This window comes from Lagopus leucura, unplaced genomic scaffold (assembly GCF_019238085.1).
Source record: "Lagopus leucura isolate 7727_CA_CO unplaced genomic scaffold, USGS_WTPT01 Super-Scaffold_100043, whole genome shotgun sequence".
In the NCBI taxonomy this organism is placed as follows: Eukaryota; Metazoa; Chordata; class Aves; order Galliformes; family Phasianidae; genus Lagopus; species Lagopus leucura.
Window position 1 is genome coordinate 2,180,712 of NW_024962290.1, and position 68,890 is coordinate 2,249,601.

Consider the following 68,890-nt stretch of genomic DNA (forward strand, 5'->3'; position numbering starts at 1 on the left):
GTGACCCAGGATGGGATGCAGGCACTTTAAAGACTACTGCAGGTTGGCAAAGGGACCCATCAACAGCTGTGAGATGCAGTGTGTGACAACACCTTGATTTGTTCAAATAAGGGAACAACTGGCAATGACACCTGCAGTAAAAGCTACAGGCTGCTTCTTAGATCACACCGTCCTTCTCCCACTGCTGAAACTCCATAGCGCCCCGCTGTAATTTTAACCTCCCTTATGATGCACGGAAAGAGCAGCGTATTTCCTTACAGGGGGAAAAAAAAAGAGCACAGCACTGTCACACTGCTTCCCTGGCTCGCTGCCCGATAGCGTTGCATCAATACCATGCATTACATCAGCTGCTGCTGCTCTCCCTGCACCTCTGGCTCTGCTGGTGCACCTATGCAGCGTCCCAGCTGTGCTCTGCAGTCGGTAATTCCTGCTCTGCAGAGCTAAGGGCGCTGCTGGGGATGTGTGCAGTGTGAGCTGGTGCAGGAGGAGGTGCTGATAAAGGGGTAAAGCCCAGAGGGAGCCGTGGTGAGAGGTGGAGGAATCTCCTGGCTCGGCATTGTTGGGGTGGGAAAGACAGGAAGAGACCCCTAGCCATCTGGGAATGGCTGGAGCTTGTGTTGCTCTGTCCTTATTCTGGATGACCTGAAAAGCTGCTCTATGAGGCAGCGTTACCCAAATTATGGCCTAAAATCAGCAGTCTGCCCCATGGTTAAAGGACCCCAAAGTCCTGCTCGCATCGCCAAGCCTGTCTGCAGTCCATGTGCTGCTTTCTTCCCCTTTTTTTTCCTGGCACACCTGCTGTGCGACTCCCTGCCCACGTGAGGCCGGTGGCAGGCGGGCGCTGGGTTCCTCAGAAACGAAAGCAGTGGGTGCATTGGTTTTGTTCCCTCTTCCTCCTTGCTGAGCTGGTCCCTGTGCTGTGTGAGCAGTGAGTCAGCCCTGTGCTCACATCCCGCACGTAGAGGGGACTGCGGCCATCCCCGTGCTGCTGGGAGGTGCTTGGGCTGCAAGGGAAATTTGGGGTGGTTTTTTTTCTTCTGAATGCACTTAGGAAATTTTATTGCAAGGCTGGCTGAAAAAGTTGCTAAAGAGGCTATTCCTCCTTACTGCCTATTTTTTTTTTTTCCTTCTTAAAATAAAGTCCTTATCTTCTCTGCCAAGTTGGCGGCAAAGGTTGCAGCCAATTCTTTGGTTCGAGCCACGTTTTTCCTCTCTGCAGCTCTTTGAAAAGCGAGCGCTGCAGAAAAGATAGCCAGAGGAGACAGCAATCAGACAGGGCAAGTTCAAGGTCGTGCTCCTGCCCAGGGCAGGCTCTGCTCCCACCCAGAGTGCTGCAAACTGCAGGACGGTGCAGGCTGTGATCCCAGGCAATGCAGAGGGTCTGAGAGGTGACGCTCAGCCTGAAAAATATGAAGTTAAAAAGAAAACAAAGCAGGCAGGATCGCTTTGCCTCCTGAACCCAGGAACTTTGTATACACAAAATGCAGAAGGAGATGTCTGCAATCACACCGTGCTGATACCTGGAGCTGCAGAAGCTCAGGGCTCTGGTGATGGTTTGGGTAACTGAGCAGTTGGTGATCACTTGCAAACACCTCTGATGGCAGCACGGTGCTGAGTTAATTAAATAATATTTAATTCAGTGTTGTTTGGAGCTGCAGTAATGACATCTATGCAGTCTCGTTGTGTGGACATTTAAATTGGATTAAGAGTGGATAAAAAGATTAATGATTAACATTAAATTAGACTAATTTTAGCCGGTTCCTAATCTTATTTAGGAGAGTCACAGGGAGGTTGTCAGGTTTAATTGCAATTTTGATTAAAGCAGGCATTAAAGCTGGGAAAACGACAAGAGTCGAACGTCATCGGGAGGAAGAGCTGTGCAGGACAGTGAGGCTTAACCCAAATCCCATGGTGTGAAGGGGGGACATGTGGCGGCTGGGAAGGGGCTGCCCTGAGCATGGCCATGCGCTGAGCTCAATGCTTTTGGGTTTGGTCTTTGACAGTGTAAAGAGGGGAGAAATCCTGGTGTTTATCACAGTGGGGTGATGGCATGCACTGGTGGTGTCTCTGGTCTGTGGGGAGGGACAAAGTGGCCACTGGGAGCAGAACGCAGCGCGACTTCTGCAGTGCCAGAGGGGACACAGCTCAGAGAGTGCCTGCATTTATTGCAAAGCTTCTCCTGTTGATGAATGTGGCTGTGCCAAGGTCTTGCTGTCCAGCAGCATCCCTCCCTGCCTCTTAGTGGGACAGTTCCTCTCTGGGGACACGGAGTGCATCAGATCAGAGCAGGAGCAGGGCTGGGGCAGTGCCAGGCTGAGCAGAGGGCACCGGGGGTAACCCCAGGTTAGATCTAAAGTAGGTCAGTGATTTTTTGGGTTCAAAGTTTTATTTGCTTTCAGGCAGGTGCAGGGATTTCTGGTAGTGAGTGAGAATTCATGAGAAATTCCTGAAATGCCCATGTGCTCAGGACAGTGCTGTCATCAGGACGTGGTGAGGTGGGCAGTGAGCTGCACGCAGCGGCATTTGTCTGGGTGAGCCTTCAGCTGTGGCTTCCTCCTTATAAAAGCCCAAGTCCCATCAAGGCACGGTGCTGATGGGGGTTCCCCACACCAAGCTGTGTCCCTGAATACCCACCTGCTTTCCTTCAGAGACTTAAAAATTTGCAGCAGGTATTCCATAAGTGAGGCTGTTCTTGCTTGAGCTTGCAGAGCCTGGGGCACCGAGGCACTGTTTGCATTGAAGCTGCTGTGGGAAGATGAAGTGAAAATCCTGGCAGCAGCCTGTGTGCCGACCTGGGTCAGGGAATGGCTGATACCCCCCAGCACCAGCAGTGCAGCTTCATCTTCCAAAGTGGTGAGCACTAAGCAGAGCAGAAGCCAACCTGTCTGTCTGTCCTTGCTTTGGATGTGACTGAAGCAGACAGAAGAGGTGCCCAACAGCAGACATTCAGCCCAGACTCGCAGGATGTCTGCATCCAGCACCACCAGGAGCTGTGCAATAGCCCATGCCCACCACAGCTCTCCTCTCCTCTCCTCTCCTCTCCTCTCCTCTCCTCTCCTCTCCTCTCCTCTCCTCTCCTCTCCTCTCCTCTCCTCTCCTCCAGCCAGGGTGGGAGTCAGGGAGGTTTGCTGCAGTTTCCTGCAGTGCTTATTAGGTGCTGAGCCCTGGGCTGCATGGGGCTGAGCTGAGGGTCCCTGTGCCCCACCTGGATGAGATGCGCCAGGACGCCGTCTGTGCTCGTGGCATGCTTCAGCTCTCAGGTTCTCAGCAAAATGCTCCGGTGTTCTCCCTACACCCCCCCACCCCCCAGCTGGGGTGGAGGAGGATTGCTGGGCACAGGAATGCAGCAGCCCCACATTGCTGAGCAGTGGCTCAGGACGGCACACCCAGCTCTGCTCCTGCACCCGGCACTGTGGGCAGGCACAGCAGGGCAGGAACCAACACTGCACACTTTGTAGCCGTAGGGCAGTATTTTTCCCAGCTCAGTTGCACGCCTTTTCTAGGAGCTCCACGGGCAGGCAGCTCCCACCAGGAGTGCATTGGGCACACAGCTTCAGGGCCACCTGGCATGGTGTGACGGGGCGCAGGACGTGATGTTGGGCTGAGTCAGTAAAGTAAATAGCAAATCTTCCTGCAAGTTTTCTCTGGGGTTGGCTTAAACCATAAAAAAAAATTGTCAGAACAAGAGCATGGGGGGGGTCTGTGTGGTTTTGGGGATTTGAGGAGGTAACTATGAAATCTGCACCTCTGAGTTCAGCAGTGCTGCGGGTGCTGGAGCTGTGCCTTGCTGCATGCTGATGTAAAGCACTGATGGCACTGAAGCACCAAGCACAGCAGAGGTCTGCATTAGGCCCCAGGCAGAGGAGAAGGGCTGCTCTTGTGGTGACTTTCCTGCAGGCTCCCAAGGAGCCGTTAAAGCCATCCTGGTGTGATAAATACGGAGTCTCTTTGGAAATCGTGGCACTTCTCTTGGTACCCGAAAGAGAATTGTGCTTCTCTTCTTTGCCTTTTTTTTTTTTGTCACAGCCGGTTATTTTGCAGTACTGTATTTATGTAGATTGTGTAAGATGAAGTTGAGAACTATTCTGTGCCTCGAGGGGCTCCGCTGCTGGAGACAGGAGAGATGCGTGCTGCAGCCTGCACAGCCCCATCCCTCCTCCAGGTCATCTGTGGGCTGATGCCTGGTGTGTGAATATACAGCACGGCTACAACACACACAGAATCTCACTGGGCTTTAAATCCCCAGGTCGGGGTGCTGAGCGGGGTGCACCAAACCATTGCATGAGGCTGGGCACCTCACCCTGCTGGCTGTGCAGCCTCGCACTGGGGAGAGGGAGACTGAAGCCCTTGGGTGCAGCACCCACCTGAGCCCCGAGCACACCTGGGGCACATCCTGGGGTAAGGACATCCCTGTAGGGACGTGCCTTGAGGCACCCGAGGCCATTTCCTGCAGGCCTGCTTGTTCACACCACTGTCACACTGTAAAGTCTGGAGCAGCTGAGCTGCCCAGAGCTGGGTGGGGATGTCTGCAGTGCCTGAATCACGCCTTTATCACTGCTACACCCACAGGCACCTCTCTTCCAGGTGAGGCAGAAGCTTGTTAAAAGCCAAACAGGAAGGCAACAGCACTTGGAGACGGGTGTGACTGCAGAGATCAGCTGCTGGGGACAGCCCTCGCCACCAGGCAGGTATGTGGAGGGGACCTGGGGCACTTCAGAGGCTGGGAATGGGGCTCCGGTCACACAGGGCAGCAGTGGGGGAACTTCCTGGAGTGGAGCGTGCTGCTGGCTGCCCAGCTCCCCTAGCAGCTGCACTTATCAGTGCTCTCTGCCCAGGCTCAGGGCATTGGGATCTTCCAGCTGGAGCTGCATTAGGCAGCAAGCAGCACAGCCAGGCTGAGGGGCAGCAGCACGGGGTGGCTGTGGGCTCCTTTGGCACTGCTTGATGCTGTGTGTGTGCCTGTGGCTTTCTGGGGTCCCCAGAGCCAGGCAGGCAGAAATTGGAGCTCTGCAGACAGCAAGGGTTGCCTGTGTGGTTCACCTCAGTAACAACACAAAGATCCACAGACAGTGCCTGGGAAGGGGACTGCCTTGTGCTCAGCTCAGGGGGACCCTGGGCGTCCTGTTTGGTGAAGGGCTGCGATTCCCTGTGCTCATCTAATGTACAGTCTGAGGGGTTCCCTCCACATTATTCCTGACTTTCACCTGCTAGTTCAATTAAAATTAGGTAGATTAGGAATGTAAAGTGCCCAGGATGAGGTTGAAGATGGTATTTTCTGCTATTTTTGCTTACACTGCAAATTCCTCTCTAGGTGTGTCCTTGTCCTTGGCGTGATGGAGTCTTGCTGCCAGCTTTGGCTGTGGGCATTATTTGTCCTCCTCGGTAAGGCTCAACATTCCATGCTTCTGGAAAAATGGGAGGGAAAGCTGTTTGTTGCCTATTGGAAATTACCTTGATCTTTTAATTGGGTTTGTAAATGAGTACTGCAGTGAGTTATATTGCCTAGAGCTTCCGTGTGTGCCATGGTTTAAGCGAGGTGAGTTTACGGATAGCTAAATTTCTTGCAAAAGTAATTGGGTGATTATGTTTATTGATGAGAAGGAAATGATAGGAAGGTTTTCCATTTGAGGCTAAGAAATGCTGCTAGGTAAACATTGTATTAGCAGCACTGCAGCTGGGAGATTGGCGTTCAGTAATAGTGCTTTGGGAAAAGGATGCTCTGTGCTGAGCAACCTCCTGCAGGGCCTGTGGGTACATGGAGGGAAACCAGTCTGGGTTGCTAAGTACAGTGAGCAGGGAACTGAGCATCCCTGGAACCGAGACATTGGGATTCTGGAGATGTGTCCTGTCAAGAAGAGTTTCAGGAGCAATAGCTACAAAAAGCTATTTTAAGCTATTAAAAACAAAGGCAATTCAAGGATGAACCCTCATCCTTTCTGGCGTGCCCAGGTGCAGCTCTGTCCCAGGCCAACCTGCTGCCTTAGTCACTGTGTTCTCCTCTCCTGCCACTGCAGCCTGCCCACAGCCAGGGGTAGCACAGCCAGCCTGCTCCCATGGGGCCTGCTATCCCCCCACGGGGGACCTCCTGCTGGGACGGGGTCAGCACCTGATGGCCTCTTCCACCTGTGGCCTCACCAAGCCTGAGACGTACTGCACACCGCACGGAGAGGTACGTGCTGCTCCCTCTGCTCTAAGCCTGTGTAGGGATGCTGATGCCTTTACCCATCCTTTCTACCCTTTACAATGTTTTTCATCTACTTTGGGTGTTTGTCTCTCTCCCTGTATGCTTTGTGTCCCCTCCAGCCCTGGGGTCCTCCTCTGCACCACATCAGGGCAGAGAAGCTGAGTGTGAGCAGGGAACAAGCTGTGCAATGGGCAGAATGGAAGCTTTTGCAACCAAAAATCCAAAGCCATCCAGTCCCCAGCCTCCTTAGCTGTAAGCTAAATTCATTTTTCAATTGTCAGAAATGGGAACATTCCAAGGCTTTTGCTGGAAGAGCTGCTGAGCCAAGCGGCTGTTTCCAATTAAATGGTGTGGGGGTAGGAAGTGGTGCTCAGAGGATAACAGCTGCAGCTGTATGTTCCCAGGCTCCAAAGCTGTAACCAGAATCCAAAGTCAGAGCTAATGGCTCATTCCGCAGCATTTTTCAGCTCTGTGCTCAGGCAGGGGTGCTGTCTGTGATGCGAGTGCTTCCTTATACCTCTCTGTGTTAGTCTGGAAATGTGGCTGTGCTGGAGAGCTTGGAATGGGCTCAGTGAAGGGCAGGCAAGGAGCACCTTGGGAGGGTGCTTGGATGAGGCGCTCAGGAGGAAAGGACACAGCAGTCCTCCATGAGGATGTGCTTTGTGCAGTGAAATCCAGCTGGAATGAGCCAGCTTTCTTCTGTCAAATACCTTGAGCACAAATACCTGTTTGGAATGGAATTGGTGGGAGGCAGAGAGGTGGTGGTGGCCAGCTGGTCTTCAGATCCCTAAAACATCCGGGTTTTGTATTCCTTAGAGCTTGTCAGTGGAATCAGCACCTTATGCTGATAAGTACTGACGTTAAAGGAATTTGGAACAGTTAACGTTGGTATGTTGAGTTGGATTCCATCACTTCTAGCTTTGAGAATAGAAGCTTTGTGTATTTAATGCCTTTCCTTTGCTGGAATCGGAGACCTTCATTTCTTTTCTGCAGCTGTGATGGCTGCTACAAGTTGTGAATACTCCAGCTTCTATCTTTGGAGACATCCTCATGCTGAGTATTTCCTAATTAAAGCCAAGATGAGTCTCACAAACTCGCTTTTTCCCCCCTATTCTCATCCCATATAATAGTCAAATGTATTCACTGACTCTTTTTGTTGCCTGGTTCGTGTGTTGGTGCCAAATAGGTACAAATTTGGAGTGGGTTTTGCAATGTCAGCACAGGGCACGGGATGAGGGGTGCTGATGCCTGGTGCCAGCTGGCTGATACGAGCCGTCTGCCCGCCGCCCTGGGGGCTTCTTTTGCAATCCTGCTGGGCTGCTGGATTGCATCCCCTGCTCCATTGTCTGCTCCGGATCCCTCTAACCTTTATACTTTGCACCACTGATTGCTCCATCCTTTGCAGACTCGGGATTGCCATTTATAGCACAAGGGACTGTGGCGATGATTAGAAAAGAGAAGGGGGGAGGAAACCAAACAGACCAATGGCCTGGCTTGGAAATCACTCAGAGCTCAGGAAACGGCTGTTCAAGGTGGCAGGGAAGGCAAAGAGGAAAACTAAAAAAAAATAAAAATTAAAAAAAAAAAAAGGTGTCCCTGAATTTGATGTCCTGAAGGCACTGATGCATGTGGAAAGACTAAGACAGGTGTGATTCAAGGCTGGTTAGCTCATCTCTGTCTGGATGCTAAACATAGCGCTTTGGAGGCAATGAGGGGAACCAAGGGGAGGCTTGGTGTGGCTTTCATGTGGATTAGCAGCTCCTGGCCTGGCCGCCCCTTCAAGGACAGCATGAAGGCACTCACTCTGCAGCAATGTGCCCTGGCCTTCATGTCAGAAGATGCCTGTGTCCTCAGGGCCTGGCAGTGCTTTCAGCTGAAGGGCCTATTCAGAACTGCAGTTGTAGTACCCAAACCACTCTGCAAATCACTGTGACATCTTTTGTTTAAAGAATAGGCAAGATAGGGAAAAGATGATTTGCCTTCCTTTTGTATTGTTGCTCTGTTTCCCACTTTTGGGAGCAGACTATGGGCACGTGGCCATTCTGTGGGTCTTCACACCCTGGCCCTGGGGAACATAGGATGTTAAATATTATTCACGTAAGGTTTTCTGCCTGCTTGCATTTGCTGTTCATGGGCATTTGGTGGATGTGAGCGGTATGAGGTGGGAATCACCCAGATCCCTTCTTGTGCCACGGTGGCATCCCTCCCTATGGTGCCCAAGCACTGAGTTGGTTTTGGCTGCTCCCGAAAAACACGGGCTGATGCTTGTGAAAGTGAATATGTTGAAGAGTAATGATTCTGTCTGCCTTGCTGCTACCATCTGATGGTTACATCTGTTTCCACCTGCATGAGTTGGCTTGATGCTGGTCCAAACCACGCTGCCTGCTCCTTTGGGATTCCTGGGTGTGTTCGAATAGAGAAGCTCCCACTGAAACGTTCCTGTGCCCTGCAGCTTGTTTGCTTTCCAGACCCCAATCATGAATCAAGCTCAGGTCCTTTACACAGAAAAACGCCTCCTCAGAAGCAGGGAATAATTATAGTCAGATGGGACTGAGGAGGTCCCCAAGTTCAGAATCACAGAACGGCCAGGGTTGGAAGGGAGCTCAAGGATCACGAAGCTCCAACCCCCTGCCACACACAGGGCACCAACCTCCCCATTTCATAGCAGCCCAGGCTGCCCAGGGCCCCATCAACCTGGCCTTGAACACCTCCAGGGACGGACGGGGCATCACAGCCTCTCTGGGCAGCTGTTCCAGCACCTCACCACTCTTTGTAAAGAATTTCCCCCTGACATCCAACCTCAATCTCCCCTCCTGCTCAAAGCAGAGCTCATGGTGCCTCACAATGCTGAGGGCTTGCACCAAATAATTCCTGCCCTGCTGAAGTTAATTCAGCAGCTGTGGTGCTGCTCTGTGCTATCACATCTCTGGCATTCAGACACACCTTGTTCCTGGTGCAGGGATATGTCTCTACCTGCAGCAATGCACAGAGGAAAAAGGCAGTTTCCCACTTTTCTCCTCCTCCATTCTCTGTATCTTTTTTTTGCCACCTGAGTGCAAATTCCCACGTATGCTCTCAGACATCACGTCACCCCTCGCAGAGGCAGCAGGGCCTCTACAACGTGCGGGGTGGGGAGCAGCTCGTGCAGCACAGATTTGCAGACTGTCATCGTGGCAGGCTTTAAGTGAAGCTTTTCTGAAGGGAAATGATGTGAGGACAGATTGGGTGAGGAAAACAGGCGCCCACATGCTTGCTTTCAAGCAGGAGGAATGAAGTTTACTTCCTTAGCCCTCATGCCTAAGATGTTCGCCCTGCTGCTGTCCCGGCCCTGCAGTCACCTCTGAATTTGGGATCACCAGCAACACCAGTCTGAGGACAGAGTGCTCTGTGCTTTCAGCTCACTGTGTTGCTTCTGACTGGCTCAGCATGGGAATGGCATTGGGGGTTATGGCTAAGACACACATGTGTGCTTCAGAATTGAAGTACAGTCCCATGTTATGAACACAGCTTGCTCACAGGAGGTTCAGCTGCAGTGACACATCTATTGGTCCTTCTACAGCATATTCCTATGGAAAGCAGATGGAGCACATCCCTGCTTGGCCTGGTGTGCAGTGCTGGTGTTAGCAGGGAATCTGTGGGGCTGGAAAAGGGAATTGCCTAAGAGCTCTGACAGGTGTCTTTGTTCCCAATATAACTTACTCTTGCTGCCAACTCTATTTTTGAATGCTCCATCTCTCTGTATACATATAAATTTTTCCTGCCCTCTACTCCCCAAATAGAACTGGGGCAGTGATTACTATCGCAATAGGATATTAATTGCACAGGAGACACGAGGCTGCCGCATGCCTGGAGCTGACTGGCAGAGCTCTGACTCACAGAGCTGTGTTGGCACTGGACCACCAAGGTCCTGGAGTTCCTAAAGGTCTCTATTTCATGACCGGAGAGCAGCAGCTTCTCATATGTGCTGAATGAGTCGCTTCAGTTTATTTTGAGTGATGCACCTCAGCCAGGTTTTATTTTAAGGGCTCTTTACTCATATGAAAATGGCAGCTATAGCTACTTAGCATACTTTGGTCAGAGGCCATCAGCTTCAGGTCATTTGAAGTTTTCTGCCCCTACATGTGAGGAGGGGAAATGAGGAAGGAAAGCCAACGCCAGGCACCCCCCATGCACGGGGTGAGAGCAGAGAGCAGCACGAGGCAGAGTGGCAGCAGGGCACAGGGATGGGGCTGGGCATCCCCAAACTCTGCAAAGTGTCCCAAGAGTGTCTTTTGGTCTTTGCAGCTGTCCATCACTCATAGGTGCGTGCATGTTTCCACTCATGCAGCCCATCCACACATGCTCTGTTTTTCTATGTCGTATATGCTCATCTTCACAACAGCTTCTGCATAGATTATTTTTTCTCCACCACTTACTTGTAAAACAAGAGTCTGTCTATTCTCAGCACGCTTGCTTTTCCTCTCAAATGACCCCTCATGAGTTACCTTTCTAAAGATTCGACCAGATTTCATTTGTTCCCAAGATCTCCATGACCTGAATTTTGGCTTGCTCCAAGGGCAGCACTGAAGTCAATGAGTACTTTCTAAGCAGACCCATCTGCTAGCTACCAGGACTCACTGTGGCTCTTGGTGCTTCTGATTTGCCACACAGCTAGGAGCCTTTGCTGCTGGCAAGAGGGGTAGAGATGGAGAGGGCCCGAGTTTAGAAACTGTGACCTACTGACTTCCATTTTGTCACGTACTTTCATGGCCCTGCTCTATTCCTGGCAATCCTGGCTCTGATGAATCCACTGAAGCTGTTTCTGTGCTGGTAAATATGAAGGGGAGAAGTGGGGAAAGATGTGCTCCTAGGAAACCTTCCTTCAGACCAGAGCTGGGCCATCATTTTTGGTAATTCCCTCTGCCCCAGGGAACTTTGAGACACATGCAAAGTCAGTAATAGCGAATTCTCATGTTGTGCAATAGAGGAATTTCACAATTTGCTCAAAGTGCATGAAATAATTTTGGCTTTCCAGCGTTAATTTTGGCCTTAATAAAGGTGGAGGATGGGAGAGGGGAAAAAAACCTCAACTTTCCACACTCAGGTCTGAGGCTGCTCTGGGGGATAAAGCTAGGAAGCTGTGAATTGGTAAAGATTGCTGCACAGCCCCCAGACGTGGTGGCTGTGAGCTGCCTCTTTGCTCAGCACCGTGTTCTGAGTGCGACTGCAGCTAACACTGGTTGTAGCTGTGGGATGTGCTCATGTCTGTGGCTGTGAATGGTCTCAGTAAGCATGCATGAGTAATTCCTAATGAATAATTTAGCTGACATTAACCTTTCCCCTTGCAGAAATGCATCCTCCCCTGTTCTAATCAGAGTCAGAACTGCTGGGAAGTTTAATCATTATTAGCAGTTGTTTGCTAGGTTATTTCTGTGGATAATTGCTCTAGCTTTCCTGCTGTTTTGCTGCTAGCAGTCATTATCTGCAGTGAGATCCTCTGCCTGGGTCAGGGAATGGTGCTTCTGGGTCAGGGAACGGTGCTGCTGGTTCCTATTGGCAGTGCAGGGAGGAGGTGGTGGAGCCAGGGAACTTGCACCATCATGCAGTGGCAGGTCTGTGTTTGCTTACTCTGCAATATTGTTATAAATGCTGTAGTTAGCCAAGTCCTGTTCTGGGGTATTTATAGACAGAGAACATAAAGAGTGGAAAATATTGTGGAAACAGAGTGGTTTAAGCTGAGGATCTCTTCTCTATCTTCAGCACAGTGCTCAGAGGCTTCCAGGCCAAAAAGTGCCTCCTGCTCAGAGCCAGCTCCTGCCTTGGGGTGCAGCTAGGACCAGCAGGCAGGGTCTGTGTTTGGGTTTCATCCGCAGTAGCTGTTTGCAGCCTTCCCATTCAACCACCTCAGCTCCACCTGCAGGACCCCCGATTTGGCGATGCCCATCTGCTTCTCCATGCCACCTCCCCCCTCGGCCATACCTTCCCACTCCCTGCCTCTTGCTCAATCCCTCTCTGTCTCTTTCCAAATGTTTCTGAGCCCACCCATGTGCTCCACGTACCCGGCAGCCGTTCAGAAGCACCAGCACGGCGCGTTGCTTGGTTGGTCAAAAGCAGGGTGTTTGTTTGCTCCCCGGGGATCCTGATTTCCCCGTTGCCCATGCCACGTCTCTGTTTGCTGCTTGAATGAGTTGCTTAAGTGAAGGGCTGAACTCTGAGTCACCTGACTTCCCACCTACTGACTTTTCACCCGTTGAGCTGTTTGCTGCCACTGCTCTTGGAGGGGAGAGTGCAGAGGTGGCTGAGCCCCGCACAGGGTTTGGGATGTGAAAGGAAGACCCTTGTGCTCACCCAAGCAAATAGCTGCTCGGCCATCGGCATGGGGCAAATTGGTGCTGAAAAGCTGCCCAGAGCTTTATTTTGAGATTTGCAGTTTTGGAAAATGTTTTTTTTTGAAGTATTTTTTGATGGTCTGCTAGAAATATATTTCGGTCAAAACAATTTTCGGTTTTAGTTTTTAACCCTTTCATTCATAAGTTTTCTCTTTTTACATGGAGCGTGAGGGTAACCACTCTGGTCCTGGGTACCACTTGGCACATGATGGCAGTTCTCCAGGTCTCCAATAACTCAGCTCCATTGATGCCGTGTGCTCTTCGATGATGTCCCCAGTGTGTTGGCTCTTTGTCCAGTGCTGGTGGGGTCTGCACCAGGGCTGTGCCCTATCCCACCCACCTCCCACTCACCTTCTCTCCTTGCAGTGGAACATGAGATGCTGTAAGTGTGACTCCCGGCTGCCTCACGCCCGCAATGGGCACCGTGTGGCCAACATGCTGTCTTCTGCTGGGCGCGCACGCTGGTGGCAATCCCAGAGTGGTGAGTGCTGGTCCCCAGCAGGGCTGGGTTCAGTGAATTTGGGGAAAGAGGGGAATAGATGGCTTGGCTTATGCAGCCAAATGGTGTGTTTTCCTGAAGTCCTGCATCTCTGAGGCCATCTCTCTGTGCCCACAGGCATGGAGCACGTTTCTTTGCAGCTGGATCTGGATGAGAAGTTCCAGCTCAGCAGCGTCGTGCTGGATTTCAGGGTCAGTATGCAGTAGTGCTTCTCACGGGGAGTCGTGGGTGGTGATGGGTGGGCATTGCTGGTTCCCGGTGGTTCAAAAGTTGATGGAGGCCCACAGGACACAAGGTTTTGGAGGGAAGGAGAGGAGAATGATGATGAGGATGAAGATCTCCCCAGCCCTGGGTGGGAACCAGTTCACAGCATCACCTTGCAGATGTCCCTCTCTTCCTGATGTTACAGTCACCGCTGCCCGCCGCGATGCTGATTGAGCGCTCCACAGACTTTGGCAAGACATGGGAGGTGTACCAGTACCTGGCCTCTGACTGTGCTGCTGCCTTTCCCCACATCCCCCGCGGTGCCCCCGAGAGCTGGGGGGATGCTCGATGCCAGCCTCTGCAGGCCCAGCATGGGTACCCTGTGCACGGGGGCAAGGTGAGATTTGGGGCACTTGGGTGGGTTTTGGAAAGGTTTCCAGCCACGTGCCTGTGCCCCATAGTGTGCCCATGGATTTGGGGTGGGTGGCTTGTGTGGTGTCCCAGAAACACACGGTGGCCCAAAAAACTTTTACCAATGTTGTATACAGTGATGCTGTACGCATCCAGTGGGGGGCTCTGGAGGATTCCTGTTGCTCCTATGGGAAAGCCCTCACTCCTCTGTGGATTAGGTTATCTTTCTGCAAAACCCTCTGCATCTCTGAAGCCTTTTTTCTGCCTTAAGTGATGGCTGGGGTCTGGAGCACACCCTTACCCTCAGAGTTTGAGAAGACAGCACTCTGCTTTTTCTGCTTTTTAATTATTTTTTTTTTATTCCTTCTAAGGTGAAATTCAGTGTCCAAGACCTGGCATCTACCATTACTACCTCTTACAGCCAGTCTGTTAATAGTAAGTGAACAGCCTCTGTTATGTCTGAGAAAGGGAGGGAAGACACAGCCTGCGGTTTTCCAAGGGGTGATGGAGGATGCAGGGCTGGAACAACTCTTCTTCAAGCAAAGCCTTAAGCTGCTGTGTGCCCAATGGCTGCCCCTGGAGTGCCAAGGAGCAGCCTTAGGCCTTTGCTGATGGTTCATCTGCTGTGGGTGCTGGTGCTGCTATCTCTGAGCCCGCTGTGCGCAGCGCGGGGCATCTCTGCAGATGGCACCTTGATGCTGCTGTCCTCTCACAATGTCTGTCCCCAACAGAGCTGGGGCAGTTCACCAACCTGAGGATCAACTTCACCCAGCTCCCACACATCATGCACCACAGCTACCGCTCGCCCAGCAGCTTCTATGCAGTGACTGAAATGCAGGTGCTGGGAAGCTGCTTCTGCAATGGCCACGCTGACCGCTGTATCCCTTCGAGGGACCTGCATGCCATGGTGAGCTTCGTGATGTAGAGAACAGCCTGGGGACAATGCTGCATGTAACTGGGGGGAGCAGTGCCCATTTTACCTGCAGCCGTGGGATGGTGGCCATGAGAATGAATGCTGTTAACCCATGTCTTGTGTGGGGAGGGAGGCAGAGGGGCTTTGTGAGGAGTTTGGGAGCTTGGTGGCTGCAGGGGCTGAGCTCTGAGCTCTCACAGAGTAATTGCTCTCTGCTGTAGGTGCATGGGCGCTGCGAATGCCAGCACAACACTGCTGGCCCCAACTGTGGCCACTGTGCTGCCCTCTACAATGACCGCCCCTGGGCCCCCGCGGAGGACAACGACCCCCATGAGTGCCAGCGTACGGTGACAGCCTTCCCCTCTTCCTCCTCCTCCTGAGTATGAGCTGTCTCTATAGAACGGCTTCCCAAAGCATTCTGCTTCACCGAGGCTGCAGCCAGGCAATATCACGGATGCACTGGCACCGCTCTGCTTTGCCCAGTATGCCTCAGCTCCGTACTGGGACTGTTACTGGGTGCAGAGGTGCCATGCAGGGGACTAGGGCACCCTCTAGTGACAGCGTGTCCTGTGCTGCTGGAGGGCTTGCACACTTGCAGCACCAGATGGGCTGTTTGGGCTTTTTTTTAGAGTGTAACTGCAACGGCCACTCGGCCTCGTGCCACTTCGACCCGGAGCTTTTCCACAACAGCGGTGGGGTGAGCGGGGGTGTCTGCGATGACTGCCAGCACAACACGGAGGGAAACAACTGTGAGCGCTGCAAAACCAACTATTTCCGCAACCAGCGGCAGGATCTCACCCATCCTGAAGCCTGCCAGCGTGAGTGCCCAGTGATCTCCCCTTCATACTCCTCAGTTGTTCTGAAGGCAGCTCAGCAGTGCCACTTCTCACACCTTTCCAGCCTGCGAGTGTGACCCAGACGGCACGGTGCCAGGCTCCGTCTGCGACCCGCTCTCGGGGCACTGCGTCTGCAAGGAGAATGTGCAGGGAGAACGATGCCACCTCTGCAAGCCAGGCTTTGCCCAGCTGGCCCATGCCAACCCCCTGGGCTGCCGCAGTGAGTATGCTGTGAGACAGCCCCTGCTGCCCCTGCACCTCTGCCCTCAGCATCTTCTGCAAGGGTTGTGCTTCCCAGCCAGCTTGGGTTTGGGATTTCTGAGATGTAGCTGCGTTTTGCAAAACGTTATAAAGCTCCTTGCTTAGGCTGTGGCCTGTTTCAGGGATGTGTTTGGCCACAGGGGTAGGGAGAACAGGGTTCAAGGCATGCATAGGGCTGTGCCCTGTTCCTGATGCAGGGAGCTGCAGGGGGTGCTGCAGGCAATGCGGCGCAGGCAAGACAGGCTGTGTGCAGCAGAGGGCAGCCAAAGCTTGGGGTGGACGCTGTCTGTGCTGGGAACAGAGGTCTCTGCTCAGGCTGCTGAGTCTGGCTGCTAGGCTTGAGCAGGCAGCAAGTACAAGAGCAGGGATGCACCTTTGTGCCAAGCTCTTTTGCAAAGGGAGGAGTGGGAGAGCATGTCTCAGGCAGCAGCCTCCCAGCTTCGCGAGAAGCCAGGCTGCTGCTCAGCACCCAATCTTAATCCAAAGAACCTTTCTCTGTTTCAGGATGTGCTTGCAACATCCTGGGAACGCGGCAGAATGTGCCCTGTGATGATGAGACGGGAAGCTGCTCCTGCCTGCCCAACGTGGTGGGCACCGACTGTGACCAATGTGCAGCTGGGCACTGGGACATGGCGAGTGGCCGGGGCTGCCGGCCCTGCGAGTGCAACCCCAGTGGTTCCCACAGCACCCACTGCAACCAGGTACTGCTCTGAGCATCCTTTGGTGGTCACTAGCTGTCTGTAGGCCATGGTGCTCCCTTTGGAAACCATTCCAGCGATATCTATTATTGTTTTCTCTGCCTGCTTCAGTGCAGCTGGGGGTATCACTGCCAATGGAAGCTGTCCTGCTGGACAGCACTGCAGCCTGGGACTGCTCAGAGCATTGAAAGCACCTGTTCCAATTTTGGGAGCTTCTACAAATGGGCAGTGCACTTCCTACCGCAATCTGTTCTTGTTTTCCTAGAAGCACTATGACAGACTACACAGGAAAATAAAAGGAGGTGATAATTACGGAGGCAAGATTAAGCCGCACTAAAAGGCTTGATATTTATTTAGCAAGGAAATCCTAATAAGAGATCTTCAAGCAGGCACGGCAAGTTAATTATCCTCATTTGTCAACGGAAAGCATGTGTGTCACTTCAGCCTTAACAGATAACTGGGAAAATTATAGCTAAATGTAAAAATGCCGTTACAAAAGCAGAGAGCCAAAGATAGGTTCCAAACAGCACAGGGAGGAGACCTGAGCTCAAAAACTCATTTCTTGTGGGCGATTCCTTTGTCTTGGAAACAAAGCTAAAGCTTTGCAGTGCTCATGAGTCAAGGCTGTTTGCAGACCTGGCCCCACGGCTTTGCTGTTGGCATCGCTGCACCCACATCCAAGGACATGGGCTGTGTAGAGAAGACTGACAGCAGGCTGGTGACAAAACGCCTTATTTCCATTTCGCCTCCACAGCACTGGGGAGCTGTGCTCCCTGCTGTGCCCCTGCGTCTGTTAAGAAGCATTGCGGAGTATAATTGCTGCTTTTACTTCAGGTGCCGCTTTTCCTCTGCTCTGCTTCATCTCTCTCCCAGGCTGGGAACTCCTTTTATGGTTTTCCTGCCCCCAGGTAGGAGATGAAGCTGACAGGTGACAGAAAGGCTGGGGAGCAGCTCGGCACTCACCAGGGAGGGCTTTTCCAGGAGCATAAGCAGTGCTGAGTCTCCTCCCTGACGTCCTTTTCCTTTCTCAGTTCACAGGACAGTGCCAGTGCAGAGAAGGCTTCACGGGGCGGACGTGCTCTGCTGCACAGCAGGAGCAGGCCTGCCCAGATAGGCACTTTGGAGACATCAGGGTAGGATGCACAGGTAGGGTGCATCACGTTCACTTTTGGCACAGCGTTTCTTAGCACTGTGAAATCACCACTATTCTAGAAAAACAGCACTTGGTCCATGTTCTGACATCAGCATTCTCCACGCTGTTTCACCTCTGTCCTTGGCACTGTGGAGCTACCAGGGTGGGTCCCACTGCGCATTGCATTGCCATCCAGCTAGCAGGATCTGATCTGTTGTTATTTTCTCCTTTCAATGGACCTCACACCTTTTCTCTCCCCTTTCCGTTCCCCAGAGTGCAACTGTGACTTCCAGGGCACCGAGGACGTGGGGTGTGACAAATCCACAGGCCGCTGCCTCTGCCGCCCAGGTGTCACCGGCCCCCGCTGTGACCAATGCCAACGGGGCCACTGCAGCACCTACCCCAGCTGTGAGCCGTGCCACCCCTGCTTCCACACCTATGATGGCGACATCCAGCGGCTGCGGTTGCGCCTGCAGCAGGCCAGCCTGAGTAACTCCAGCATGGGGCTGCCTGGGGGCTCCCACCTGGGCCTCCGGCTCTCACGGGCACAGAGCAGCGTGCAGCAGGCACAGGGCATCCTTGGTCACTCATCTGCCACCGAGCAGGGCCTGGCCCAGCTGGGCAATGCACTCACTGCCATCAGGTGAGGGATGCACTGCTTTGCTTCTGTAACTCGAAATATTGAACTGCCCTGCAGTCCCACCTGGTGCACCTGTAGTGAGAGTCCTGCTCTCTGCCTACATGCACTTTTCTCTCTGCTCAAGTTCACGTTTTCTGCGTTTTCTTTTTTTCAGGGAGCAAATGCAAGGTGTTAATCCCAACTTTCAGTTTCTGGATGTGACTTCCTCTCTATCAAATGATTTCGAAGCTCTCAATAGCAGCCTGCTTACCATCAGTGCCCAGTATCAGAGCAAGAAGACCCAGTTTGAAACCAGCCGCAGCACAGATCTGTCAGGTACAGCACTACAATTCTAAAATCTCTTCATTTGAGGCTGACAGTTAACCTCAATAGGACTATGTAGCTGATGATTTCCTAGTGGCTGTGTGGAGGAGATGGAGAAGTTTTCAGTCTGTCAGCTTAGGAACAGCAAACATCCTTTCTCCCTCCTGTGTGAGAGATGCTTTCTGCTCTGCCTCATCTCTGACCAATCTGGGGCTGTTTCCCACTGTTGTTGGGGCTGGGCAGCTCAGTATGCAGCCCCATGTCCCTCCCACCAGCGCAGCACTGTGTGCCAAAGCACCCCAACACCACAGCTCAGCAGGGATAGGGCTGAGCCCAGGGAGGAGGCGTCATCAAGCTGGGGGCGGCTGCAGGAGTAATGGCTGTGTGCAGATGGAAGTGATGGAGGGGTGGAGGAGAATCAGCAGCTAGCTGTCAGGTGCTCAGAAGATCTAATTACGCCCTGTGATGCTGCTGGTGGTAGGTTGCCATTAAATCCTTGCAGCAGCTAATGCTGTCCAAGTGCCATCTTCTGCTGCCTCCCCCGTGCTACACTGCAGAGTGTGGGGCTCTGCTCTGGTGGTGTGAAAGGCTGGGAGGGAGCTGCAGCACAGCCCTGCATCAGCACATGCATGGCTTTTGCTTTAGTTTTGTTTCAGTCTTAGAGTCCTAAACATGAGGTCAGTCCTTCAGCAAAGCTCTGCAGCTCTATGTACAGGAATGGCTGAAAGGCGTTTGAAAATAAAAGGAGCTTTTTATTTGTGCCTTCATGACTAATCACTCTAGCTGTGTCCCCCTCCTCTCCATGCACACATCCACTCACAGGGTAAAGTCAATGCCTTCCTTTCGGTAGCTCTGCTGCATTTATGACTCACTGAGGCATTTGTGTCATTCACCGCCTTTATTCCTGCAGGAGCCTTTGGGACCATCCGATCTGCTCACCAGACATCCACCAATGCCAGCAGCCTTGCTGCTGCTGCTGCCACTCTGCTGGCCACGTCCAGGGAGAGCCGCAGGGACGCAGCAGGGCTGGAGGCAGCGGTTGCCACGCACAGCAGCAAGCTGCTGGCCCTCAGATCCCAGATGGCCTCATCTCCCAATCTGACTCCTACCGTGAATAAGGTGAAAATAGAAAGGGGTTCTCTGTGCTTGTATAGTTGTCAATGGGGCCTTGTGTAGCTTGAGGGGCAGAGGTCTTACCCAGTGGTCGCATGTCTTTGCTCAAATTGCCCATTGTGGCATGACAAAGTGGGCACAGGGGTGATGGGTTGATGGTTAGACTAGCGGATCTTAGTGGTCTTTTCCAATCTCAATGATTTGGTGAAGACTTTGTTCAGAGAGACTTGCCCTGAATGGCAAAGCTCTGCTTGTGGACATCAGAGCAGAACCTTGCTGCAGACAGCAGACACCCAAGCTCTCCTTCCACCCCCTCCCAGCCATGCGCATCTTTCCTCCAAGGACTCTCTCACGTGTCAGTTCTCCTGTCTCACAGACCCACTTAATTTCTGGATGAGGTTCCTTTTCTTTCTCCTTCACTGCTTTGTTATTGCCATGGAGATCCATTTCAGTGCCTCCTAATGCACGGTTGCTGTGGAGACCACCAGCCTCCCCTCTGCTTTGCAGGGCACCATCGTGTTCCTGAGCACTCAGGGGGGCTGGTGCTTGCACTGGCTGTGCACCTGCCCGTGCCCTGCAGCAGTGCCTTCTCTGTTGGGTGGCAACATGAGAAGGTGCCAGGCAATCAAACACACTGCTCAGACCTCCTCATCCTACTGTCTAAAAGCAAATTACAGAGGTTGAGCAGGGTTTCTCTACGAGGGAAGAGCTGCTGTTCTGAGGGTCAATGAAGTGATTGCTCCATGTGCCAGCATACTGCTAGCAGCCAAGCAGACGTGCTCCAGTCACTGCCATTGCTTGGGCTGCCTCTGAGGGTGACCCCAAGAGGAGCTCCTGCTGCACAGCACACAGTGTTCCTCAGCCTCTTGGAGAGAGCCTGTCAGAATGGCAGCCCCTGTCAAAATGATGGCTGCTGTCAGAATGGCGGCCCTTGACAAAATGGCGGCCTCTGCCAAAATGGCGCCTCCTTCAAAGCGGAGGTCCCTGTGAGACTCCAGCTTGACTTCAGAAGGCCTCAAATCCAAGTGTGGGCCTCACCGCCCTGCTTCTCTCTTCTTTTCCAGATCTGTGGTGGTTTCCGAGCGGAGACGTGCACCCCAGCGCAGTGTGAAGGCTCGCTGTGCCCACAAGATGGTGGCATGGCCTGCGGGGATGGCCTCAGCTGCCGCGGTGCCGGGCCATTAGCTGGTGGGGCCCTGCGTGTGGCTGGGAAAGCTGCGGGGGAGCTGGACAGCCTGAGTGCACGGCTAAGGGAGACAGCACAGCTGGTGAGTGCCAGCAGGTCTGAGGGGTGGGCATGGAGGGAGAGCCCACCATAAAACACCCAGCCTGGAGCTTGGTCTGAGGTTCAGTAGTCTGCGCAGTGTCTTGGCCTCTCCTTGGCATAGGGGGCAGAAAGCTGCTCTTGTATTTCCAGTGGGAATGTCACGAACAAGCTGGAACTTGGCCTCCTCATGGTGTTGGGATTAGCACTGGGATGACAGAAGGGTGAGGGATGTGGAAATACCTCAGAATCTGCAGGGATGCCCTAACGTTTGATGCAGCCCGCAGTGCTCGTGTTCGTGCTGCTGCACCTCTTTTCTACAGCCTCCAAGGGCTTGTGCAGATTGAGAAAGGTTTCAAAGTCATTCAGAATCCATTTCAAATGGGTTTGCAGAAGCTAAATGGTACTGCCTCTTTTGGGAGCTTTCTTTGCAAATCCAGCCCTCAGACTTTAACATTTATGCTCCTTGAAAACGATGGCGTGTTAGAAATGGAAATAGTGTAATTTCAAAGTGACCTGCTCAATTCACTGAGGGTTTAGGGAGGGCTGTTGGGATTCCAGGTCAAGTAGGAATGACTCCATCAGGATTTTGGTTTTTGCAGATTAAAATGACGGAGGCATCTGCTAATCAGATTCAAAGCAATGCCTTGCGGCTCATGGAACAGATGAGCATAACAAGAACCCAGATTGAAGGAGATGTCCGGCATGCCCAGCAGTTCATCCAGCAAGTTCGGAACTTCTTGTCGGGTAGCAGTGTGCAAGCTCACAGTGTGTGTGTGTGTGTGTGTGTGTGTGCAGGTTGGCTTCTGCATGGAAAACCCAATTTTTACAGTGATATTATGTATGAGAATAGTGTACAAAGGAGTCACTGAGCAGCTCATCCCGGCTAGACTCTCAGCTACCTGGTTTATCCAGACCTCTCTGGGAGTCTTTCACTGTCCTTAGGTCCAAGGGCAAGCCATAACCATGACAGATGCTCCCCAGAGGTTTGCAGTCAGCACTGACCACAGTGTAGAAGAGTTTAGCAGTGACCTTATGGACAGGAGATAAATGGACGTCTCTCTGGAACAGGCTGCTAATCGTGAGAGAATTCCTCATTGTCCTATAAACCAGTGGGATGACTTACTGTTCACAGACAGATTGTAATAACATAATAAGCCTCACGAGCATTAGCTGAATAAGAAAATCAGGTCACTTGGTGCTGCCTGGTGTTAATGATGAGGGAAGATATTTCTGAGCTAATCACTGGGCTAATGTCCCTTGGGCTCTGCCTGATTCCGATTCCTCAGATTTATTAACTTTTATTTGTGCAATAAAAAGGGCTTGTGTTGAAACACAGCCTTATCTACTCAGTGGTGCAAGCCCTGCCTGTGCTCTGCAGGAACGTGGGGCGCAATAGTGCCTCAGTCCCTCTATGCTTTCCATTTGGTGCTCCATTTCCATCAGGATGGGGCAGATCATGTTCATACTGAGCCTGCCTTTTAAGGACGGCAACTTGAGCTTGTTGATTAAACCAGAGTAGATTCTGGCAGCTGTCTGAAAGGAAGAGATGACGTGTAAGAGCATGCTGGACATCTGCCTTCACCTTCCTGCCTCTCACCTCTCTTCTGTCTGACGTTGTTCCTCTGTTTGCATGCAGACAAAGACACGGACCCTGCAACAATCCAGGAAGTCAGCGAGTTTGTTCTCTCTCTACGTCTCCCCACGGATGCTGCTGCAGTCCTGAGAAAAATGAACGAGATCCAAAGTTTGGCTACCAAGCTGCAGTGCCCAGAGAACATACTTGCCCAGACAGCTGAGGACATTGCAAAGGCCAAGCAGCTGCAGCAGGAGGCAGAACAGGCAAGGTCAGCTTGGCTGAAGGCTTTCGGCAGCTGAGGGTCACTGAGCCAGAGGGAATGTGCTGATGCTCAGCTGGGGTGAAATCTGACTGTGCTTCTGTGTATGCATGGTGGCTAAAAGGATGTATTTGCAGTCTCTACGGAGTCTTCTCTGATACTTCGATTCAAATAAGGATCTGGCTGCCAAGAATAGATCTTGTTATGGATCTTAGAGCAAGAAACTCTATACCAAAAGTAACAGAGAATTTTCTCTATTTCTCAAGACCATATAAGGGGAGATGATGGGGTGGCTCTGTTATTGATATTGGTGACCCACATTCTGATCACACGAGAGAGCACGAGGGGATTAAATGGGCTATTTGTTTTCTGGGTGAAAGTTGGGAGGATTATCCCATGGTCCCTTCAAAAGCAATTACACAGAGCCCTTGCAAATTTGGAGCATCTGCTTTGTCATGTGTTGAATTTTAAGCAATATCCCGGTGAGAAGGTGAGTGGGATAAGTATGTAAACTCCTTTATAGTGTCTGACACCTGCTTAGCCTGTTGGAATCGATGAGACAAAGCAGTCTGGCTTCTGTTATGATGTGGAATACCAATGAAAAACCATGACACTATGGGGAGCTCTGTCCTCCAGTCTAAATAGTCCCAGTGAAAAGCAGATAGTATGCAGTGAAGTTGGTTCCCTTTAATTTCCCTTTAATTCTTTTTCCTGCACCCTTGCAAAGCAGTTGTTTCTACATCTCTCCCCTTCTCAGTTCATTTCCTCTGTTTGGGGATGTGAAATGGAAGTAACACTTCTCTTGAATGGAAATCTACTCTATGGCTATTCTATACTGTGTCTGGATGTGTGTGGGGTGATCACAGCCTTCTCCATTACAGTATTATCTTGCTTCCCCAGCTTGCTTATTTTGCCCCTGCAGTCCTGATATCCAGTCCATGCAATTCTCCACACTCACTCTGGCTGTTTCTTGTGTTTCTCCAGGAACCGGGCGAATGCTGTGGAAGGCAATGTGGAAGAAGTTGTTGGGAATCTGAGACAGGCAAACACAGTGCTGCTGGAGGCTCAGGGGGCTATCAGGGGCTCAGGTTCTTCCCTTCGGTTCATTCAGGAGCGCGTCGAGGAAGTAAGTGGTGTTCAGTGACTTCCCAAATAACAGCACTGCTCCCTGCTCTCTGCTGCTTTGCTGCTTTGCAGTGGGGTACAGCCCTGTACCAGCAAAGTGGGTGAGATATTTTGTGTAAAAAAAAAAAACCCTATTCCCTTTTGGGTCTCACTTGTCTGTTTCTCTGAGCTCCAGGCCTGCAAGGAGGAAATCCGTGGGCCCTCACTGCACAGAAGAAAAAGTTTTTGTTTGCAATTTCCCTCTTAACATGGAGCATTCTGCTTGTAGATCGAGGCAGTGCTTGGTCCAGCTGAGAAGAACGTGGGCTCGGTGGCAGCCCAGCTGGCTGTGCTGGCAGAGAGGCTCCCTGGGCTGCAGCAGACAGCAGGGCAGAACCGGCTGCGGGCCGGCGATGCGCAGCAGGCAGCAGCAGCAGCAAGCGAGGAGGCCAACGGGGCTCAGCAGGTATTTGGCCTTGCACCGTGCTCCCTCTGGCTTTCTCAATCTTAATGCCTTTGGCTCAAGACCTGTTTCTGCTCTCTGCCCCACCTGAGGCAGAGCAGCCCGTGCAGATGCCAGTCAGCATCTTTGTGAGCACGCTGTGCATCTGCATGTTAACGTGATTGCAGAGCTCTAGCACAGTATCTCTTTAGTATTTAAAATGGGTTCAACACTGGTAAATCTTCACCAGTTTATTTGCTCAGTCCTACATGTGCTGCTGCTTAATTTACTTTTCCCCAGGCTTTCCAACGAGTGAAAGATATGTATGCAGAGTTGAAGAGCAGAGAGGGGCAGAGCCCTGCGCTGGGAGCACAGGGCAGCCGTGTGCAGAGCATAGATCTGGAGGCAAAAGCTCTCTTTGAGGAAACGTGGAACATGATGCTCCGTATGGAAAGTAAGCCTCTGAGCTCGGGGTGATGGGCAGGTGAACTGGGGCTTTTGGGTGCCAGAGGGGTTGGGATTTTTAGGGCAGAAGAGAGGGGTGCAGGAGGGAGGAGGGGTTCAGTCCAGGAAGGCAGGCTGCACACAATGTCTTCCTCCAGTTATGATCTCACAAAACCTTCCCTGCCCTCTCTCCTCAGCTTTGGAGACAGAAATTCAAGAAAGCAACAGAGCTCTTGTGGCCAAGTCAGCCAGGCTGTCAGGCCTTCAGGAGCAGGTGGGCAGGATCCGGGATGCCATCCATAAGCGAGTCACCTACTATGAGAGCTGCTCCTGAGTGAGGCTGCACCTTCCTGCTGCAGACACCGACTGCTGTGTTGATTCCCATTTTTCTGGCAGGATTTCTCACTTTCCTAATGTCTGTATATTTAGCAAATGGGATTTCTGTCCTTTTGGAAAGGAGCTGCACCGAGCCAAAGGGGTGAACACCCCTCGGTGGGTTCATGCTGGTTGGTACACTTGAAGCTACCTGGGCATGGAGGAGAAGGACAGACACAGAACTTCAGCTACAAATATGCACATCCCCCACATTGTTATTTCCAGAGAGGTTAAAAAAAAAAAAAACACAAACGTTTTAACCCATTCAAGCTTTTGTAGCTGGATTTGCTGTTCAGACAAAACCCATTATGTGGGGCAATGCAGTTCATGCTTAGAACTTGCCATGGCTGCGGTCCTTCCCTCCTAGATTTTTCATCAAAGATTCAGATCACAGAAATGGAGAATTTTATCACTGTCGTATCTACGTAGCAAACCTCTATTTCTGCAACTAGGAGAAATGCAATCTCATACTCAAAACGTGTGATGCTGAATGTCTTCTTTGACTTTCTGCCACAATCTTCTTATTTACTGTGTAACACTTTGCCAGAAAAATATCAGAGCGAGCAGTTCTGCAGCTGCTCAGGGGATGCTTCAGAAGGGACTTAATAGACCATTTCCACATCACATTTCTACGAATAACCAACAGGCACTTTACAAAACAAAAGTCAGCTTTATTAAGCAAGTATTTATTGTGCAATTACAGACTTGGAAGCAGGGAATTTAGACCTCGCTGTGGTTATTAACAGACATAGGGAGGTTGCTAGCAGGTTGTCTCCTTTTGTAGCTGAAGTGAGAACCACGCAGCCTGGGCAGCTGCTTGGCACCGAGCTGCAGAGAGCTGAAGCCTGGGAGAAACCAAAATCGAAGGAATGGGAAGGATGCAGGTTGTAAAAATAACTGAGCTGCCACTGAATAAAACTCTGCATGGCTTTGGTTTACAGGATTTATGCTGTGCAGTGCACTTGTTATGCATCGGACAACTTAACAGTATACAGAAAACAAAAGCTTACAGCGTTGAGCAGTGTTGTATGGATAATATACACTATGCTAGCAGCAGCCTCAGACTTTCCCTTGCTAAAGTGCCTTCTCCCAGCATTAACGATCAGAAGCAGGCCGAGGTCGCCGCGCTGATGGATTCCCAGCATTTCTGTGCTGCTCATCACCGCGTCGCTGCTCTCCGTGTCGCTGCTGCCTGTCAGCCCCTGGCGGGACACAACATCCTTTCTTCTTGCTTGCACTGTTGATGTCTGGCTTTGAAGTGCAGAAAAGAGTAAAACAGCCCTTCTGTTTCTGCAAGAGTGAGAATTTCAATTGGGAATTGAACTTTGTTTCGCTAGACTGCTGCCTTCACAGTGTGCTCTGTTAATAGGCGGCAGCAGCACGGGGGTTAGGAGCAGCTTAGTTCCTTTTGTATGCTGCATTTATAAAAGGCTGTTACCTGACTGATCACTGGAATTGACCTGTTTGGAGTCTAGTAGATCTTACTTGCATTTGTCTCATCTATTGATCCTTTGTACGTTACAGTTCTGTTCGTGTGATCTCATCAGTAGAAAAGGTCATAAAAGATGATAAGATGCAGCTCACTTGATGTAGTTTCCAGGGAGATTTATGCTGGCCCATGCTCACCTTTTTGGAACATCTTCTCAGCCAGAATCTAATAGCAGTATTTCCTACTGCTTATACACAACATGTCTCAAATGTTAATTTCGGAATTAATCTGAGCTATGACCAAACAGGAGGAAACTTTCATTTTCTTACTTCTCTGGCATTTGTTGCTCACCTACACAACCCAACATCTCCATATCATGCTGATAACAAAGCAACTGGAACTGACCCAGCTGGACCAAATCTGGGCCAAGGATGGGCTGTTCAGGCCATAATTGCCTTTGAAACCAATTGATTTTAGAGCCAGTGGGCTGGTCCACCTGGAAGTCAAATGATGACTTCTTCCTCAAGAGATGGCTTAATTAGGGCTTTCTCTGTTGCAAAATACCTGCAAAATCAATTTGTTTCTGTACAGTCACTTTGCTAGTTGTGCCTTTCCCATTTTCATGCTGTAATGGGTTTAATTGCAAGCAGCTGGTGGTGGGATGGTGTGCACTTACCGTGGCGATGGGGGATCCTGCTGGCTGCCTTCCTCATCACATGATCAAACAAACTCCAGTTTGCCCAGTGCCACAGTGAGATGAGTGCTTACCAGTCTTCATTGGAACGAGAACTTCTGATTTGAAATGGCTGGATAGAAATGGAAGAATTGGAAGAGAAAGATGGGAAGAAAAAAAAAAAAAGAAAAGATAAACAGCTGTGTTTATGGTCGTTCTGCAGGTGAATTAAAGTTGTGTTTTTTATATAAAGAGTGTCATCTGCTGAAAGCAAAGTAGAGCTGGAGTGCAAGTCAACACTGCAGCAAAGGCAGGGTCCACTCAGCCAGCAGCTGCTGAGCAATTGGCATCAACAGCTCTAACCATACATCATCTCAGCTTCTGGAAAGCAAATGCACTGATGGCAGTGGCAACCAAACCCCCACCACCTCAGCTCACTGCAAGCCTTGCTGTGCAGCCTGGGCACTGTGCCTCACCTGCTGCTCATACAAGCACAAAAAAACGCTTGGCTGGGTACTGGTGCAATGTTTGCTTCTGTCCTTTTCCTCCCTCCTCTCTACTCCACCTGGAGCTGGCAACTTATGTGCCAGGCAGCAACTTCCAGGCAGGGTTATTCCCATACACTTTGTCGGAAGTCTCGGCTGATAACGTGGATACCTACTGGGATTTTGCAGGTTTTTTAAGGAGCACCATCTCGGAGCAGAAGGATGCCTTGGCTCTCTCATGCCCTGTGCACACTGGGCTGCAGCCACACGATCTGGCTGGCGGGCTCTGGTTGTCTGGTGATCCATTCAATGGGGGGCTTTGCAGCTTGCTCTCTCTCATTCCTGTGCCTTGCTCCAGCGGAGCAGGAGGGGCCGGACAGGGGACCTGGGGCAGTGACATGTCCTCGTCCTTGCTGGGCATTGCTGGCTGCGTGGTGTTGGGTGTGCTGGGTCTGGGTGCTTCAGAGCCTTGTATAATTGGGTGGGTGCTGCCAGCCGTGGCGTGGCCATTCATGTGCAGCTTCCTCATGTGGTGCACCACGGCTGCGGCATTGAAGGCTTGCTGGGGAGGAAGAGAAAAACCCCACAGTGAGCACAAGCACCCAGTGTGCTGGATGAACGTTGTCCATACGAAGCAGCAGCAGGGTGGTAATGCTGAGCTGCTTGGTGCTGCTGGAATGTTTGCACAATGTGCAGAAAATGCTCGTTCCTGGCATAAACATGGCGAATGCCACAGACTACAAACTGCTGATGCTTTTGAAGATTATAACTCTTTCTAGATAAGGAAATCAGGGGGAACATCTGTAAATTACCCCACAGTGTGGAACGGAGACTCAAGCTGAATTTTGAGTGTATTTAAAACACTCTAATTCAAGTGGTTCCTACGATATTCCTCTCTCCATCTGAATTCTTACAAAAGCTCTTTTGATATAGACTGAAGTACCAGGTCTGAAAGGAGGAGAAGCTGGATTAAGCTCACAAAAAGATCTGCTGACAGCATGCTGGTTTTGTTCCCCTAGCACAAAGAGAGCAATCCTTTTCCCCAGCCCTTGTTTTGTTGGGAAGGGCACTGTGATGGCATTATAGTGTCCATGGTAAACAGATCAGTGTGCATTGCAGTAGGTAATGCTGGTCCAAGCATACCATAAAGAGTAGCTGCATATGATTTTCAGACAACTTTTGGAGGGTTTTGGGTGCTTACCCATCCCAGAACCTTGCTTGTTGCTAGATGGCAGCAACTGGCGTTTGCTATTGAAATGGCTCTGGGCTCCCAGTGGCGAACAACTTACCCTCCATTTGCTCTTTGCAAAGTTTTTCTGAATCTGAGCACTGACAGATGGGTATATGTCACGGTGAAGGGCTGTATTTCCATTAATCCTGCAGATGGGGAGAGAAGAAAATGGGCTCATAGGCAGATGGCATTTGTAAGTCATTCCACATTCTGGAGGCAACTAACTGCTTTGTACATTCAATCAGCATTAATTAAACCCAAAGGAAAAACAGCAACAAAATGTAACACAAACACACACTTCAAAGCTCAGAAAAGCCCAGAATGGGATTTCTTCTTTGCCTCTGTTTATGGAGACAAATATTACACCAATTGCACCTTTAATTATTCATAGTTCTCTTTGTTTGGCGGAGGTGGCTGATGGCACTGCCAGGCTGGGGGACAACTCTCACCATGGGTGCCTCAGGGCTTCTTCACAGGAAAACCTTGTGTCCGGGTTCTTCTCCAGTAAGTGCCTGATGAAATCCTTGGCTGTTTGGAAAGGGACGAGAAGCAGAGAGGAAAGGTTATTTTCTCCCCGTTCCAGGATGAGATCCTAATAGCAGAGGGCAAACACTCATAGATAAACATCACAAAGGTCAGCGTGGGAAGGAGGTGTTTGCACCACTTCATTACAGTGGTGGAGGGAGATATGTGTGGTGAAACGCTTCTGATGGAAAAATGTCACCTGCACGTGTACCTAATTTCAGCTTAGATGGAGTGAATGTGAACTGAATTTCTCACTGCCAGTAGAAAAAAAATACAAAAGTTGGGACTGAGAGGTTTTAGAAGTGGCTCTAAAGAACAGCCTCCTATTTTCTTTTCTTTTTTTCCTCTTCTTTTTTTCTCTCTGCCCACACAGCTCAGCTTTGGCATCGCTGCCCTGCCCTGCAGTGCTGGCAGCTGCTGTGGGCTGTCCCCATCCCCACGGCCAAAGAAGGTGAAATGCTGCTGGGCTCTACCTGACTCGGAGATGTCATCCCAAAAAGGAGACTCAAACTCGTAGTAGCCTTCCTTGATCTTTTCAAACAGCTTGGACTCGGTCTCTTCGTAGAAAGGTGGGTACCCACACAGCCTGGAACAGAGCAGAGGGGCACAAGCTGTGTATCCACATGAGCTTGGTGTGGTTTGCTTAGGCTGAGCACGTGTGTGCAACACGAGGGAGTGAGTAACAGGAGGCTGCTGTATGGATCCATCTGTCCCTAAGTGCATGGGGAAAGCTGCAGAAAAGAGTTAAAAACTGTGCAGCAAAAGAACAAAGCAACAGCTGGAACAGAACTGCATGGTGTGGGAGGAAATGAAACAAAACATACAGAGGAAGACTGAATGAGAAAAACAAAGCACAGGGTGAGGCACATAATAGAGAAAATGCGATTCCTTTCATCTCCTCTCCAGTTCTTGATTCCCACCACCCCTTTCATTTCTATGGTCTGGAGGATCTGTGTGAAGGAGGAGAACACTGCAGTGCTGTCACGAGGAAGGAGAGGGCCGGCACCGCCTCTGCTCATGCTTCCATGCTGCAGAGGTGCATGAGGCAGTGCACGAGCTGGGAAACGTGGAGATGGGGAGGGCTGCTGCCCTGCTGCTACTCACAGGATGTAGGTGATGACTCCGATGGACCAGCAGTCCACAGCTTTGCTGTACGGTTTCTGGGCGAGGACTTCAGGAGCTGCAGAAAAGCAAAAAGAAATGCAAATTGCAAGCAATGGTAAACTCTGGGAAAAGGAGAAGATCCTCATGCAGTTGGCTTCTGAGAGGTCAGCACAGGAGCCAGTAATGGCCCTACGCAGCAGTTGGATTGCTGCCTGCCTTTTGTATCCACTTCATGCTGTTGAATAGAATGACCCACTGAGGACTTCTGCCTGCACCCAGAGGCTCTGACAAGCTGGATGGAGGCAATGCACTTAGGTTGACATGAAACAAAATCCCACAGTGTTAAATTTTTTTTGTTGTAAATTTTCAATAAATACGTGGCTAACAGCAAAACTCACTGCTCTTAGAATTACCCTTTAAACACTCTGATTTTGTGGTCTCCAAAACCATCAGTAATCCACTTTTTGTGGGGTCCTGCAGTGCTGCCTCTGTGACTGGTGTGTTGTTGCTAAGGTGGCTGTATATTTTTCCCTTTCATGTTGTAGGGGCACAGCCCTTTTCCTGGCAGCCCACCACAGCATCCTGTTCCCAGCTCTCAGCTCACCAACATATCCTGGCGTCCCGCAGGCAGTGGACATGATGCCGTTCTGCTCCATCTTGGACAAACCAAAGTCTGTAATCATGATTTTGGAGTTCTCTTCAGGAGTGAGGTAAAGAAGGTTTTCAGGCTGTGAATACAGAGAGCCAGAGGTTGAAATTCATGGTGGAAAAATGAAGAAAGCTACGGGACGGAGGTCGGGAAGTGTGCGGCCAAGGGCCAGACTGCACCTTCAGGTCACGGTGGACAATCCCGTTTTCATGCAGGTATTTCACGGCTGTCAGGACCTGGTGGATCACCACGCTCGCATCTTTCTCAGTGTAGACCCCTCGTTCCAAGATCCTGTCGAACAGCTCTCCACCCGACACCCTGTTGCAGAAGAAGATGAAAAATAGACAGGCGATCGTGTGCTCTCCTCCACACAAGCCATGACCTTTCAGGCCCTTTACAGCTCCTCCTGCAGCACAGCTGCTCTCAGGCAGCAGCTCAGCAGCCAGCAGGCTCTCCTGAGTCCATTTGGAGCATCAGGAAGCATTCCTAGCAAATCTTTGACTTCTAGAATGGCTGTGCTGAGCTGCAGTGTGCTGTGGCTCTGCTATACTTACAGCTGCATCACCAGGTAGAAGTGGGTTGTGCTCTCATAGATATCTTCCAAAGTCACGATGTTTTCGTGCTTTATTCTGCAAAGACAAACCTGGGTCAGAAACGAACCTGACAAGGACCAAGTGGCTTTTCCAGCTGAAAACCCAGCCGTCACACTGCTTTCAATACAAGTGACAGTTCACCAGGCTGTTCCGTGCCTGCACAACCTGCTGCATTCCCATACCTGGGGCTGTGGGGAGAAGTAACTCCGTTAGTGTACTAATTTACATATTATTTGAAAAGAAATACTTATTTCTTTGCATCAGTTTCACTTTGGAACCACATCTTGGGAAAGGGTGTTAGTTCTTTACATGACAACGTATGCATGCATGTGTGAACTCACTTTTTCAGCACTGCTATCTCGTTCTCCAAGCTGCTGTCCCTTGTGAGCGGGGACTTCTTGATGCACTTCAGAGCAAAGAGCTTCCCAGTGCTTCTTTGTTTCACCAAGAAAACTTCTGAAAATGCACCTCTGCAAAGAGAAGTGTGAACAGGGGGAGACTGACAGATAGGAACAGGAAAAGCAGGAAAAAACAACCTGGGAATGGTTTAACACCAAGTGGATGTTGGTTGGAAAGCTGAAGGTACATTTCCAGCAGCCCCAGAGTTAGGAAACACAATGCAAGATTTTGTACCAAAAAAAAAACCACGACAATTTTCTCTTATTGAGGAAAGATTATGTTTGCATAGTTTATCATGGAGCTATACTGAGGGAGTGGACAAAGAATTTCCCTGCAGTCAAATTAAGTGATGCCCTTCAAGGCTGCCTGCAGTGCTTGGTATGATCCTGATGAGGGTTCAGCTTGGCGTGGCCAGGAGTGGGTATCTGCAACATGTCCTAAGCTTGCAATCCTGTTAGAGGCTTTTCTCAGGCAGCAGAACACGTGTCTTGGGACAGTGACAGTGCATGCTTTGCCAGGTCAGTCCGCAGTAATCCTCATCAAATGAGCAACAGATTAATTTGTGGCGGTTAAATGGGACGAGCTGCTGAGCCTACAACCCTGCGAGGCAGTGGTGGGTAGAGAGAGGAAGGTGAGCATGGTGGAAGCGTGCTGGTGGGATGCTATTGTAGCAAACCTGTCAAACAAGGGCAGAAAACCTGTAGCTCCTGTAATCTCCTGAACAAAGAACACAAGGCACAGATGGGTTTGGTGGTGCAGTTGGTGCCAGGACCTTCTCCTCGTTTCATGTTTTCCTCTTTCACCCCTTTGAGCCCTGAAGGCTTTCACAGAAATGCTTTCCACACTCCTGAGGGCTCTCAAGGAATGGGCAGCACAGAGGTCCCTAATCCGATAGCTAAGGATTCCCCATAGAGATGATGGGAAATTTCCTAGTGATTTTAAATCCCAGATCTCCATTTGCTTTCCTTGGCCAGCTGAAGCAACGCGTGTGGAAAAAAATCCTAAACTCTAATACTAAATTATCCTATTAATGTAGTAGTAGGAAATGAACAACCTACAAATCAGATGCTGGGGCATCTGTTCTATATATCTGTCCCGAACAGTTTATAATAATTATGCCCCTTATTAAAAAATTATGACTCAACAAGTTGGCAAGGAGAAACCAAGCATTTCTTCTTGCCTTCTTCCTTGAGGGGAAGCTGTTGGGTAACGTCACTGATTTTTGAGGCTGACCAGGAACATGAGAACCTAAATCCCAGCCGAGCTCTGGCATAGCTGTGTTTGGAAGCCTTGCTGTGGGTTCTACAGTCATGGAAAATCTGGACATGGCAGAATTTCCTGCTGGAGGTGATTCAATTCCTCCTCCACCACCTTAGAAACGCTTTCTCGTCTCATTCAGACCAATAGGCAAATTAAGCTGTTAACTCCCAGGGAAATATTGTACAACTCGAGCAGCCACGCTCTCGTTTCATCCTTCAAGTGACTCAGGGTTTATGAGATAAAGACACGGCGTTATTAAACCTCTCAGAGCCATCCCTTGACCTTGCTTGACCTTGCAGCAGCAGATCGGTGCATTCACAAGGAAAAGAGCAAAGCCCCATCCAGGCTGTGACTGGAGGGCAGAGCAGGGCTCGGGCTGCTGCACCTTGGGGGTACTTACGATCCCAGCGCCTCCATGAAAATGAACGTCTTTCTGATATTGCTTGTCTGTTTCTTCCAGGAGCTGCTGTCATCCTCTTCCTTGCGGCCCATCTCCTCCAGAGTGGAAGCAGGGAATGCTGTGAGAAAGAGGGGCAGAGAGCTGAGGGCTGCGGTGAGGGCTGGCATGGCAAGCAGGGCTGGCTCAGGGTGCCATGCACAGCGCTCACCTGGATTCAGGCTTTTCAACACCACTGAAGTATGGGGAATTTGGTGCTGCTTTTGCTACTTAACAGCTGTTGGTGCTGCTACATCCAGCTCCAGCTGCTGATGCAGCATAACACTGGGTCAGCTGGGCATTGCACACTGCGGTGCTGCCTAGTCTCTGCCCTCCTCTGGTACATGTTGCCCATCACAAATGTTCCTATTGTGCTAAAAACTCTGCTAATGAGTATGGCTGCTAATTTTAGTGAAGGCACCCATGGCTTAATGGGTTAAAAAGTTAGGCGCAACGAACAACTCAGAAGGATCAAAGCTGATCTAATTTATTACTTGAGAAATGGTTGAAAGAGCTTGAGACTGCAGGAAAGGGAATTGACAGAAAGCACTTTGTCGATTTGCTGTGGGCAGTTTACACTGCTGTCGTCTAATTGTTGTTAATTGAGTCATGACCTTCCCGCTACCTGCTCCCCACTGTGCTCCATGACTGATGCCAGCAGTGAGAGTCGAGCCAGGTGTGGGGAGAGAGCATCCCCAGCCCTGAGGAGGAGGATGAAGGTAAAAGGAAACACAGCTGGGTCTTCACTGGCCTGACTGATCCCAGGGTTATGGTGACACAATGGGCAGAGACGGAGGAAAACACAGCTGTGTGCAGTCAAACCCCGCCGTGCTGCGTGGTGGCTGGGCACCCGTCATCGGGGTTTGGCTGTGGGATGTCACAGGAGGTGTGCTCTGTTTGGAAGCATGTGGGGATTGCAGGCTGTCTGCCCTTGGCAGTATCCCAGCTCCCTTCTCTAAGCACTGCTGTCACACAGAGGAAATGCTGTGTGAGCTCACTGGAGTGGTGGGAGAATTAGGAGAGCTTATAGGGGGCCTGGAGAAGGGGGGGGGGGGGGGTGAAACGTTATACAAGTGTCTGAGCACTCTTAATAAGATCAGGTCTAACATTACAGAGCTGGGAGTATGCTGGAAGGTGAAAATGAAGCCATGGGAGGGGAAAAGCGATCAAAACACTTGGTTTTAACATGATGGAGATATGAAAGAAATGGGCTGAAAGCAGCCATGAGCATCGCCCTCCCACCAGCAGGAAGAGATGCCCTGGGCTGCAAGTGCCTTCGGGGCCAAAGCTCCTCTTGTGCACAAGGGCTCGGGAAGGGGAAAGTCTTGCAGCAGAGAAAGCTGAAAGATGTTCTGTGCCAGTCACCGTAGGTGCTTGAATTCCTCCTGAACCTCATTGACCTCCTTAATTAGTGCACCTTTGGGATTTCGAGATCCTTGACACCATTTTTTAGAGGTTAATTTAACGTTATGGAAAACTGAACTGACTCAATTGCAAACAGCTGAAGGCTCTGCTCTGTGAAATCACCGAAGGCCGCTGTGCATTTGACCTTTATTTACTTTCTGTATTCTGACGCGTGTGAAACTCTCAGAATTACAAATATTTACAAAAAGAAAACAAAAACCAGCCATAACCTTACGTCTGGAACCAGCCAAGTCCAAAAGTTCTCCATCATAATGGTGACCCATCAGTAGAAACCTCCTCTGGGTCTCAGAAGTGGAGTTTCCACTTTACAGTCACCATCCATCCCACCTTCTCAATCTCTGCAGAACTGGAGTTTCACACGAAAGCAACCCTGAGCAGAGATGTCCGGCTGCAGACGGAAGGTGTTTCTGATTTAGAATGGATTTTCCTTCTAGAAGGAAGACAGCAGCCTGTTTTCTTCAGTCTCCCGTGAATCATCTGTTGGTCTTATAGTTTCTCCTTCTGTCGCTCCATGCACGCAGCATTTGGTTGTGCTGCTGTCTGGAGGGAGGGCTGGATGAATCGCTCTGACTCCATACACGTGTATTTGATTTCCTGCTTTCTCAGTTTTTCTCTATCACTGCGAGCAAGTCATTTCCTGCCTCGCTGCCTTCTGAGAGAAAGGGGAGTAAGTAAGTGGTGCTATTTTGAGAGCAAAATAATCCAATGTTTGAATTGCCCAAGATGTAAAGCTGCATACGTACTCAGGCAATAAATACTCGCCCACCTTCCCCCTTTCCCAGCACCAGATTTCCTTCTTTTCAATACGGTTACCTCTGCTGCCCACAGGACCCGTTTGCACAGGGCTTTGTGCTGCCTGGTGTTTCTGCACTCTGGGACCTGGGATTTTCCCTGTGTGGGCTTTGTGATTTTATCTTTTCCCACCTCTCTCAGTCTGGTTAAGGCACCTGTTGCACTTTGCACTGGTTCAAGGCACTGGATACATCTGTGGGTTATTTTTTTGTTTATTCTGACTCTGGTCCAACACCCTGACCTTTCTCAGCATGTGAGTAAACAGGGTTCCATGGATCCATTGGCTCAGCTGGAGCTTTGCTTTCCACAGGAATGCAAAACATCATAGCAAAAGTTGGGCCGGCAGCCTTTGAGCTTGGGGCAAGCTTCCTGCCCTCCTGTTGTGCATCAGACCCTTCCATGCCCCTCCTCGAGCACAGCCCTGCAGGAGGATATCCATGAGCAGCGGGATGTGCAGAGGGAATGGGACGGAGCGCACCCTGCACGCACCAGAACGCACGCTGCTTTCAGCTCCTGACCGGTCTGGCTTTGCCCACCTACCTTTAACAGTGCATTAACAGCAATGTGTTAAGACCGTACAACGAAATGGACAACGAAATGTACAAAAGGTCCTTCTGAGATGAAAAAGAAGGGCATAACACTGCTTTCATTTGTTTCCTTTCCCCCAGCATAAACAACTAAGCCGCCTGCAGGACTCTGGTCTGATGAGCGCAAACTGAAAGCAGTGGTTCCAACATTACTGCCAAGCTTTGGGCTCTTCCACAGACCTGGTCAATAAACACAACTGCTGCTGTGCTCTGTCTGATCCAGCAATGGCATGTCGCTGCTTGGAATGTAATGAGTGTTATTATGACCTTGCTTAAATATTTCCTGTAGAAATCTGTTCGGCTCCATATCTCACGGTAACAAATCCTTCTGCAGACAAGCATTGGGCTCCTGAATGGATATACTGCACTAGCAAAACGGTTGTAGGCATGATTAATAGTCTTGTGACAAAGTTACATGTGGTGGGGGGAAGATATATGGTTCTCTCATGATTCTGCTTTTGGAATTAGAAAGAAGTTTAAAGCAATATATATATATATATATATATATATATATATAAAGGAGGAGAGCACAATGTCAAAGGATTTGTTTTCAAAATACACCAAAGCAAGCAGTCTGCATGTGAAATTAGCTGCCAGGCCTCTGTGTTCGGGGACAAAAGACTGAGAAACTGAAAACACAGCTCGCCATTAAAGGCAAATCCACATCAAACCGCCCCACTGATTCAAAAGCAGTGCTGTAACTCGGCGCTCCTCGACGAGCCACTTGCAAGATGACATTTATCAATACGAGCATTTTGGATTCCTACGGTAGTTCTGAAGTGAAAATGCCAGGCGGCAGCTTTCTATGAATTGCTCAGGATCACACGCGGGGCATCAGACCAACAGCCCCGCGCTCGTAGGTCCTCCGGGATCCTCCCTCCCATTCCGAGCCACCATTCATTCAAAAAACACAGCCAGGTCAGCCAGCACACCGCCTGCTCTGCTGCACGGATCCGCCAGGGAATGGTTATGAAGAAATAAGATTTCGCTTACCCAAGTCAGCAGGAACAAAGCCAGTCGGACCCCGGCGCTGCCGCTCTGCTCCACAGCTCTGGGGGGATTAGGGCTGCTGGTGGCAGCAGGCAGAGGCTGCGGGAGGAGAAGAGATGGCTCCGCCGTGCCGGTAGCTAGGCAGCACTTACAGGGAGTCAATTGACACGAGAATAAGCAGCTTGTGGGTGTGCATGTGTGCACACGTCGCCGTGCATCGCAGCCGTGGTACCTGGTGCGGGGAGCGGGATGGAGCGCTGCCCGGCTGGACGGCCAGGTGCTGGGCTGCTCCACTGCCCTCCAGCAGCCGGCGTGGAATTGAAACAGTGCTGGGGGGGGGAATGCAAATGCGATTAGCTTTCATCAAACGGATGACTTCTCGGGATTAAAAATACCCCGTTTGCTTCTCGTGATGCTGAAGGGCTGCGGGGCTGGGCAGGGCGCACTGTGAGCAGTTCCAACTGAGCGAGTTGGGGTGCTGCTCTCCACCATCCTAATATGGCACAAAACCCCAGAGAAAAATGACACTAATTAATCTAATTAATCTCCATCCGCAGTGTTTTAGACTATTTCGAACCAATCGTTGCATTGACTTCCAGAACCCGTCTGTCACCTTCCTGGGAAGCGCAGCACATGAGTACAGGAAATATTCACTACTCTTCAAATCTTTCCCATCGTGTGAAATTTTTAGGGAGGACAAAACCAACTTTGCTGACTGCACTCTGTTGATTCACAGTGTCATCTAAAGCGATGCACAACGGATGTCTATGTTGCCAAGTTCAGTTTGTTATCAGGAACAATCAGCTTTAGGGCAGCACTGGATCACATTACTTTTCTTAAGATTTGATTGTTTCATTAGCTTTATTACAAAGAGAAAGCAGTTCGGAACTCTCCCTTTCTTTGCTGGTCAGACTCCATCAGTGTGAAGCCCAGAGTCAGGATTGGGTCACAACTTCTGGGTGTGGAGTAGAGCCTGAATGTTTCCTTCAGCTCCAGGTTTTGGAGGAATTTGCATTGTTTTGATCTTGAAACCCTCATAAAGGTTCACCTATTCATGCCCTTAATGGCTGTCACACAGGACAGCTGGGGATGGCACTGCTGTGAATCCATGCTTGTGCTGTGCTGGGACTGCGTGACCTGTTGTCCTTTTAACGTTGGTGAGATGAAGGCAAAAATGGCAAAAAGAAGGAGAAAAATGGCCATGAGTTGGCTCCTCCTCTAGGAAGGCCAAAGCTGCTTCCTGTGTGCTGAGGATGACAGTGGAAGGCAAGGGCAGAGCTGAGGGCATTAGATAACTGATGCAACTGCACTTGAGGACACGGCAAGGAGGTGGGTGGACACGAACAGAGGAGCTGCAGGAGGAAAGCAGCACATCCCCTGCTGAAATCGCTCTCTTAAGGCCATGATTCAGGATAAAGTGCCCCTACCGAGGATGAATCACCGTCTGTGCAATAAGCATCCATTTCCCCTGGGGTGCTGGGGTCCCTGCCCCATCCCTGGGCTGTTTGCTGGGTGATGTGAGCGCAATGGGAACCGCACAGCTGGTCACAGGGTGATGAAGGGGAAGTGAAATTCAAGGCGACGTTACGCAGGATAATGCGATTGCCTCGAGAGAAGTTTAAGGCAGAGATAATGAGAACAAAAGGGAAGCATTTACTGCACTGCAGTCCTCAGAGTTTGGGTGCTGCTATGAGCTGTACTGAAATGAGACAGCTGTGATAAACCCACTTGGAGTGGGTGAGGACTCCTTGTTCTGCTCCTGCAGCACTTGCTGCCAATGTCTTCCAGATCCTACAGAAGGAGCACAGCCATAGCAGGACAATGCCAGGAACAGTCGAAGTAGGAAGAAACTTGCCTGAGAAAATGGAAAGCGGAGCAGTGGGTGCACTGCAAAGTCAGCACTCAGGGTTTGGCCTTCAGAACCACTGAGAAAAACACCAATGATCAGAGGAAAGGAGAGGGAACACATCGCTGTGTGTGCTCTGCAAAGAAATCCATTGAGACGGTGAATCCTGACCTTGCCTGGTGGAAATCTGGGACAGAAATCAGGGCCTTGTGCTGGGCTCTCCATGGGCTCGTGTTGAAATAGCACTTATAAACCAAAGATGCTCCGACTCCCAGCACCAATCTTGGTTTTAATGGTGTGAATCAGAAGTGAGGAGGTGGAATGCAGCAGTGCAGTGTGGCAGGAGGGGCTGGGAGGGAAGAACCGTCAGCCTCAGCCCTGCATCGAGCACAGGCAGTGCGTGGAGGGGCCAGGAGGGGCAGCCGGATCCTGGGCAGGGCTGTGATTTCAGTGCTGGGCTGTTCGTTGGGTGGTGTCACAGAGCTTTGCCTTGGGAAAAATGAGCTGGTGGGGCTCGGCTCAGGTGTCCTCTGCTGGTATCTGTGAAGAAGTGAGAAAATTAACGTCTCAGAATGTTGTCATCGAGAGGGCAAACAGGAGGCATCAGCACAGTGGTTTTCAGACAGAGAGACAGACGGAGACGTGACACCCTAATGGTAAATACAAGCTCAGAAAGCAAATACAGCTCAGCTGTGACATGGCAGGAAATCCCCGGCTGGTGCCAGCAGAGAGCACTGCAGCACAGCCAATGAAAGCACTGAAAAACACAAGAAACAGAGTTGTGCAAACAACGCAGCCAGGGCTCCCCAGCAGCGGTCAGGGCTGGCTGTTATTCCATACGAGCTCCTTGCAGCACAAACCAATTACGTGCCTCTCACAAGTGGCATCTGCGAGCGTTATCTGCTTTCTTTTATAGCTTTAAGAGTAATGCACAGCGCTGGCCGTGCGGCAGGGAGGTTCATTCACTGCCGGGTGGCTGGGAGCGAGCTGGGCAGCAACTTGATGCTGTTTTTCATCTGCACTGGCTCAGTTGGAAGGAGCTGCTTTTTTCTACAGATGGTTCAGTTGATGGTGGCTTTTTTCTTTTTGTAAGCGGTTAAATTATCAGCTGAGATACCCAGAGAATTTAGCAGCAGGTTTTGCACTTCATGCTTGCTAATTGAGGTCCTGTGAACTCACCATTCGTTTTGAAATGGTAAAGAACCACGTGACGTGCCGTTAATTAAGCTCTTCAGCGGTACGCGAATGAACCGCCCCCAGATTTGCAGCAGAGCCCTGACCTGCAGATCCAACGCGGCAGGTTTGGGTTGGTGGCTGAATGCCTTCGTGTTAGGAACGGATGCTTTGCAACCCAAAGCAGTTGGTATTGCTTTGTGATCCGTGTTGGATGCCCATCCCTGTGCTCCCAGCGCCCGTGCTGCCCGCGTGCTTTTAGGTATTTCCCAGCCGCGCAGATCCTGTGATAAGGTGGCCGTTAATAATTCGGGCTGAGAGCTGGCTAAAAGTGCTTTCCGTTAACTTTTTCAAAACATAAAGCACTCGTGACGCAGGTTTGAAGAGCTAATTACTCCGGGGGTGGTTAATTACTCAGGGAACGGCGGCTCCGCTGAGTAGCGTCAGTTGCGAGCGCCCCCTGGCGGTCACCGCCGGAACTCCGGCCGTGTAACCGCGTGAGGTCGTTCCTGTTTCCGTCCTCGCAGGAAAAAAAAAATTCGATAGGATCGATTCCAGTAAAAATCTTTTTTTCTCTGTTTTTTTGTTGTTGTTGTTTGTTTGTTTGTTTTTACTTTTAAGATGCTGAAGTCTGGCCGAAGGGCTTCATCAAGAGCGATTTTTCCTTGTCTGCTTGCTGTTGTGGTAAATAATCAAGGAGATAACAGTACTGAAGAATTTAGCTTAAGGAGTCTAATTCGATGCTTTGGGACTTTTCGCACCTGGGATTATGTATGTTTTTGCTTAGTTTTCTTTCCTGTCCTGGGCCAGGGAGCAGCTTCACATCACTTTCTCTGTTTTATCTGCAATTGGAGGCATGGGAAAAGAAGGAAAACCCCACGGTGCTGCCCCTCTGCGACACTCCCAGCAGCCTTCATCCTGCTTTCCTGACCCAGAGCTTGAGGTAAGCTCCACGTGCTTGCACAGTATCCTAATGAGAGGAACTCAATCCCACTGCCTCAGGTCGCTCCTGGGGGCATTGTGTGTGAAGTGGTTCTTTATGACCTCCTCGGTCACGTTTCTCCCTCCTGGGTCACGTTTCTCTCTCAGGTGCAGCGTGGTTCCATGTGAGCTGGCTTTTAAATGGGGGATGTCATCACATCACTGCCACGTGCTTTCCCTGGCTGGCTGTTGCTGCCCCATAATGTGATGCTGGGGCACCAGCAAAGCCCCCCAGCATGAAGTGGGACACAGCAGGGGCTGCTTCCTGCACTGTTTGTTTTGGTTGCTGAGTGATGACAAGCGAGCAAACAAGATCTGCGTTTCACATCTGCTCCCGAGACTCTTCTTACTCTCTGTAAGTAGCCAAAACATATCAGGAGCTGGTAAGACAACATGCCTGATGGATTTATGCTTTTTTTTTTCATCAGCTTGCTGATAACTTGAAGCTAGATGACAAAACATTTCATAAGCAATCACAGAGTCCATCCCTCGGTGTGTGGGAGTGCTGATCTGAGCAGCTCTGCTCATGGGGAGCTGCTCCCTGCCTTGAGCTGCTGCTCTGCAACCTGCCCCTGTGCCCCTGGCAGTGCTGCAAAGCCTTTGCTTTTCTCACCTATGTATAAACTGACCATAGACACACATCAGTGTATTTTCCCAAGTCCTTCTCTTGCTTTTCGTGATGTTTGGAGAAGTGTTTGTCTTCCCAGCTCCTGCTAGATGTAATTACTCAGAATATCTGTTTTCTGGCCACTTGGTAATAGCTCTGGGATGCCTGTTGGCAGCTAACAAGGTCTGCTGTGACACGGGGAATACGTCCAAGCCTATTTAAATACTCCTTTCTCTGTTGTGTTTGAGTAGATGGCAGTTATCCTTATGGGCACACAGACTGCCCTGAAGGTACTCTGTCATCTTCAGACAAACAAAGCACCTCAGTAGCACCAAATGCTTTCCCACCACCTCCCATCACAGCTGGCAGCGTGCAGGACAGGTGACAAGCAGAGCAGGCTCTGAGCTGGGAATTGAGGCAGTGATATATAATTATGTAGCAGTCTTTTTTTCCCTTTTTCTTTCCCCCTCTTTTTTTCCTCTGTGATTTCTTTAAGCAGAACAGCTGATTCAATGCGTATCTGTGCATTTGCTGAATTTTCTATAGCAAAACTGGCAGCACGCGAGCTGTTCCCCCCCCCAGTGACACAGTATGGCTACAGAACAGCAATGAACACGAAGAAGTTGGGGTGGTACAAGTGTGATCTTTAAACCAGCCCTTCGCTGAGGGTTTTTCCTCTAAGAGCAGAATCACAGCAGTGCTTTACAGCAGCACTGAAAAGTGCCACAACTCCTAAGCAGCTGAGATTTACATTGATGGGTTTTATTCCAGAGCCACCTCCCTCCTCATAAAGCTGCACATCGGTTTTGAGATGCCTGACAAGAGACCACCTGCCTTTCTTCTGATTTATTACTGGAGTCATCTGGTGCCATTTGATTTCCTCCCAGTGTGAAACCATTCATTATTTATACTGCCAAGTACCAGAAATAGCTGTCAGGTGTCCATTCTCAGGTTGGCAACCGCAGGGAGGAAAGCAGAGCGTTGTGAGCATCCCTACCCAAGAGCAAGGTGTAAAAGACAAACTGCCCATGGGGCTGCCTTGGAAGGAGCAAAACCAGAGTGAAGTGCTGTTTCTAAGAAGCAGCTCCAGGGCTGCATGCAGTGAAGCAGTTTGCTGTGGGAATGGCAGAACCCTGCCCGTCTGCTCAGCAGCAGCCCCAGGAGCCCTCTTGGTGCTTTAATTCAACTCAAACCCGTCTGTGCGTTCAGGGCTCCGCTGATCTCTGTCTGTCAGGTTCTCCTGACTTTAAACAGCTGGTTTATTTTGCTTCCCAAATATGTTTCTTGGCCGTGATCCTCCTTTTGCATCTTAAAGCTTCAGTCTTCTGGTTTGTAATGATCTCACAGCTTGAATGGTGACGCAGGCGCTCAGCATCTCTTGTGAGGCCAGTTGTGAGCGTTACCAAAAAGCGGTGGTGGCAGCAAACGAGCTACTCCTGCACAAAGCAGGGGGAGATTTAATAGGAAAACTTCACAGTCGCAGGGTCAGATTGCCTGTTTCTTGTGCGTGATTCCATCAGCGCTGCCTTCTGCATAAAACCAGGTTTGGAGAAAAGGAAAGGCAAAAGGCCAGAGCTGCTGGGAGCTGCAGGAGGTGCAGGGAGCAGGGCCAGGAAAGCCGAGCGTGTAAGGAAAGGTGGTCCTTATGGCAGAGGAAGGCCTGCAGAGATGCAAATGAGGCCCTGAAATCATTCCCACGTGGTGTTTTTCTGAATTAAAATGCTAATATTTTCTCCGGATAGCTGAAAAAATGAAGTCTGCAGTTTCTCGGGTGCTTCTTTTTAATTTTCTTTTCCATAGTCTTCCTCCTCTGGCTAGAAATAATAGTAGTAGATGGGATGGTGTGTGACAGGTTGGTGCAGATGGCTGCCAGCACCAAGAGCTGAGCGGGTGTCCTGCAGGAGCTGATGGCAGCAGAGCGTGCCAGAGGCAGAACCACTGCCAGAACCCGCTTCTGTGTTTGCAGACATCCCCAAATGCTCTGTCCAGGCATCTCGCTGCTATGAGAGGTATTTATTCATCATGGCTTTGGCTCAGCACAGAGACCAGCCCACCTACTGCAGGAGGGCAGTTTTGCGCAGCAGCCAGCAGCACCAAATCCTCTCTCTGTGCATTAAGCATTTTTACATTCCAAAAGCGTTCATTATTTGTCACCCATCATTTGTCTGCTCTTCCTAAAACTGCGGCCAGCAGTGCAGGCTCTCGCTGCTCACTGCCTCTCCCATGGAAATGGACTTTCACAAGCACTGTGTGCTCTGCTGCTGCAGTGCTGCGACTGCAGCCCGTTGGCATGCTGTCAGTTTGCAAAATATTTACTCCTCGAGCATAGGTTTTTCCCTTGGAAAGGCTTTTGCTGTCAGGAGATGGAGGATGGTGTCGTGAGGTGCTGTGCTGCTCGCTGGGAGCAGGCTGGGCTGGCACTGCTTACATCAGCCCATGCTTCCCATTCCGCCCATGAAACTGTTTATCAGCTGTGGTTCATTCCAACATTATTAAACACAGAGGTTCAGTATTTGTTTGCTTCCCTCCCTGTGCTGCAGCAGCCTGTGCTCAGTGCTCACTTTCCCCCCTTAGGAAAAATAAATTAAAAAAAAAAAAACCAAACTTTTTTTGTGCAAAGGAAGGAAGAGAAAATCAGCCTGCTTTCCCGAGGCCACAGAATTTCTCAGATATCCATTTCAAGGTGTTTATTGCAGCCTTTCATCCCGTCCCCTGACTGCTAAGACTTAAATTCCCTGCCTGGCAACAGATGGGATGCCAATGTATTTTTAGCAGTTTGTTTGCTTTGATTGAACCCTTAACCAGTATCCTGCTTTTAAGTCCTTGAGTTGCCCCGGGGGCTCAATGAGAGAGGCTGAACTGTGAGCAGAGACATGCAGGAGCAAAGCTGCCTGCGCAGAGCAGCTATCCCAGCTGTGCTGCAGCTGCCTTGTACTGCTCTGCAAGGAGACCTGTGGTGTGCTGTAGCCATTAGCTGGCATGCTGAGCAATGAGTTCCTCCTGCTTTGGCAGAAAGAAAGCATCCAGTCCACCTCTGCCACATGAAGGGCTGGGTGAGTGTGTCAGCTTTCCTTCAGCCTTCGTTCCTGGTGGCTCTGATAAAGGACAAATGGGCTGGCACTGGGACAAACACACTGCCTTGCTTTTATTCCAGGAGAGCTGCAGTTATGTACAGATCTCTTCTGTCTGAAGCACGAGTCACCAAAAACTTCCTTGCAATTTATAAGGGAAATAAAAGAGAGGGATGAATGGATCCAGCCTGCTCACATCCCAGTGCCTGCGTGCTGCCGCGAGCAAAGCCCCCTTCTGTGGAGATGCAGCCACTGAAATACAATTTTGCATTAAAATTGGAATATCTCACTGCGTGGGAATCTATTACGTATTTGGAGCAATTTACTCCTGTTCAACATACATCAGAATAAAGCAAGACTGTTCTCTGCTGCTTGGGAAGCTGTGAAAAGCTGCAGCAGAGGAGCACACAGAGCTGTGCGTACAACACCAGAGCTCTGCACTGGGGTCTGGCTGAGAAATGAACCATTTCTATTAAAAATCTTTTAATTCTGTCCTCCTTCCATCCACTTGTTCAGCTCTTTGCTTAAGTTTACCTTTGAGTCACAGAGACTTCTTTCAGACCCCTCATTTATGCTTTTCCCCCCCTTAAATTGCTTTTAATAAGCGTAATGGGGAAGCTTTGATTGGATTCCTCACTCAGAGGGTTAATTAGGTATATCTAAATAAGTTACAAAATGCATTCCATTGGACTCCAGTCCATTTCTTCCCTCCAAACTAAAATGTTCTGCTCTCTGGAGAGTTCTTGTTTGAGAATTGACTGAAGGTAATTATTGCAGATAATTAAGATCACTAAGCAAAGTAATTCAATTTTCTTCTTCACCTCTTCTTTCCTCCAAGAAATGTAAATGTCCATGTAACACTTCATCAATAAGAAGCCTTTTAGGAGGCAACGTTGGCCAAGGATGCTACGAAGCTGGAAGAACTGAGTGAAACCCAATAGAAACACTTTGAAAAGTAGTGACTTGTTTCACTGAATGAAGAGTCCCTTGTTCCCAGATGTTGGTTTTGAATTTTGTTGCTCTTTAATTCTGCTTCCACTACAGGGGCAGAGCAGGGACAGCAAGAACACAGGTACAGCCCAATTAGCTGCAGTGCAATCAGCTGTGCTGGGCAGGGCGCAGCTGAAGGGCCTGAAATGATGAGGTTCCATCAGTGCCACCTGTGGAAGCTCTACTGAACAAAGATGGTGTGGAGATGGAGGGCTGAAGCAGTTAAGAGCGTTGGAGGGCTGGGAGAGCTGAACAAGAGAAGGTATTGTGGATTTTTGCTTTGTTTTCCCCCTTTGTTGCTGTGGTTCTTGTGTCTCTGGGTGTTTGTGTACTGTGTAGGAAGTGGAAAAGCCTGAAAGAAAGCTGTTCTGACTTTTTTTTTGTTGGAGTGGGTAGTCAAAGATTAAGAGAGAACTACTGCTCTGTATATCACAGTGCTCTTCATGTCTGCTGGCTGTTCTGTTTAAATCTGGAGGAGGGATGGAGCCAGAAATCCCTTGCTGTGGTGTTCGGTCTGGCGGCTGCCTATCAAACTTCATTTATGTAACCAAAGGAACTGCAAAGCAAGGAGATCTCTACTTGCTCAATGAGGCCCTGGGTTACTCCAGCTCCCCTCAGTCAGATTTTGCTGCTGTTGTTCCTTTTCCTTTATTGCAAACCTTTCTTCTGCTGGCTGTATCCTCTGCCTCCGGGGCAGGTTATGGAGAGCCTTGCTGCTGCTTGTACAGAAAGCATCTTTTGTAGTTTCTGTCCTGTGTTTCCTGTTACATCTCAAACTGTGAGTTCAGGGAGTGCTTGGTCTCCTCCATACAGATTGAGTGGGTACAGAGAAGTGAAAAACAGCAGTGCTGTGACTTAAGAAGCTTTAATTCAGTCCTCCATCCTGGGCTTTAAGCTCCTGCTGAGTCGGAGCCCACTGGTTGCTGTGCTGCCTGGATCATGAGCCCTTACCTTGGGGTGGGAGCTGGGCTCTGCAGCACAGTGGGGATACCTGGCTGGGATGGAGGAATCCTTCATTGCTGTGGTGGGCTGAGTGTGCTAGGAAACAAACTAGGCGCTAAAAACATGGGAGGCATATGTGCATCGTTTGTACTGCCCCAAATCACTTTAGCTCGGAGGATGTGGATTTGGTGCTCATGTTTAACCTTCAGCTGCTTTGACTTCTCTTCTGGGAATCCCCTGGGAGGTGTTGCTGCTTGTAAGGTCACTGATTACTTCAGGTGTGTCCTGGGGAAGTAAAAGGTCTGGGACCAGATCAGTGTTCTTCTGTAGGCAGGACGGAGTGCTCAGATCTCCGAGGAGCAGAGGCTGCTTTCCACAGCAGCGAGCATCCTGCCTGCTCACTCCCAAATCCTGGCAAGGGCTTTTGTGTTGTCTTTTTTCCTTTGGTTTTAGCCATTTTTATAATGACTGCATGCTTCTCTATTAGAGCTTCCTGTGGAGTGCTCATTATAAGTTCTGTTTTACAAGGGCCACTCACTGAAATGCACAAACACTTCAGCAACCTGTCAATGCTCGGCTTTGAAGCTGATGTGGAGCTGAATACCATAGATCTACTATCTTAATTAGTACAAGAGGTTACCAAGATGTTAATACCTGATCTTGCAAGGCTGACAGCGTGCAGTAAAGGTTGTGGAAGCAGGTAACATGTATGATAGAAGGGTTGTGGGCACTGTTGTTCCCACTCAGCTCAAGTCGGTAGGTTGGTATGTGTGTGTGCTTGTTGGCTCTGGTGTAAGCTGGAGACTGGCTGTGGCTTTGGGAGCAGGCAGGATGGTTTCTGTTTCCTGTAACTTGGTGATGTCAAATTCTCCTGAAATACTTGAAATGATGCCTAAACCTTGTGGCTGTGAAATAGGAGCTTTCAGTGGGCTTGTTTCCTTAGTGGCCCTGCTGCTGTGGGTGCAGGTGTAGCATGCATCTGTACCTCTTCCTGCAGGCTTGCCAGGATGGGAGCACTGCCCCAGCACCTCTGTAAGGCTCACCAGTTAGCAAGCAGAAATACACTTTTCCCTTTGCTTTGGGGCAGCTAGAAACACATGTTTCTGTAGCACTGGTGCTCCGAGCAGCTTGGATGGACGAGATGTGCTTTTACAGACCTGTTCTCCCTGCATTTGATGTATTCTTGTAGTTCATGTGATGGAATTCCTGAGCTGTGAGCAGTCCTCTGTAACAGCTGGAAACCTTGCCTGGAGTCCCAAAGCAGACACTGTGTGGGACATGGGATAACAGCTTTTGTGTAGCTATCAGGCTTCTGGTTGCAGTACAGCACTTGAGCCCTTTGCCCACATTGCTCCCATGAATGGTCGGTCCTTACACTGAACGTTCACATTTCAGACCCTGATTTTGCAGTAAGGTGGGGTTTGGCTGAGTCTCTCAAGGTGTCTGTATGTGCTAAGTGATGCTCAGTGTGTCTAAGGGGGTAAAAATCTTGCTGTGATTAACTTAGTGTATTGTATGGTGTTTTGTGTGTATCCCTGGCATGTAGTGGAGGATCTCGGGTCTTTGATCCAGAAGTGATGATTTATTGGGCAATTGTTTATCTGCACACCATCAGTCCTGCTGGGAAGAGGCACTGTGATCTCATCAGTCTGGGGGAATGAGACATGGAAGGACTTCTATCAGATGAAGAGGGGCTGATAGATGGAGAAGTCATGGAGGTATTGATTCAAGCCAATAAATTATCTTTTACATTAATATTGTGCAGGCAGTAGCAGATAGAGACTCTGCACTAGTGTTGGCGTTCTCTTCCCGTGATGAAGAATTGCCCTTCTGTGAAGTTCCATTTCAGTGAGGGATGGAGTTCTGGGACATGAAGTGATTTCATATGGAAATGTTAGTCTTTCCATTACACAAAGAACCAGATAAAAGGCACATTTGATAATGGAGGAGAAGCAAGGAGAAATGGTGCGAGGTGATGACTGAACAATTTGCATGCTCTGGGTCCTGGGATGGGTACGGAGCTACCAGAGACCATCACAACTTATCCCCTGTGACAGAGGTTTCTCCCCTGCTACTATTTCTTCTTAATTTGGAGGTTGTTCCTCTGTTGACAGCTGCTCTCCATTACACCTCTGATATATTAATGTGTTAGCAGAATTGTTTTCCTGTTCGTTAGGCCCAGGTGGTTAGGAAAAGAGCTCTGCTTGCAAAGTTACCTTTCTCATTCCCCCTTGACTCCCCACCAGGGCAAGGCAGGGATGGGCTGATCTTAGACCAGGAGCATTTGTGTTGATGCCTGCCTCCAGGAGTCCTAAGCGAGACAGCCAAATAACAAGGCTAATGGGAAGGACCTTGATTTGTGTTGACAGAGGAGAGTGGACCGCCATAAAGCTTTCCTGTTTTTCTTGGGACCAGGCAGCTTTGTACAGAGTAAGGTACAGCCTAAATGCTGCTGATGGAGGCAATTTCTGTTCTGTAGACCACACGTGTCCACAAACTGGCATAGAAAACCCACTCCCACTGGATGATCTTAAGGGGTTGGCGTGCTTTTGTGGCCACCTCATGGCTCGTGTTTGCTGATATACTCAAAACTTGGGGGGAGAGAGACTGGAATGCCAGTACCCACGTGCACAAGCATTCCAAACACCTGAGACATCTGAGAATAGCTCTGGTGCTGCGCTGCTCGTGCATCCAAGAGCAAATGTCGCTGCTGGAGGCTGTGGGAGCGCGTTTCTGCTGCGCAGAGCAGAAGGTGTATTTTCCTGCGGAGCCCACTGGAGGTCACTGGAACATTGTTTAGCATCGTCTTTCAGAACAAAGGAACTGCAAGTCTGATCTTCCAGGAAATGAATGTTTTTTTTATAAAAATGCATAGTATTTTCATATGTGAAATTGATAAAAATCTCCAAATTACTCATAACCCCTGTGTATAACATATATTCTAGAAATACTTCTTGGGACCAAATCTCTTTGGGACACATTATTTTACAACGTTATGATTTAACTGATAGGAAGCCAAAGGCAGGCTCCTGTAATGAGCTCTGTGCTTTGCCATCACCTGATGGACGTGTCCAAAGTGCAAAAACAAAGCTGGCGACCAGCAGGAAACCCAAACATTGCGATTTGCCAATCACTTTATTGCATATATGCTGTTATGTGTGCTGGAAAGATGAGGAGCAAATCAGTGTTGTGCAAGGGTCACCTAACTAAACTCTGCTCGTTCTGGGGAGGTGAGGAGCAGCTCATTCCTTCTGGCCTCGTGCAGATGTGAAACCCACACAGTTTTGTGCTGTTTGCTCCAATAGTGCCCTGCCCTGGCTGTAGCGCACAGAGCATCCCCTGCACTCCCTGCTGGGAGGAAAGCAGATGCTAGGCTAACAGGACTTAATTATCACTAATAAGAAAAGTTTGGTAACTAGTCATAGAATGGGCAATAAAATGAAACGAAGCTTCTCAAGCCATGCATCCAAGTGTGTGTGGTTGCTGTTATTATTCAGTCTGACGTTTACTATTAACAGTAAGCATCCTTGTATGCATTTTTTGGGGGTACTCAAAGCCAAGAAATACAGACTGACATCTGGGTGAGATCCAGATTTGAGACAGCTTTGGGATTTATATTTTAGTCTTTGTATGGGAAGTGTATTTGTGAAATTGATTAGCTTAGGGCAAGCTGTGTGCTGTCTGGAGCAATGTGAGCAGTGCTTGGTCAGCTCAGGGTCCTGCAGTGCCCATGGGGGTCTCTGCTGTGCTCCTTTTGCATCAACTTCAGAGAAGTAACGTTTGATTGTGTTCAGTGAGTAATTTTCTGGATCTAAATAATAGGTTCATCTTGAATTGATGATGAATGCAGGGAGTGCAGGCCTGGAACACGGAGGCTTGATTAATGCATTAAAATGATGAGGTACCCTCTCAGAATGAGAATGTGTTTCCCTGTCAGCGCTCGGTAGTGCGTTGCATTTGGGAGATCTGTGCTGAGTTTTTGCCAATGCAGCTTTTCTTGTGGGTTCAGGTGGGCCAGGTCTGCTGCTGGGCCTGGAAGTGGGGGTTTCACCCACGTTAAGCAGAGCGATGCTGGGTGCTGCCAGGCTCAGCTCTGGCCTTGCACTTATTCTGCAGGAGATGGACTGCAGCAAAAGGAGAATCAGGAGGAAGTTTTTCCCCCAGAGGGTGGTGAGGCACTGAACAGGTTGCCCAAGGAGGCTGTGGATGCCCCATCCCTGCAGGCATTCAAGGCCAGGCTGGATGTGGCTCTGGGCAGCCTGGGCTGCTGGTTGGCGACCTGCACACAGCAGGGGTTGGAGCTGGATGAGCATTGTGCTCCTTTGCAACCTAGGCTGTTCTAGGATTATATGGTAAAAACAGAGACAGCATGATTTGGCCCTATTAGAGGAATCTAGGTTGTATATTTGTAACATTATGGGCACAAAGGTGTTCAGAGTGGCTCAGTGGGATGTATGGTATCCAGGCAAGTCAGGAATTCACACCACAGCACCCAAGTCTGAACCTATACTGCTCCAGAACCAGCAGTTCTGCCTTTACTTTGTAGAAAAGCTGTCCTTAAATGCTTGCTTGCAAACCCTGGAGCCTCATAACTCGACTGTTTTCCCAGGAAAGCAATTAAGAATCTGTGTTAATAAGGAAAAAAGTTGTTTGCAAATTTTAATGGTTTAAAAGATGCCCTGGGGAAATCACCAACAAATGGGACACTTTGATATGGCCCTTTGCTAGTCAAGCAGCTCTACCTGTTACAGATGTGATCAATTAAAAACTACCAGGAGGAAAGAACATACTCTTTCAAAGTAATGTGCATAGCCAGAAGGATTTTCTGACATGATTAGAGACTGGAAGTAGTGTGTCCTTTATCCCCTCCGTGCTGAAGGAAAGGAGGAAACATTCTGCCTTGCTCTGCTTTGCAACATGAGAAGCAAAATGAAGGTGCACAGGGGTGTGGAGGGAGTTGCATGAATGTGGCATTTAATGACCCCAAAATGGGTCTGGATGTGCTGGTGACCAAGCAGTGCAAACTGCACTCACTTGGCTGTCAGGTTGTGTCTGTAGTGTGTGTTTGTAAAATATTTACTGGTAGCCTGACAGCGCCTCAAACACTGATGGAAAGCATCCAGGATGAGATGAATCAAGTGGACATCAGCAGTGATTGAAGTCTGTGCTAGGTTCTCTCTGCAGTCAAAGGAGAGACGGATGTCTCCAGCAGGGCAGCAGATGTAAGTTTTAAAACATAATGAATGGTTCTCTGGAGGTGCTGCTTTTTGTCCATCGATTTCCCCTCCCCGATTATTTTTGACAGACAGTTGACATCTCCTTGCAGGTGAGGTTAACCCACACAGAGCTTCACTTTGGGAAACTTGTTATTGCACGAGCTGGTCAGGGTGCTGTGCTGGGTTTGTGTGTCCTCGTGAGCTTTATGAGCTGAAGCAACGGAGCTTTGTGTCTCTTGTGCTGCAGGGAGGTGGCGTGGTGTGGTTCTGTAGTGCTGTACATTTGCATAGAGGGTCTGCTTGGCTTTATGCCTCTGTTCCAGGTAGGGTTTGCCCCTGTGGTAGTTCATGTCTGCTCTTTCTGATGCATGCATGGTGTACTGAAAGGCTGCAGGGTGGCACAGGGTAATGCTGCATCTGTGGAAAATATGAAGTGAATATGTTTAGAAGGGGGAAAAAAAAACACCTTAAAACATAGCTTATTTTTAGCTTTAATTCCATGATTGCACAGACAGCTCATTGTTGCAAGCCTCAACTTATGCTTTAAGTAACCTAAGGGTTGGCACCTCCACTTCTACTGTGGATGGGGAATAATGCAGTGAAGAAGTCCTCTTAATTACTGAAGGTGCTAATGTCTGACATATGCAACGAGCTGAGCTGAGGGTTTCATACTGCCAAGGAAAATATTAATGTGACAGGAAAAAAACAGAGCGTAAGGCAGGAGGTTGTGTCTGAGGCAGGTGGAAAAGGGAGAACTGATGAAGTGCCATCAGTGCTCATGTAATCCAGACGTGCAGTGGGTGTGTGGTCTCCATAGGGCTGGGTTCTTGTAGTCTGTAAGAAATTCATGGACCTATGCTTAGTTTTCTGTGATGTATGTCTTACACATACATGATAATCAACAGAACATTTCACTGCTGCTGTGACAGGTTCTGTCCAACTTGTTTGCTCCTGTGATTATTGCAGTTTGTTTCTCCTGGAGTTTCTATAAGGCATGACAAGGCACCAAAGTTAGGGTGAGTTACACAAAGGGCTCCTTTGCATATTAAAGACTTTGCATTGTCACTTGACTAAATTTGGGACAGCATCTACCACTGTGAATGTCATCAGGGAGATGAATTCTGCTGCTCATTACATGGGTGCTGTGACAAATTGGTGGAGGAAGGACTCTGAAGCAGTGGTGTGCTTTTTTTTCCCCCAGCCTTGTCGATGCTCATTTTACTTCCCTCCATCCCTAGCAGTCTCAATCCCTTGATAATAAATGCAGCTCACATACAAGCAAACCCCCCAGACTGATTTCTATCCACTGGAAGGAGTGATTTAAAAGAACAAGAAAAGACACTGAATGTGTTCATTATTGATAATCTTAAAGATTTACTGCGGGCTTTCAGAAAAGCTCCAGCTTTAAAGCAAGCTGCTTTTATCTCCTTTTTTGTTTGTCTAGTTGGCTTTTGTGGGTTTTGTGGCTGTATTTTTTTTTTTCTTTCCTGTTCAGTAGCTCGTGTAGGTAGGGGCTTGGATACTTTTCTTTCTGAGGGAAATCTGTATGGCTCTGCAATCAGTAGGGACTTGCAGGAGGAGAGGTTTAGCTGGTGTAGCAATGCATGGGGTGTCAGAGCCACGAGCTGTGGGAAGGAGCTGTGATCATGTCGGTTGGGCATGGGCTGCTTCACAGCATCCTGAGTTGTAGATGTTTGTAACAAAAACCCTAGGGGAAAAAATGGTGGTGACTGAAACTGTTTCCAGTCGCTCCTTCTGAGCGCACTTGGTGATGCGTGGTCACGGAATTGTGGAGTGGTTTGGGTTGGAAGGGACCTTGGGATCATGTAGTCCCAACCCCCTGCTATCGGCAGGGACATTTCCACTAGCCCAGGTTGCTCACAGCCCCATCCAGCCTGGCCTTCCTGGGAGGGAACATCCACAGCCTCTCTGGGCAACCTGTTCCAGTATCTCACCACCCTCACAGCGAAGCGTTTCTTCCTAATATCTGATCTAAATCTGCCTTCTTCCAGTTTAAAGCCATTTCCCCTCATCCTATTGTTACCTGCTCTAACAAAAAGTCCCTCCTCAGCTTTCTTATAGGCAGGACCTGGTCCTGGAGTGCCACTATAAGGTCCCCCCAGAGTCTTCTCTTTTCTCAAGCCCCTACCCTTGCAATGATCTCCTATTTGCTTGCATTTCCCAGTGCTGTTTCAGAGCATCTGTTTTGGTTTTAGGATTTAAAATGGTCTTTGCTGGCACGTAATTGTGTTGGTGTGCAAGTATTCAAAAGAAGGATCAGTTCAGTTCTGATGAATCCCTGACTGCTCCTCATGCTAACTCAGCTCAAGATGTTGGCAAGGTAATGATCGCAGTGGTTTGTTTTGTTGCTCCCAGCTTTGAGGGAGCAGAAGCAGCTGGAGTGGTGCAGGAGGTGCAGATGGGAGTCAGGTGCTTAGTGACTAAACCAGAAGGTAGAAAACCAAGGGAAGGGGAATCTGTACTGCAAAGCCAAAGAACAGTGGATGTCTCCATTGGGTTCTGCCCTTTCTCAGCCTGCATCAAAGGATAGCGTTAGTCACACTGTGCTCAGAGTTGTGAGATGTTAGAGATGTTAAAGTACAAGATACCAAGCTGGGAGGCACAGAGCAAATGTGCTCATTCTCCTCTATGCCCTTCAGCCTCCAGAAGATCCAGAATTTCTAACTAAACCCCAAAAAAGGCTCAGGGAGGAGCAGATGGCATTAGAAATCAGGAGATGTGAACGAGCTGCCACTGGGATGTGAACTTTTCACCCACGTAAGCTCTTGGGTGCAAGGAGACCTCAGTGCTGCCCTGAAACCAAAGCCTTCTAGGAAGGTTGGGAGGTGCTGGGGGGTATCATGGGATGGCAAGTGGGTCACAAGTCCAGGCTCCATTCTGTGCTAAGCATGCTTATTATTTCAGAATAATCAGCTCTCCTATACGGATCAGGAAGCAGATTGCACTGACCCAGAGATGCTTGCAATTGCAGAAGCAGCAGGTGCTCAATATCCTGGGAAGTCAGGACCCCCAGTGGGAGTTTCTTCACCCAATCCCCTCTGTCTGGGCAGGAGCACTTATGCTGCTAGAGAGTTTGTGCACAGCCACAAAAAGAGAAGGAGGAGCTTCCCTTTTTGTGCACTGGGAAAGGAACGTGGTGTGATAACAGCTGAGATGGAGCATGCGAATGGATACTGCAGAAAGTGAACAGGGGGAATCTGACCCTCATGTTGAGAGTAAGGATATAACTTTGCTCTTCTGACACAGCCCAGAGCAAGTCACCTTTCTGCTGTTCTGTGTTCTGCACTGGCAGTGTTCTCTTTGTAAGAGGCATGGGGTGAAGTGCTATGTAAGAGCGTGGGTTTTTTTGGCACTAAGTGTAGTTTGGTTTAAACTTGCAGTTGTGGAGTTCTGGTGGCTGAAAAGGTGTTTCTGAGCTTAAAATAAAGAGAACAGCCACAAGGTTGGGTGATGCTTAACCTGAATGCTAATCAGAAATAGAGGACTTGGTGCATTTGATGGTCAGATGCAGCATGATGTATGTCTGTAACAGAGTTCTTCCTCTGCTTTAGGATTTTCCCACGTGTGTAAGTGAAAAGCTATCAGGCAAACATAAATTCAGTGACATAGGGGAGGGAAAAGGAACCGCATGAACTTTGGTTTTGTTTATTTCTAAGTAGCTGGATGGAGTGAGGGAGGTAATTTGTGTAGAATCTGAGCAGTCGTGCTCTCTCATTCACTCTCCTGGAGTGCCTCTGCCTTCTGCAATGTGATTTTTGCTTCTGAAGCAAAAGATATTTCCCAAAGGTCTCTGAGCATGTGTAGCTATATTTCATCCCTGCAGTTAACTCAACAAAGGATACTGGAACACAGAGTATCAGAAAACAGTTTCTGTGTTCGGAAAGCAAAACCATATGCTCAAACCCCGTCATCAGTTCACAGGCATTTTAATAACCTCATACTTCACCAATCAGAATAATTAAATAGGCTCATTATTTAAAATATTCATTGTGTCCGGATTCCATGTTTGGCTTTCTTGGTCAATTTGGTTCTTGCTAATCTGGGGGAAGGAAAGAATGTTCTCTAGTGCTTAATTTGCATTAAAAACACTATAATTTGTAAGTAAATTGGAAAGCTTTTAAGTGGAGAGGGAACATCAGTGACTTGACAGTCAAAGCTCTCCTTTGTTTTTCAAGCATAATGTTCCAGAAAGATGCTCTTCCTTTCTTGGAATTACATGGCAGTAAGAATGAAGCCTTGTAATTGTTCATTAATCTACGGTTATTAAGAGCCTGGTAGAAGGCACAGGAAAAACAAAAAAAGCCCGGAGTGGGTGCAAACTTGCTTGTGATACCTTTATTAGAAAATGGGCTGTTGATGGCTTGCTGTGTGTAAGGGGGTTGTTGTCAGCAGGGCAGGGTTGGGGGATTCCTCTTCCGATGACCCAAGGGATGTTTCCACAAGGACTCATCATCAAAACTTGGCTGAAAGAGATAAAAAGATAGAAAAACATCTCACTGTTGCTAAAGAAGAACCTCTCACTGCAGGCAAAATGTTTTCCATTGCGGCCAAGCAAATAACTTACTGGTTTGACTCAAAAAATGACCTCTTCCTTTTTTTTTTTTTTAAAGCCTCTCTGGTTGCATGGATATTCTTGGGAAACAGATCTTTGTTGTATTAAAGACGTTGCTTTCTTTGTTGCTTCCTCATCTTTATTTAGGAGGAGGATAGAGGAGTGAGAAACGCAGTGGAGAAGCTTATTTCAATGCAAATCTATTGTTGATAATTGCAGTTTCAAAATCTTCTCAACCCCCAGCTGAACAAAGATAAAGGAATAATGGCTGTGAATTATTAGCTGCTCCGCTTACCTTCAAAACAGTTCTTACATTGTTGTGATACTTGGGTGTGTTTATTTTTGCACATCTTTTGTTTTTAGCACCTGTGTGGTTCCTGTGGTTTTGGTGTAGTTTTTAGGACCCCTATGGGAATTCTGCCTCCATCTTTCTGCTATGGATGCGTAGGGCTAAAATCAATGGATTCTCTGTCTTATGTGCTTCTAAAGTGATCGGATCCTTTTTTCTCCCCATTATTCTATTTCCAGGCCAGGATAATGCAGCAAATGTGCAACTGCAGGTTGCGGCTCAGATGGGAGCTCGACCAAATGGATTCTTGGTCTGGGTGAATGTGTTGCAATCTGGATCAACCCATGGTGCATTGTCCACTTGTTGAACTGGATTGTTTTATTTCTTCATATATATATATATTTTTTTCCTAACATTTGGAGTTTCAGTGGGTAGCCATGACCATTTCTCAGAAGCAAAGGGGGGGAGAAAATTGTGAATGGGTGTAAATAAAGGAAAACCTAAGGCTCCTAATAAATATTCTTAGAACCACCAAGTCCTGCTTGTAGCAGGCAGGTGCTGTAACTGACGGCTATATTTATCTGCCAGGGTAAAAGAATGGCAAATCAAGATGGATGTGTTTCCACCTGTCTGAACTAACAATTTATCACCCTAATTCCTAATGGATCAAGCACTTGCTAAAGCAGAGTAATTGTTTGGATGTGGAAGTTGGCTTTCTGATGTAAGGGATTTATGATGTGTCAGGATGTGGACAGCAAGTCCAATATTGCTGTATACTAATTTTTATGCTCGTGCACGTTATATGGCAGAGCAAGACCATGTGGCTCTCCAACATGCAAGTGTCTATAATGGCATGCACACTGCAAGTTTATAGTGTGCTTATCACATTAAGTCAGGCCTATGGGAGGCATGCTATCTTAGAGCAGAACTACATCTAGTTATGTGTCGCTGTTAAGATTGGAGAGAAGAAAAGCTGGTCTGTGTGCTCTGGAGGCAGCATGAGGCTTGTGCTTCTGTGCCTTACTGCTGCAGGTTTGCTGGAGAACCAGATGGAAGATGCTGGATGAGAAACTTCACCAGAACTGTGTTCTGAAGGGGAAGTTTTTTGATCCCAGTGACTCGCTGAGAATGATGCTAAGAACAAAACAGGTAACGTGCAGCCTCAGTAAAATGGCTTTCGCAGCTGCCAAGGGAAGATGTGTGTCCCGTCAATGACATAGGACCAGGTTGTGAATGCATGAGGAGGAAGGTAAATCACCAGTGTACAGGGCTGGATCGTCTTCTGAAACCCTGTAGCTCTTGACACCTTTTAATTGGCCTAATGGGTCGGATGGGCTGGGTTTGGAGAGCAAGAAAAACTTGTGATGGAGGATACTTCCCCCTGGAGTTCTTCACCTTTGATTGGAAGCTGCTGCTGGCATATGTTATCTGTGGTGGCTGAATGCTCACGATCCAGCAGGCAGAGCTGTGAAAGACTTGATTGCTTTTCTCACCTGCCCGAGGAGTGTCAGACCCTACTGTTTCTGGCAGTGCACTTCAATTAGGTCTTACAAATAAATGTGGTAGTACATCCTCTGAGAAGCTGTGGTGGGTTCCTTGGAGAATGGAGCAGCTTGATTTAGGCTTAAGGACGCTGCTTCTGCACAAGGGAGCCACCAGTCACAATAATTACATCGCTGTCTTCTCATAATATGATTTATTTAGATGTTGCTGTATGAATTAATTCCCTCTAATTGCTGCTCTTCTCACTGTAAATCAAGGCTTCTTGCTTTCTGGAGAGTAGTGAACATGATCCTACACTGAAGTAATTAGTCCAATTAGTAAGGAAAGCAGATGTGGAAAACCAATTACTTTCAGGAATGTCTGCTCCCGTGTAGCCCAAACGCTGTTCAATCAAAATGTAACAGTAATTTAATAAAACATTGTTTTATTCATCAACTCCATTCAGCACGGGGGCTCCTCCTGGCTGCTTTGGAGAAGGCAGTTTCTGAGCTTTGTGGCTGCAGAGATGTGAAAGGAAGAACAGCTGACGGTGGTGTTGCAGGAGTTGCAGGACTCCTCAGTCTAAGGGGAGAGGGATTGGAGCAGAGCTTGAGAAAGCATTAGGAGTGAGGAAGGGGGAAGCAGAAATCCCAGTGTGCGTTGCAGATCTGAATACATGAGCAACTGCTGGTGCTTTTCATCTGTGCTGCTGTGGGTGTGGGGTCCTGGGGGTGGGCACAGCACTCTGTGCCTGGACCTGACTCTGTCTTTCATGCTCTCCTCTTACATCTGAGATCTGTGACATCTGTACCAGCAGGGATGTTTCGGATGTACATCGCTTTGTGACAGGGCAGAATGGGGCTGAGCAGCACGTAACTTTTCATCCCTGACTAAATGATGCTTTTACTTGGAAGTATCCTGAGCACGGTGTCCTGTTCAGTGCAGGTGCCTGCCCTAAAGCAGCATATGGAGTTACTTGCTTGTTTCTGAGAGGAAAGGCACCAGGCTGCAGCCAGTGGTCACAACCGTGAGCAGTTCTGCATGGCATTGGGCTCAACATCTGTTAGATAGCCAGGAGCTCAAGTAGTTGGGTAGAAGTGGTGCTTTCTTATTCTAATGCCCATTGTGCTGCTTCTGTATGGAAACAGGTTGCATTCTACCTAGAAGGCCCTTTGTTTAGCATATGGAAGTCATCGATAAAGCATCAAGTGTGGGGGAAAAAAATCACTGAGCACTTTCTTCCCTGTAATTAATTGTGCAGGGGGTGCTTGGAGCTGCTCTCAGTGGGACAGGCACAGCCAGAGGCACTGTGTCTGCCTGCAGTGAGCAGGAAAACTGTTCTCGTTGGGGTTTGTTTTTAAGCTCTTTAACAAAACACACAGAGGAGTTTTGCTGCTGAAGTTCACCCATCTATTTTCTTCTATCTACCTCACGGAAGACAAGTGTTCTCATAATTGGGCCATTAAAGGAGGTGTTGAAATGTTGCTAATTGTCAAAGGCAATTAAGTGTAGCAACATGTCACAGGTAAATTAACGAGGCTCCAGGTGTTATGAGCAAATTGCGTTTCTGTGGGTATCAGACAACTCCTGTCCTTTCTGCTAGCTGTCTGTGCAGCTCTGGTGCGGTGCTCTTTTGGTGATGCCCTCCTGTCTGGGCTGCCTGTATGTATGGGATCTCTCCAATAAGCAGGCAGTTCTGCAGTAAGTTTGTAATAAAACAGTAACAGTGCTGTTATTTGGTTTGTTCCATGCCTTGCTGTTTTCAGGAAGACCTGCAGTAACCCAAAAGCACTGCTGAGAATATTTAGCCATTTTAACCTTAGAATAAATATCATGGAGGGTTTATTTCTGGTGGTTTAACGTGCAAAAGCTGGAGCTCTGCTTTGAGTGGCCAGCAGCTGTATTGCTGCTGCCAAAACCCATGGCATAACACACTCCCCCTGCAGCTCACAGAGCCATGGATATTAGGGGAGCCCACAGAAGGGTGGGACTGCAGCATGGCCCTATAATTATCCCTCTTTGTTCCTTCTCTCTTCCTGATGCATTAGATGCCTTCCCTGCAAACAGACTTGTGATTATGTGTGTGTGCACGCGTGTGCTCGAGGGTGGGTGAAACCTAATTGTATATTATTAAAATATTATGATTTTTTTTCCCATTCCAAGCTGTAGGCGACGTGGCGCCTCCCTGGTGCCTGGTGCAGCTGGTGTTGACTGGCACTTGTAAGGTTGTCCTCCAGGTGCTGCATCAGAAATCTTTTGACACAGTGTCAGTAATTAAGTGTACAATTAAGAGAATGTCTGCAATTAAGTTCAATCAGTCAGTCAATCAAATCTACATTTGGAAAGGGTTTCTAAAGGGCCTCTTATCCAAACCTCCCCTCCGCTTCAGAGCGCTGGGAAGTTGACACCAGGCACAAGGCAGTGCCTATGGGAGGGGGTGTGAAAGGGCTGTAAGGTCAGTAGAGCAGACAGCAGAGGGTATCTGAGGCTTAGCTCTGCTGAATGGGACGAATTTCAGGTAGGGAGTTCGGATTCATCACTAAAATAACTACTAAATGGGTTGGTAGCTTAGCATACCCTTGCTGTGTGTCTCCTTGGGTATCCAGCTCAGCTCAGTTGTTTATTGCCCATCTTTGTCCCTATGGGAAGAAACAAAAAAGGACAGGAATTTTGACAAGATAAGCTCTTTTGTCTTCATGGCGTTCTGAGCAGCTTTCAGTTCATGCCAGCTTTTGACAGGGAGGGTCTTTTATGTTCTTGCTGCATGTGTGGCTGACCCATGATGTGTCCTGCCCATTAAGTGAAGCTGGAGGGGGAGCACTGCCTGCTCTGCTGTGGTTCTTTGATGCATTTTTCTCAGCTGTACCTCTCATGGCCTGTACCACACTTAAATTTCTTTTTAGCTACTCAGAAGAGTAACTTGAGGGGTTTTCTTGTCTGTGGTGCAACATCAACTTGAGCAATGAGCCATGGTCTCTGATAACGAGCTTGCATTTACATAGCACCTGTCATCTCCTAGAGGAGTTGTGCTAAGTGCATGCTGTATTGACAAAGGTTTGTCCATGGCAGTGTGCAGTTTGTCTGCTGTCTTCTCTATTCATTGCTTTAATGCATGGCAAGCTGTCAGCTAAAGTGTCCTTCATCAGCTGGAAGAAAGAACAACTGGCTAGGTGCAATATTACTGTCAGTGCTGCAAATATACCTCAGTGCATCACTGATACCCAGCTGTATTTCTGTTATTTCTGTCCTTGTAGAGCTCCAAGTGCCCTACAAAGGTCCATTGCACCTGGGAAGCTGAAGGAAAAGAGGGGTTGAGAGGTGCTGGGGATCTCAAACAGAGCATGGGACGTCCCAGTGCTGGGTGCTGCTCCCTCACCCCGCTGCAGCAAAAATAAGCAGACTTGTGCATTTCTAATGTCCTTATGTTTGGCACACAGTATTAATATGTTTACACTTAAATGGCTTTAATAGGAAGATAAGGAGTGCAGGTGTGGGGAGGAATCTGTTTGCTGCTGTTCCCATTAGAGTCACCCCATGGCTACAACCAGAACTAAGAGAGGTTTGTTAAGGTCTCTGTTCTCAGGTACCTTGAAGGAAAATAATTCAAGAAAAAATATGAAGGTCAATTTCTGGTAATATATTTGAAAATAACTCTGGAGAATGAATGCTATGTGGGTAAGAGTGCATTAGGAACTGTAGTAGTAAGTGGTCATCTTGATCCTGGTCTGAAAATGTGCTGTGGATCCTGTTATAATGATCTGATTTGGAGTTGGGTCCACTTCAGTAATTGGGATTAGGCAGGAGGATCGCTTCTGGTACCACGTCTGAGACACTGTGTGTGTTGTGCTTAAGAATGAGCCTGGAAATAAATGTCAGAAGCATTGGAAGCTTTGATTGCTGACTGGGAGGACGCAGTGTCCCTCTGTGGGAGCTGCTTGTTGGCTTCCAAGGGGGAGGAATGGATACAGCACTATGCCTATCAAAGCAAATAATGCTTCCTGGTTGCAGAAGTATTTAGCTTTAAATTTCCTGGATCTAATTTTTTGAGCCACTAATCCCAGGGACATGAGGACCTCGAAAAGGCAATTAGAATTGGCAGATGATTGGTGTTAGATGTGACACCTCTGTGCATCAAATATGTTGAAGTGCATTAAGCTCTGAGGAATTAACGCTGACACCTTAAGAGAACAGTCTTGTGCTCAGCCTGAAGAATCTCAATTCTCCCTTGACTTGAATCTTATTTACATATGTTTTATTACAAAATAAATGGGCCTACAGTTGTAATGGCATTTTGCCATGCTCTGAAGATACAGCAGCAGGGATGCTGGAGGGAGGCAAGGGTGGATGCTTAGAGGAGGATCCCTAAGGAAATGCACTGTTTGTGCCCTGAAGACAGTTCCATTCTGGTTCCTGCACTTGGCTCCACAATCCTAGAGGGAAGATGACTGAAAGCAATGGTTACACATCTTATTTATCCACGTTAGCATTTAATATCCTGCTAAGAAGGTATTTAAACCTCCCAGGAAGTCAGCTTGTTGTCTTTGTAGACTTCTTTTTATCTCTACACATGATGCAGAAAGTACATAGGTTTTTAAAACGGGCTCTTACTGGAGATTCTGAAGAAATATTCGACTTATTTAAGTGCTCGTTGTGCCATTCCTGTGCTTGCCAGCATGCTTGGCCTCTGTTTGGATGCCTGGTGCATCAGTGTCCACGCCGTTTCCTTTCTCTGCCACTGAGAAGCAGTTCCTCTCATTGCTGATTCATCTCCATGTCTCTTGTGCTTCACTCCACTGAAATCTGGTTGGGTATGAGACAGACTCCGGTGGAATGAAGGACAACAGAACCCATGGATTGTCCTTATTTCTGCTGGAAAATGCAGGCGTGCTCAGTGTGTCTCACAGTACATTTTAGGGATGTGCAGCTGGTATATCTGTGGTGCTCAAGTCATATATAGGAGGTGTGAAACTCTACAATCAGTGCTGATGGGAATCCTCTAGGCTGAAACTTTTGTTCATCAATACATTTTCCCCCTTCCCCCCCCCTCTGTTTTCATTCATTTTTATTTTAGCCTATACTATAGCAACCAGGGAGTCTGAATCTACAAAACCAAAAGAATGCAGATGAGCACAGTGAAGAACTGTCTTGGTCTTACTTGTGAGAATGAGAATACATGAAGCTGCTGCTTTCTTTCAGCCTAGGTATGGCAGAAAGAATATTGTGTGCAGCCCAACATGGTGCATAACTGAAGTCTGATGCCAGAGGCTTCCCACAGAGCAGGAAAATGCAGCGTGTCCCAACACGGCACTGCCAGCTTAGTGCTGCTCATGTGCACCTCAATGTGGCCAAATTGAGTTAATTACATCATGGGGGAGTTCTGAGACCCTAAGCTGTCCAAACCTTCTAGATCTCTATCCTCTTCCAAGGAGCTTCTCATCTGTGAGGCAAAGGAAAGCAAGAGACTGTTAAACATTGATCTTTCATCTCTCCTGGTATTCTGGGGAAGGAATGTGATCATAAACATACACTTCACAGCGCAGACATTACATTTTACTACTGTGCAGGTGCAAACAGAACAAAGGTTAATACTGAAGTTTGGATGCTTTGGACTCGATTGTTGCTTCTCATCTAAAGAGCTGGAAATGCTAAAAGTCCACCCTGAAATCCTCACATCCCCCGAATGAAATGAAACCTGAATGCATCTCTGCAAGGAGTGGCAAACCTTGTTGGAAGCCAGACACAACTGGGTGGCTTTGCTTCTCGGGGCCTTGAAGCCAAGTAAGGGATCCAGGTCCCAGTTTCCACATCATTGGTGCCTGGGTAAACTGGGAGTACTGGAATGCCAAGTCCTGTTCTGACCAGAGGAGGGCTTTGGCTGCTCCCTGGTGCTTGGAGAACTTGGGAAATGTCAGATAGAATTTGCTTGAACTCTGCAAGTTAGGAGAAGGTTGGTTAGGAGGTGAAGCTTTGGAGGTGAAAAGCAATGCTTGGCTATGCTTACAGGAGAGAAAACCAAAGCATGCGATGGAGGTGCTGATGGAGGGTTTAAAGCAAATAGCTTTGGGTGTTTCTCTCTTTTCCTTTTAAATCTAAACCTGTCTGCTGCTGCATTGATGCCCCTCCCTTTGCTTTGTCAGGACATGTTGAGAGCTTTTGGGTAAGTCCTGAGAACCAGCAGCCCAGGCAGGAGCTCATCAACTGAAATTCCTCCATGCAATCCTGGTTTAAAACGCCTTTTATTAGGCAAGTTGCAACAGGCTTTAGTGCCTGAACACTTAATGCACAGCTTCCAGCTATTAACCACTCCATGCCTGGAACTGCCAGTGGAGGAAAAAAGAGCTGCAAGGCTGGCGTTGGCTTGCTTCAGGAGCAGCTCAGGCTATCAAGTAAAAGCATGTATCAACGAAATCTTACATAAAAACAATGGTAATAACTTGAAATACAAGCTCTAGAGACCTGCACCCAAAAGCTAACCACCCCTCCATCTTGGAAGAAACAACCTGAAATGCATTAAAGGTTAACGGCATCGTTTTTGTTCTGCCTTCTAACGAGATGCCACTGGAGCTTTGCTTCTCGCTGGGGTGAAGACTTGGGAGTTGGGCTGCAGTCTTTGTGCATCCACCTGAGCTGCAGCACAGATCCACTGCTTCCCCCAGCATGGCAGACCTTTAGCTAAAGGTCAGGTACACTTGTACTGGACTTCTCTGAACTTTAATGTGAGCCAGTGTTTCTATATCCTTGTCTGTAGGGAAACAAAGAGATAAAGTTGGATGCTCTGACCAAAGCTCCTAGCACTTGTGCTGTATTAAAAGCACTCTGCATTAAGTCCAGTGATTACAAACCTTTGAGATGTTCTGAAAATGGTTCTCTGTCCGGAACAGTACGAAACAACTGATTTCATTAAAACGAACTTGCATTCAAAATCAAGCATGAATGAAGATATTTCCTGAATGCAAGGCCTGGAACTGAGCATGAGTTCCCAAAGTAACACACATCTGCAGCCTGTGTCTGATGGAGCTGTTAGGTCTGGCAATGACCCTTCTATGGGCCTGCCCTAGGAAATGTGTTCTACTCATTCATGGCTTTCCATTTTCCTGCCTCATCTCCACAGCTGGAGCTTACAATGTGCTGCAAGGTTGAGTTCCTCTATGCTTTCCCAAAGCCTTTCTTTAAAATTAACTGTTTTTAAAGGCAAAAGAGCTTTATTCTCTGAATTTCGAGCCGGTTTTGCAAGTTGAATTTGTGGTCAGCTCTTGGAGAGGAACCTGTTTCTACAGCAGTAGCTGAAGTCTGTTACAAAGCTCAATGTTAAGGGCTTGAGAAGGCCTTCAGGCTCTTTTTCCAGTGTATAACAGGCAGAGGAAAGGAGATGTGCTCAGCAGGGGAGACAAGCAAGCTCCATGCACTGCCCGCTCTGACCCCAGGGCTGGGTGCAGCCAGCCTGGATCTTCAGCATCCATAACCCTCCAGAGCAGTACATGACTTCAGGACTTCAAGGAACTTTGCAAATATTGATCTTATACTTGATTAGATGTTCTCTGTAGGCTACTGAGCTAAACCTTTATGTATGGCAGCTCAAGCCTGGTATTCACTGCACTGGTGTAAAGCCAGAGCGACCCCATGGCTTTCAGCTGAATTTCAGTGCTCTTATTCTCACCAGTTCAGGAAGTGTTTTTCAATGGATCCCTCCATGTTTTATCAATTGATGCTTCGAAAGACTTGCCCAATGCTTAACAAGCAGTGTTTGCAGTCTTCCCTCTTAAAACCTGTCTCCTGGCCTTGCTTTCCAAAGCACAAAGGGCAGGTACTGCAGCATTCCCACCAAACAGGACAGTGCTGGTGCAACTTAGTGCAGCACTGCAGCCTCCTGTGAGCCCACCTGCATGCGATGCCTCCCAGCCACATCCCCTCCCCCAGAGCCCACAAGTTCTCAGTCCATGAGCTGTGCACTCACCTCTGTTAATTAGGTACAACTCCTGTCTTGCAACTGTTTTACTTTACTTTAAGCCAAAAAAAAAAAAAAAAAAAAAAAGGGGGTTATGCAGATGGGAACTGAACCCAGCTGGTAAGTAAGTAGTTCAAGGCCTGTGTTCTCTTCTTCTTCTTCTTTCCGTTGACCAGAATTCCAGAGCAAGTGGAACAGCAGCAGCGTTCCTGCAGTGGGGTTGTACAGCACGCTTGGTCGTCGTGCCCCACCAGCGAGGGAGGAGGAAAGGGGTGTTATAAGGGAGGAGGAGAGCAGGGAATGGAGCAGAGCCGTCTGCGGAGGTGCACATCACCCACCAAAAAAAAAAAAAAAAAAAAAACCAAAAAAACCCGAGGGGAGGAAGAAAAAAAAAAAAAGTTTAAAAAGTTCTGGAGCAGGAGAGGCAAGTTCTGCCCACTTTAAGGTGGTGGCCCCAGGTGCAGTCTTTATTTGCGCGCCTGCTCAGGCGGCTCCGCGCTCCCGCGGCCACAGCCAATGGAGAGGGCACGGCGGAGCGCTCCGCCCCGCGCTGCGCTGCGCGTCCCCTGCGCTCCTCCTCCGCCCGCGTGGCTGCGCGCAGGGATGCGCCTGCAGGGAGGGGATGTGCGAGCAGCGCTTGCTTCAAAGCATGCTGAGGCTGCAAGGGGCCAGAGCAAAGCATGTGTATTATTCTTGAGTCGCCTAATTCTTGGTTTGGCTTCTCAGCACAGGGGAAGTTTAGTAGTGCTATTGCGAAGAAAATGGAAAAGCTGTTTTGAGTGCTGGCTCTGTGTATGTGCAGTGCAGCACCAGGTTGGGTTGTGATGCGCTCCCTGCGAGCTGCTGGGCTCTGAGCTGTGCTGGATGTGTTGGGAAGGTTTGGCTGTAGGACCTTTGTCATCCTTGCATTGGAAGTGCTTCCATGCATTCACCTCAATTCCAGCACTAAAGGAAATTGGTATAAAATGACTCAAGTTCCCTTGAGTTCCATGTTGTGTTATGCAAATCCCGAGTCCCTTATTTATACGTACCTTTTAATGCTTTTTTGTAGTGCTAACAATGCCACTCTTTCATGCTACTTCCCAAATAAGACATGCAAATGAATCCTCCTGGTTTGCTCTCATGAGCTGGAGATCCAAAGTGGAGCTGCCTTGGTTATGACACAGATCATGAGGTCGGCGTGTTACGTTCTGCTTGTGCTGAGTTGCATTTAGCAGCAGTGTGCATTGTGACTTCCCACAGCTCCAAGTAAAAAGTTTGGATTTTTTTTTTTTTTTTCCATGCATTTAAAATAGGGAGTTGAAAATATCAGCCTATAAATGTGTCTGTTAGAGTAATCCTAGAGAAAAGGAAGTCGAGGTTTTCCACGTATGAAATTTGCACTGCAGGTTATCACTACTGGGGTTATAATCATGTTTATTGCACCTATTGCTTGCTTTTATTTCAGTGCTATGTGAACAGGAAGCCAAGCTCTTCAGTTCTATGCTGCTGTGGGGTTTGAAGGTAGGGCAGTAGTTCTGCTAGATCTAAATCAGCTCTTTATTTGCTACTGTAAAACAAGAAATAGCTTTACTACTTACAGCTCTTTCTGTCGAGGATGGACATGGTGGGGCTGGCTGCAGGGTGGATGGCTGAGTAGGAACATCGTGCTGTTCCATGATGCCCACTCACTTCAAGCATCAGTTGCCTTGAGCTCTCAACACGTGGCCCGTTAGGTGGAAAAGCTGTTGGCACATCATAAAGCTGCTGCCAGCTCCCAGGCCCTGCTGATGGTAAGATGTCAGGGGATGGAGGCTCTTTCCTGCAGTGTGTGATGGGCACATTCCACTGCTTGGCTTCCCAGAGGAGCCCTGGGTGGTCTGAAGGCTTGTCAGCTTTGACCTCTAAATTTGTCCACTGAATGGAATGGGATTATTCACTCTGTCTGCAGGTTTGAGACATGAAACACAGCAGAGGCAAACTCAGGGCTGCCTCTCTTGGAATTGCCCGCTGTAAATTCAGTCCACAAGCAGATGGAGAATAATTTGATGTTTCTCTTCCTTTCCCTCCGAATTTTATTTATGATTGGTGGAAAAAGCGCTTTGTGAAACAACTGCCTGCCTAGGAGTGAGGAATAAATACAGCCATCAGACTTTGCAGTCCTGATATTTCCTATCAGAGAAATGAAC

General features: G+C 48.9%; 2 protein-coding genes and 1 long non-coding RNA gene across 5 annotated transcripts; 2 read left to right on the forward strand and 1 right to left on the reverse strand.

The window, feature by feature from the left end:
* Positions 1–4,617: 4,617 nt before the first annotated feature.
* Positions 4,618–27,359, forward strand: LAMB3 (laminin subunit beta 3). Its single transcript, XM_042884382.1, has 23 exons — positions 4,618–4,688; positions 5,312–5,382; positions 6,015–6,169; positions 12,919–13,033; positions 13,169–13,242; positions 13,461–13,652; positions 14,038–14,101; positions 14,398–14,573; positions 14,801–14,921; positions 15,209–15,397; positions 15,480–15,635; positions 16,181–16,377; positions 17,406–17,520; positions 17,780–18,149; positions 18,301–18,461; positions 19,360–19,568; positions 20,627–20,830; positions 21,429–21,573; positions 22,466–22,673; positions 23,649–23,790; positions 24,058–24,234; positions 24,511–24,664; positions 24,852–27,359. The coding sequence occupies exons 2-23, from the start codon at positions 5,334–5,336 to the stop codon at positions 24,986–24,988; spliced, it is 3,510 nt and encodes a 1,169-aa protein (XP_042740316.1). The 5' UTR covers positions 4,618–4,688; positions 5,312–5,333; the 3' UTR covers positions 24,989–27,359.
* Positions 25,727–37,885, reverse strand: CAMK1G (calcium/calmodulin dependent protein kinase IG). 3 transcript variants are annotated; one of them, XM_042884386.1, is made up of 12 exons: positions 37,611–37,885; positions 33,778–33,895; positions 32,060–32,188; positions 31,680–31,754; positions 31,305–31,443; positions 31,081–31,204; positions 30,477–30,552; positions 29,846–29,958; positions 29,297–29,375; positions 28,906–28,993; positions 27,793–28,178; positions 25,727–27,264 (listed from the first exon to the last, which is right to left on the reverse strand). In XM_042884386.1, the coding sequence occupies exons 2-12, from the start codon at positions 33,867–33,869 to the stop codon at positions 27,171–27,173; spliced, it is 1,395 nt and encodes a 464-aa protein (XP_042740320.1). In that variant the 5' UTR covers positions 33,870–33,895; positions 37,611–37,885; the 3' UTR covers positions 25,727–27,170. The 3 variants fall into 3 exon arrangements, with proteins under 3 accessions (XP_042740320.1, XP_042740319.1, XP_042740318.1); XM_042884385.1 differs by lacking the exons at positions 32,060–32,188; positions 33,778–33,895; positions 37,611–37,885 and having other exon boundaries at positions 25,727–26,319; positions 27,135–27,264; positions 31,680–31,748; XM_042884384.1 differs by lacking the exons at positions 32,060–32,188; positions 33,778–33,895; positions 37,611–37,885 and having other exon boundaries at positions 25,727–27,022; positions 27,135–27,264; positions 31,680–31,748.
* A 2,834-nt stretch (positions 37,886–40,719) lies between these two features.
* LOC122187145 lies at positions 40,720–43,042 on the forward strand. Its single transcript, XR_006181247.1, has 5 exons — positions 40,720–40,888; positions 41,248–41,397; positions 41,481–41,569; positions 41,716–41,962; positions 42,986–43,042. It is a non-coding gene; the product is annotated as an uncharacterized LOC122187145 (long non-coding RNA).
* Positions 43,043–68,890: the final 25,848 nt, after the last annotated feature.

What these genes read in the sequence shown, in the direction of transcription:
- CAMK1G (XM_042884386.1), bottom strand. Translation starts at nt 33,869, where the DNA reads ATGGGCCGCAAGGAAGAGGATGACAGCAGCTCCTGGAAGAAACAGACA. An exon ending in TTCATGGAGGCGCTGGGATC is followed by an intron (nt 32,189 to 33,777) that starts GTAAGTACCCCC and finishes TTCTCTTTGCAG; the next exon opens with AGGTGCATTTTCAGAAGTTT. An exon ending in CGGGACGCCAGGATATGTTG is followed by an intron (nt 30,553 to 31,080) that starts GTGAGCTGAGAG and finishes GCTTTTCTGCAG; the next exon opens with CTCCTGAAGTCCTCGCCCAG.
- LAMB3 (XM_042884382.1), top strand. Translation starts at nt 5,334, where the DNA reads ATGGAGTCTTGCTGCCAGCTTTGGCTGTGGGCATTATTTGTCCTCCTC. An exon ending in GGCATTATTTGTCCTCCTCG is followed by an intron (nt 5,383 to 6,014) that starts GTAAGGCTCAAC and finishes CTGCCACTGCAG; the next exon opens with CCTGCCCACAGCCAGGGGTA. An exon ending in CGAGGGACCTGCATGCCATG is followed by an intron (nt 14,574 to 14,800) that starts GTGAGCTTCGTG and finishes TCTCTGCTGTAG; the next exon opens with GTGCATGGGCGCTGCGAATG.